This window comes from Gavia stellata, chromosome 17, assembly GCF_030936135.1.
Source record: "Gavia stellata isolate bGavSte3 chromosome 17, bGavSte3.hap2, whole genome shotgun sequence".
NCBI classification, from domain to species: domain Eukaryota; kingdom Metazoa; phylum Chordata; class Aves; order Gaviiformes; family Gaviidae; genus Gavia; species Gavia stellata.
In genome coordinates this window covers 1191578-1260787 of record NC_082610.1, presented here as the reverse complement: position 1 = coordinate 1260787, position 69210 = coordinate 1191578, and the positions used below count along the sequence as shown (strand labels likewise).

The following is a 69210-nucleotide window of genomic DNA, read 5'->3' as shown; positions in this document are numbered from 1 at the left end:
AACCCCTTAAACAAGCCTTGCCACAACAGAAAGAGCAGCACAGTCTGCTCCTCACAGGGCTGGAGCAGGAGGACAGACAGTTAAATACTCCCTGGAGCTCTCAGGCAAACTTCCCTACTGAAAAATTAGATTAGCAAGGCTGAGAGTCTCCTGGTAACTGATACCTCGGCTGTGTTTGCCAAGTGGTGATAACACAGGTCGTATCAGCCTGCAAAGCTACCAGACAAAACCACGGGAGCCGGCAGCACTTGTTACCTCCTGGGAGCAGCGCCGCTAACGAAGCAAGTGAGCTCAGGGGAGGAGAGACCTCCAGGTCGGGAGGGAGTCGCCAGAGCTGTGTGCACCGGGGAGCATCGCACAGCTGCCTTGGAAGAGGCTCTGCGGAAACATTTTGGATGCAAACACTTTTGTCTGCTGACACAGAAGGGCTGTATGCAAAGCAGGGGACATGAATCTCCAAGGGCGTATCTACCTTCATCTAACAATACTTCAGGTAGTTGGAGGGTTTTTTATAAGATTTTTTTTTCCCATTGGGGAAATGTCAGTTCAGGAAAAGAGACCATTTTCACATGAAAAGCCCTGTGCCAGCAAATCTCCTGCTTCAAAAAAATGAGTATTCTGAAATCTCGGAGCTGTGTCCCTTTTTGTGTTTCCAAAACAAAGTGCCCAGACCCACAGAGAGCAGAAATGCACTCATCTCTCACCTGTGTGTTCCTCAGCATCAATCAAAATCCCCCTTTTGTGCAAAGCTGCGCCACGCCACTGTACAGCTTAGAGGCCCAAGGTATTGCCAGCAAATGCTGTACTCCTTGTCACATTTATTAACAACCTGTCCTTCTGGAATGAAAACTTGATGCCTGAGACTCACTGACTTGCAATACTCCCTTCTCAGCAACAATCTACCTGCACCGAGCCAGGAGCAGATGCAATCTGAGAAAAGCAGGGTGTGCAGAGGTGCAGTAGATACAGCAGAAAAGTTGTGCCTTGTTCCCCTCTCTATCAGGATGGCATGACGAGTCTCAGCCATGTCCTGCTTCCTCCCACATCTTCATACCAAGAGGGTTGTGAACATTTATTCACTCTGACAGTTCAGGTCTCTCGGATCTGCTGGGGTTTACTTCAAAAAGCTCCATAGGCTCTTCATATTCTCCTCTGTGGTCTCTATAGAGGCTATGTCTAGCTTGCTGCTCTTGCCTGGCGCTGAGAGACTCGAAGGCCGTGTTAGCAATGTGGGTCACACACTGCACACAGCATCCTCTCCACCTGTAGCAGACCTCGTATGTGCTGCGAATCATGACTGACAGCACACGGGAAAAACTCCCGTTTCTAGGATGGGCACAGGATCTATAGAGTGGGACTAACACCATGCCAGGGCTTTCCTGCAGACTCAACCCCTTCCAGATAAGTGGTCCCACACCTTTATTTATTCTTAGGGTTTAAAAAGAGGGTGTTTGCCCCATTCAGTGCATTATCACAGCCAGATCTCCTCTCCTATACTCCAGAGACATGGGTATTTCAATGCTAGGTTTGAGTGTGCTGTGAGACATTTGGGTATAGCATATTTTGCAGAATCAATCTTGAAATGTGAGTCTCATGAACTGCAGGAGCCTGGGAAAGGGGATGGCTGGTTTTGCAGTGTTTGATCTCATACAATTATTCAGCCAAGTGCTGGCAGGACCACACTGTGCAGGCTGTTTGCAAGACCCTCAGTTCCACTAAAAGTCAGCTGTGATTTTCAAACCTTTTTGAAGCCAAAGAAGGTATTGTAACAGACACAGTTAGTCAAGGTATGTTGATATATCCCAATGTCTTCCCTGGCCTTCCTCAGGCTGAGAATTTATGCCCCAAATCCTCATAAGAAAAATATTTATGCGCAAAGGATGAATTAGCCTGGGACATCTCAGGATGCTCTGAGGGAACTGGCTCACTGTCAATCACGCTGGGAAATGGTGCGAACATATGGGCTGCTTCAGAGCAAATGTGGCTGTGCTCCCAGCACAAGGCACCGCAGAAAATGGAACAATATATCTACAGTGAGGTTTTCCCTGCCAAGACAATGCTGAATTGGGTCTCCATGGGCCTCCTGCCCCTTCAGACACACAGCAAACTCATCACATCTCTTATTTGCTTCAGTTTGCAATCTACTGGTGCCCAGAAACAGAATTGCCATATGCCTGGTACCTTCTCAGCCCATGGTGTTGTGTCAACAGCCACTCAAAGGTTTCCAGCACTGCAGGGACCTCGCAGTCACCCTGAGAAGCAGAGAAGGGCCCTGCATGGACCTCTCCTTCCTCTGCTGCGTGTGGGCCATGCTCCAGCACACACCCTGGGCACGTGTGATGGACAGAAATAATAACTGGCCATTAAAATTGCCCTGTGAGCCTGATTCCTCAGTCCCTTTGAAATCTTGTCTTATACTGATGCATACGTTGTGGAGGGTGCTTCCTATCGGCACAGATACACTTTGCGCAAATTTTGGAAGGTGACAGCTCCTCCAAGCCTGTCCCAGGACCGAATGGTCACAAATGGCTTTGAATAAATAGCCACTAAATCTTATTTTTTCAGTAGTTACATTTCTAAGAATTCACAGCATCAGTGCACCTACAAGCCAGAAACAGGTGATCACAAACCAGTTCATCTGACTCAAGTAAATGGAGTTGCAAGGAGGAAAAAGATGGGCTCTGTTGAGTGCAAATGTCTGCAGAGACAGTTGTCGTCCTGTGCACAATGGCATTGCTCGTGCTGTGCTGCCAGTGCAGCAGATCAGCAGCAAATCAGACTGGCTCTATAAGGGAGACCAAACATGCATCTAGGCCTTTCTCTTTAGGCACCCAGGGCCAACGTTTTTGGCATAAGTGTCAGCCTAGATGTAAGTAGCTGTTCAGATAAACGGGTCTGACTCAGGTCTTGGCATTCAAACCAAATGTGACTAAAGTGCATTTCTGTCTCTAAATTAAACCCTCCTGAAGTTGCAGAAGGCGGGTAGCTACATTCACCTGTAAAATAAGCTCTGTACAGCGAAGGTGAATAGGGCTCGATTTGCTAGCACAGCACCAGCCCCGCCATGGACCTGTGCTCTGGCTAAGGAAGCAATTTTACAGGCTGAGACAACAGGAGGTTTATGAAGCAGAAGAGGCTAGGACCGCTGCTGCTGTATCCGTGGAAATCTTCCAGCACGGGAGGTGTCTGGCACGCTGTCGCTGGCTTTGAGGAGCAAAAATACCCTTGCTATTTTACTGCTCCAGTGAGCAGTCACAGGCCAGGGTTCCAACGTAGCTGGCTGCAGATCTGCGAGACATTGCACATTGCTTGGAAACCAGCAGCCTGCTGCAAACCGAAGCAGCTGCACCGTGATCTCCAGCCTTGCCTTGACCACCATGACTCCAAGGCCTTGGCTGTCCACGAAACTCATAACATGAGTGATTTTGTCCAAAACATCATGGTGGTGTCAGCATTGCAAGCAGTCAGCTTTAAGCGTGGTTTTCCTGAGACCCAGGGTAGCATTGCCTGCAGCAAGAGAGGCAGGGATGCATCCCCATCCAAAGAGACCGATCCAGACCACTCTGCCGCCATCCTGCTGACTCACCCATCGCGGTTTGCCAGGCACCGTGGAAGAAAACATTCCTCTGGATGAAGGATGGTCTCAGCTTAAAGGAATTGTCTTGTGGGCATCATTTATGTTCCTAAAACAATCTGGGAGCCCCATTTGCTCATCCTTCCTGCTCACTCTTGGGTTTTTTCCGTAAAGGGATGAAATCTTGGTATCAGCACATGCCTCTCCTAGAATGGCACTGAGATCTGCTCTACCAGTCTCAAACTGGCCAAGCAGAGAGAGGCCACAGAGTGGCAATATTCTAAATGGCAACAGGCACTGGCGGCAGCATCAGATTCTGCCAGATGGTGTGTGCTGATGGGCACAGGCAGCTCCTCTGCTGCTGCACTGCAGGGGCAAAAGCCAGGCAGATTTTGAGGAAAGGGACGCCTGGCTTCCAGGAGTTCAGCCACCACAGCCGCTCCCTCCCAGCACTGACTGCAGGTGGGTGTGAACCCAAGCAGCAGGTCCAGGCAAAAGTCTAGGAGGAGCTCCTGCTCCGTGCCAGCCCCTTCCTTGGATGTGGATGGCATGGCACGAATGTAGCTCTATTTGCAGCAGTCTGTTCATATCAGTTGCCAGTAGGACTGCAGGACTTGCTGTTTCTTTCTCTGTGCTGGCATCGGCTGCTCGCAAAGCCAGACACACACAGCAGAGCGGGGAAGCAGCAGAACGCGGGTGTCTGGCCAGAAAGGCAGGGGCTTGTTTTGGAGCATTACTGTGCAACATGGCTGTACCGGCTGGTGGAAGTGCCTCAGCTGGGGGATAACCATGTGGTGTGTACACACTCGTGCTGCTTGTTGTGAATTGCTTCAATCAGGGAAGCAAAACCCTGAGGATTTGCCCTAACTGGAAGAAGTACCAGAGTACTTCTGGTACTATTTCCAGTTAAGATAGTATTTCCATCTCATTTTCCTGCCCCAGGTACCGGGGGTATCCACCAAACCACCGAAATGGCTATTTTAAAGCCCCAGGGCCCTAAGTGGATCAGGTGCCAGGAGAACACCACTTGCTGAGCGGCAGAGCTTTTGCCTGCCTTGCAGCTCATGCGACTGATGGGTGACGGGAGCTGCTCCGCTCGGAGCTGGGCAGCACCCATGTGTGTGTCTCCAGTGCAGCAGCTCCCAGGCTTACCAACATAGCGACTGGCAGGAATATGATGGTCTGTGTTATAGAGGAGTGAGGTGACCATCACAGCTCTCTCTGGTTTTAAAGTCCAGCTATGTGCTCGTGCACAGCTCAGTGATGTTTTTGTGAACAGGAGCCTCTTTGCACACAGGACCTGCCTTGGCACAGAGCATTTGGTGTTAGTCACGTGCACGCGTGAGGGCTGAGAAAGAGGTGTCTTCAACTGCAATAAAAGCAGCTTCATTTTTTATTCCCTTTGCCCTACTCTTATTTTTCTTCTTTGGTCACCTCCTGTATTTAACAACCCATTACAGATTCAGGTAAGGGGACCTTTGGCCATTACTGAGATGGTCTCAGGTTTTGCCCAAGACTTGGCTTTCTTTTGCAGGCTGCTGCTGACACTGGATTTTTCTTTCTGTCCTACTCTGAGGGAGCCAAATGTCAGATAGGGACTAAAAATGACTAGCAGCCATGGGAAGACGAGCACACGTAGCTCCAGGGGCAGGTATCATCTTCTATAGCTCTGCCATCCCAGGGATGCCAGCTAGCGCAGTCACTTTAACAAGTAGTTATATAGTTTAGAACCACAAAATAGCCTGGCTTGCGCTTCCAAAGGGACCAAACCCAAAAACATCTCCTGGGGCAGCAAGAGGGAGAAACAAATGCCAAAGCCAATGGCCAAGGCTCAACAGCAGGTTGTAGGTCCACCTTGCTAAAAAGAGGGCAAGGCCTTATATTAAATGGCCTTAATTAAACTAAATTTGTAGCATAGCAAGAGGGATTCTGGAGGCTCAGGGACCCACGATGTCAGTCCTAGAGATACAATTATCTCAGAGGGCGATACTAGCACTGCATAAGTAGCAAAAGTGGGCTATCAGGAGCTGATACCCCATGATCCACATGGACGTGTGGCTGCCTGTTCCTGACGATCAAAAGAGGAACAGGAGCAAAAGCCGAAAGGGCAGAGCATAGGCAGGATTGTCTTGTGACAGCGTCAGTGGAGATGAACCAAAGCAGTCCGAGCCAAAATAGCCGATGGCAAATGTTAGCAATCAGCCAAAAGACTGCAAAACAGTGCGAGCCCGGGACCGCCATGCTCCAGCACCCTGCCCTGCCCAGCTGCTGTGTGGGCTTCGCTGAGCCAGCCACGACTGGTGTGTGAAATGCTGAGCTCTGCTAAGAGCAGGGAGTCAGGACATTGTGAATCGAGCTAAATTCTGCTTGGAGAAACGTTGATTTACGGTGAAGGAAAAGGAATTGTGCTGAAAGTAACTGTGCTAAGATAGGGCACCGTGAAATGAGCCACGCTGAACTGTGACTGTGGCACAAAGCAAATCCATTGGGAAATGCTCTTGGTCACATCTGCCAGCTCGTCAAGTTAAAGCCTTATTCTGCCTCCTTAGACTTCTCTAAGGATATGCCTTCCTACCTCACCCTGCCTCCTGTGGAGGCAAGGGGTATGAGGTGGGGAGGGGATGTTTCCCCTGGCTCTCCCGGGAGCGGTGCAGAGGAGGTGGATGCCGTGGCCCTCCCGGGAGCGGTGCAGAGGAGGTGGATGCCCTGGCCCTCCCGGGAGCAGTGCCTTCTGACCTTATCCCATGTGTGAACACCTATGCCTTTTACTAGCAGAGGTTTCGAGCCCTGCTGGGGGAGCTCAAGCCCCGAGCCAGGGGGCCTTCTGCTCTTGGGTACTTTTCATGAAATGAGGAGTAGTTGATGGATCCCCTAAGTTTCTCAGGGTCAGCAGCACAAAATTGCTGTCTCAGATGACAGAGGGTGTTTTGCAGTGTAACAGCTCCACAAACCTGCCTCACCCCTCAGCCACCTCTTACAACACCCCCAGTGCATCTTCATCCCATTCACCTGTTCATATATCTTCCCTCTCCTTTCCCCCTCTCCCCCTTTCTCTGCTCACCAGCTTTTTTCTCTTTTCCACATGTATCCTTTGCTGTCTGTCACCTTTTTTAATATTCCTGACCCTACACCTCCCTTTTTTCTATTTTTCTCTTTGCCTCTACTTTTTTATTTTGTCATCTCTCCCTCTGTCCCTCTCGCTCACCCTCCTCCACCTTCCTTCACGTCGGAGGGACGCTGGGGACCAGCTGGGCCTGTCTGATGCTGGCAGGTCTCAGATGTGGGTTGCCATGGCAAAGAGCCAGCTCCCGCGCTGCTGAAGGGTGGAAAAAAGCCAACTTGACGTACGGACCAACCGCTCCAGCCCCGGCTGTGTAACAGCAGCCCCGAGAGGGACACGGCAGCCCCACTGACTGCCTCGCGCAGTGCTTCACAGCTAGCTGGGGGCATGAGCCCTGCTGCAGTCCCTGGGTAAGGGCAATTAAAAACAAATTAATCCATGTGTCGAGCACTTTGCAGGCCGCAGAGGAAACCTGCCAAGCTGTGGGAGTGAGGAAGTGTGATCACCCTCACTTCACAGACGAGGAGTTCACACATCGGGCTGAGCCAAACTAAAAGCTGTAAGATGTGGCTGTCTGTCAGAAGTGGTGGGATGTTTGCAGTTCAGCCTATTCCCACCATCCTTTCAGCTCCCGTGGCGTTATTATTATCATTACTGTTGCACGTATTATTATTTAGCATCGGGAAGAAAGAAAATAGCACCCGTGTCCTTGTCATCACATTAATGCCAGCCAACCTTTCTGGCAGATACCAGGTTTCAGTCTTTCCTGCTGGGCCACATAATGCAAGCTACTCTGTAGCTGCTCCTCGCAGCGTATCTCATCCTACCAGGCAAGCAACATTTCTGCAGCTAAGGCACAGAAAAGCGGGCTGGTCCCCCACGGCCAGGCCCAACAGGGATCATCGCGCTGGGACCTCAGCACTGCCTGCAGCCTGTCCTCGGAAACTCCCTCCTGCTGGGTCGGGAGAGGCCTCAGCCTACGGTCAGAGAGAGTCACCCACCCTGGCATTAGGAAGAGCTTGTTGTTCTTTAAACTGTCTCAGGCATTTAAGTCATTAAGGCAGGAAGGGCTTATTCTAAGCAGCTAGAGGATTAGTGGGAGTTATAGGATACTCTCTGGCCTAATACTTTCCCTTTTTGCTTCAGCTTTTCTGTAGCATGTGAAGCAAAAAGGATGCCACCCTCATGAGAAAGGAGGTCAGTGCCACAGCGAGGGCCACAGGCATGGCCACGGGAAAGGTGAAGGTCATAGCCACCACCACGGCCACACACAGGATGATAGGAACGGAAAAGGTCCCTGCCACTCCCATGGCCAGACACATGGTCATGAGAAAGGCCCAGGCCCTTCCTAGCTCAAGGAATGTCATGGTCATTGGCATGGGAGAGGCTGCGGAAGGAGCAGCCGCCTTCCACAAGCTCCGTGGGAAGCTCTCCCCGCGGCACAAGGGGACATGCGCGGCTGCCGCGCAACTCGGTGCAATTACATGGGATCAACAGACAACATTAGCAGGATCCTCCAAGGAGGGGAATGTGTCTGACCTCCTTGTGCCCTCCCTGCCTTCACCTCAGTTGCTTCAAAACTGCCATCTATTCCAACAAATCGTTTACTTATTTAATGCTGCTGAAATCCAGAGGGTGAGCCCACACACTTCTAAATGCTGCCCTGCACCCGCCACGCGGGTCCGGGAGCGCTTCTGGGAGCACTCCCACCTCGGGCCAAAGCAGAAGCACAACTGCCGGGATGAGGGACCTGCCACCCAAAGGGATCTGCGCGCTGTTCGAACCTGCAGCCCCCTCGCTGCCCGCCCCCAAGACGTCTTCCGTCAGGAACCGTGCGCTGCCCGGGGTGAGGACGGCGAGGGGATTTGGGGGCCGGGCGAGGCGGTTTGGTCCACCTCCAGGCCTGGAGAACCGCCACGCGCCCCGGAGCTGCCGCCCTGGGCCCCGCACGCTCTACCCCGTCCCGAAGAGCGGGGCTGGCCCCGGGGGCGGAGGGAGGAGCCGGGCGGCCCGGGCTCGCTGCTCCCCCCGCCGCGCTCCCCGGGGCAGGCGGCAGCGCCCCCGCGCCCGCCCCGCGGCTATTGGCCGCCCGCGCCGGGCCCGCCTCCGCCTGCGCGGCCGCGCAAGCGCTGCGCGGAGCCGCGCCGGGGCGCTGCCGCCGCCGCCGCCGCTCCGGGAGCGTTCAGCACCGCGGGCTGCGGACAGCGCCCCGCCGCCGCCGCCGGCCATGGAGGCCGCGCCGGGCTCGCCGCGCCGGGAGCAGCGGCCCGAGGGGACGCGCCGCGGGCGCGGCCCCGCCTCGCCCAGGTAGGAGCGCGGGTCCCGGCGCGGCGCTGCGGGGGACGGGACGCCGGGGCCGGTGGCGGGGGCGCGGGGGCTTCCCTCCCCGCCCGGTGCGGCGGGGCCGAGCCGGCGCTGCGGAGCCGCTGCCCCGGCGGGTGGGAGCTCCTGCCCCGCCGCCACCCCCGGCCTCGAGGGCGCGGAGGCGGCCGGTGCCACCGGGGTTTTCCCGGGGCTGGGCACAGCCCCCCCGGCCCCGCTGAGGTGTGTCCCGACCGCCCACCGAGAGAGCAGGCAAAGCCCCGAGCTGCCGGCCGAGCTGCCCACCCCTCGGTTTTGGGGCCCGGCGGGTGCCCCGGTTGTTCCTGCACGGGGCCAGGCACGCCACGGGGAGCCGACCGTGCCGGAGGCCGAGTGCCTGGCTTGGCCTCCCTGGCAGGTTTTTAGCGTGCAGCACGGTGAGCTCTCCCTTCTGCAGCAACGGGTGAGCTATTGTCGGTGAAGCTCAGCATGTTTCAGGCAGAGTCCTCACTGCGCTAGGCTACGGGCAAGCAGGGTTTTCACTCCAAAGATCTCTTCTATGAAATCCTGCAGCCCTCATCTTCTGCCCCCTGCACCATATGCTCCCTTACCTGGTGTCTTAAACCAGGCTGGCAGCCACAATCGTTGTCATTTTCTGGAAACATCAACAAGCCCATAATCATGGGCAAGGAGCCATCCCCAAATTTGCAAGCACATTGCCATTTGTTAGACCAGAAGCAACAGATCTCCTGAGCCCTTCAGATTCTGTTTGACCAGAGCACAGCCCAAGGTCAAGAGCACACAAATTCCTTCAGAAAGGTGAAGAGTTTCACTTCTGTCTGATACAGGATATTCGTGCTGAGACATCCCCACCGGCCTGGGGGAACTAACAGGGCAGGGGCTTCTCTTGAGACAGCGCTGAAGATCCCAGCCAGAGACTGGTGTGCTTTTGGGTCTCGGTGCTCGCTGAGTGACTGTTACACAATCCAGCACTGCTTTAAATCTTGGGCATTCCATGGGGTCAGAGCTATCACTGAAGCCCTGTTAGCTTTGCTTGCCAGAGTAATCCTTGCTCATTCAAAGAGGTCTTTTGTAATGAATGCTGCAGCCTGTAAGAGTTAAGTTACAGAGATGAGTTAAGCTATCTGAAATAGGTGTACTTTGAATTTCACTCATGCTGCTCACTCAGGAACTAAAATCTATGGCAATAAAGTACAAGAAGATAGCTCTCTCACTCCTGAGCATGCATATACATAAATGCTTCTTTATGCAAGGCTCTTCATATAGCCGCTAAAGCGTTAGCTCTGTAGACCCCATCCTCTGCTCCTGGCCAATGCTCTTTATCATCAATGCTCAATTCATCATCAGAAAAATAGAGATGTTTGAAAACACTACCTTCCTTCTGCCCTCTTGCAGACTGGGATAGCGAGGTGTTCTTTTCTTTTCCTTTCCCTTTTCATTACTTTTTTCTTCAAAACAAGGCTTAGCAAACATGATTTTGCCAGCACATTTTAGACTGCCAGTGTACAGAGAGCGAACTGCATCCAGACCTATTCTGGCACTGAAGACTGGGTGGGGACCTTGACCCCTTTGCGTCTGGTTGCACCCCATCACACATTCCTGTGCCCACAGCAGCAGTAGCTGCCTGGGGTGAAGGTAAGGCTGTTCAGACGAGTCAATGGAAAGGATTATAAAACTAAACTTTTCTTGGCAGACTACGTGGGAAGCAGAGTTTTGCAGTCTCATTAATTTTTCATGACGATTTAACATACTCAGGAGTCTCATTAACAAAAAGATTGCCGGTCCCCTCAAGGATACACACTATCCTGCTGGTAGACTGAAAAAGCAAAACAGATAGCAACTACACATCAATTTTTCAGTGCCTGAGAATTTGACCCAGCCTAAGGAGGAGATGAATTGCTCAGGAGGTGTCTGTCTCTCCCTGCCAGTGAGACAGGGGAGCTAGATAATGAGATGAGAGCGAAGCACAATGAACCCTTCCCTAGTATCTGGAAAAGGGCACTCTTATCTCCTTAGAAAACTCAAGCAAAGAAGCTCTTTTTTCTCAAGAGCTCCACTGCTGTTTTGCAGGTGGTGTGTTCAAAGAGAAAACCTCTATTTAAATTCCACTATAAAAACCCATTCTTAAAAACTCAGCTACAGCTCTCAAGGAAAAAGCCATTAATCTAGATGGAGGCTGACCTATAGCACATGGTTTCAATTCAGAAAGAATTTTTTTTTTCATTTGGGAAAACTTGCACAGCTGATACGCAAGCAAAACCTTGCTAGGGTAAGGAAAAAAGGGAAAGAAAATGAAACTAGCTTCTTTCTTTACGAATGAAATTTTTCAGTGCTGAATGTCTAACTGAGCAAAGGTTCCTGGGGAAAAAGGGCTCTGGCCGTAGTCAAGATACAGACTCTTGCCCTTTCTCTCGCTTGTTTTTATTCCCCCTTGAGATTCTCCTGTCAACAGGAGAAGTTGTAGTTTGACTCAGGCATCAGACAGCTCCATTCACTTGGTAGGTGTTTCCCATCTTTCATATGCAAAGTGCCGCTTTCCTGATCCTCTCCTTAGTATGCAAAGGGTGAGATAATCTTTCCATTAAAAAAAAAGAAGTGCTTATAGAAACGGTCTTGGGGATGAGGGTGGAATTAGGCAGACCAATAAAGAAGCCATTCCTTCAAAACGCTGAATATTTTTGGCCCACTTCTCCTCTCTGAGAGATGCACGCACTCTCCTGCTGCGTGGCTGAGAGGGAAGCAAGACCAGAGCCGTGCCAAAGAAATGGAGTGGCTGAGGAAAGGGAAGGTGACCATATGCTGTCATTTCCCTGCCCCACAAACCTTCCTCTGCCTGAGCTCAGCTCTGTGTGCTGGCAGAGGGAAGCCGTCCCAAGGGGGAAGGAGTTAGGGGCAGGCAGCCAACACGGCATGCTTCCAGCAAACCCTCTTGCTGGGGCTTTGGTGCTCGGGCTGGCGGGGAGGTGGGCAGCTAAAGCCATGTCCTGCTGATGCCTTCTGCGGGGCAGCGTCTGAGCTTCACAGCAGGATGCTGGTCTCGGGCGGGAGGGAGCTAGCCCACGCCTCGGGGCTGGACTCACAGCATTCAGCCCTTGGCTCCTGCCACAGACTGCAGTGCCTACTACTGCTCCGCATCCCAGCAGAGGTGGAATGGCAGAAAGCTGTCTCCTTAGAAATCTTGACCTTATCTTGCCTGTTTTCTTTCTTTCTGTCCTTTTGCTGGTTCCCCCACATGAAGCAGGCTGCCTATGCCCTGGTACTCATCTCAGAAAAGCACTGCTGCACTCAAAGTGACTTGGGCAGGTTCATATATTGGATTATTATACTGTCTAGACATCTCAAGGGAAGAGATGGGCAAGAAAACAGTGTGAGAAATGCAACTCATTGCCGTGGGTAACAGGAGCAGTTAACTCCAGTCTGTCCCTTGCCCTACACCTCCTCATCCTCTTTTCCCAGCATCTCTTTGGTTGCATCCAGCTGAGCTTGAAGAAGAAAACGGAGGCTGTCAGGCTGCCTCTCTAGGCTGTTCTGTGGCTGAGAAACCATTTCTGCCCACTCAATCCCAAAGATGTCAAATATCTGACATGGCCCAGACTGGGAATGAACATTAAAAAAAAAAAGTTTCTCTTCCCCTGATGTTAGTCTTCGTTAGTGGCAGCGTGGCAAGCAGAGTCCAGTGCGGTCGGTGCTCTGCCCACCTCTTCTCACGCCTGACAGTAAACAGATAGCAGAAACTCCTCCACAACCATTTTTCTAGCCATAGTTCAGGGTCCTGCGAGCCCAGAAAAGCAATAGCGAGATGGTTGCAGGCAAACAAGGACCAGCCTACATCTCTGGTGCAGTCCTCAGCATATCAAACGTTAAGCCCGCCAGCACTATGGCTAATTGGGAGTGTAGCAAGTGAAGACTCGAATTCTGCAGAACTGCCAGCAGTGATTATCCAAACCGATCATTATTTGCGAGCGCCAGGTTTCCCTGGAGATTTTGGATAACCAAGGTCACATCATCATGGAGCTGGAGAGAAATGAGCATAAGGCAACTCATATCTGGAGGCTGATTGACAGAACTGTAATTGTTTAGTCTGAAAAGGAGATAATGAAGAGGAGTCACACGTGAATGATTTGAACTAGCCAAAGTTATTCTAAAACATGAAGTCACTAAGCAGGCAGGGGATTGAGTTAATAGACAGCACGTGGGGGGAGAAAGGAACTTGACAGTATTTCGCAGCAAAGATGGTAAACAAGAAGAATGAGCTTTCATGTGAAATATTAGAATCAAATATATTAATGTATGTGCATAAAAACTGGAGGCAATCCGCAATATCCAAGTGTTTCTCATCTGCTTTCCCCACCAGGAGGTTTTGTAGCTGAGGGGTTTTTGGAGAAGGAATTTTTCATTGCACTCCTCCTGCATCTCCCTACCCATCTTCAAAGTGTATTTTGCAAAAGCCTTTTTGTTCTGTCCAGTGTTACGTATTCACCATCAGATGAGGCAGGCGTGGCAGTACCGCCATCAGACTAATCTAGTTATGAAAAGCCTCTGGTCCCAATCTCCTATGCAGATCCATGGTTTAAAAGACAAAGAATTTTGGGTTTGCTTTGAAAAAAAAGAACACAAATATTGTACAGGTGTGGGAATACCAAAAGCACAAGTTGTCAGTTCGGCAGTGTCTTTGTGTATTATTATGCATCGTAGGAAACCAGCACCTATTTAAAGTGTACAAAAATTAGGAAGAATAACAGGATCAAGGTAGAGGGAAAATAGTAACTTAGAGGCATCAAAAAGGGAGTGAGAAAAGGTCTAGACCTTGCCAAAGCATAACACGACCAGGATCTCAGCTCTCTGATGAAAATTCCCTGAGCCAGGACTACTTGTACAAAACTACAAGCCCAAATAAGATGCACCTGCACTTCAGCCACTGGACAGCTGGGGGGAGAGATGAATTACACTTCAAGCTTGAGAGAGTGGATTGAGGGACTCTCCAGGTCAGCTCTCCCAAACAAACTCTGCCCCTGCAGCTCGCCAGAGCCGGAGGGGATGTGGTGGTTAGCACCTCCCAGTCAGGTTGGTTCTATAATTAGTATAGATCGGCAATGACTAATTAAAGATGTCATTTTATATGTTGACTACCACAGATCGTAATCTTTCATCTGTCTGCAGTGCACCTGCCCTGTGTTGCAGCAGTAGGCTGAACCTGAATCCCTCCCAGTGCAGGGATGACTCCGATGAGGCTGTACAGACTCCAGACAAGACTTTAGATTACATCTCATGAACAGCTTTGCTGGCATTTGATTTATAATCTCATGTATTGCATTCATATACACCAATGACAAATTTGTCTTCTGTTGTAAACTACCTTTATATAGAGCTATAACACAAATCACGCGCTTGAAAGTCTGGGTAATCCTGCCACTAATCCATCTGTGACAGGACAGCAAGGAGTTATGCAATGTGGTTGGTATTATTATTTACTTTGACAAATTCTGTAGGTGAACGGGATATGATTGTCACAATCTGTTCAGGAGCTCCTGCTTTGGCCAACAGCACTCCCTCTTGCTACGTTGAACTAGCTCAAGTCTTACTAGTACTTTGGGTTGTAGAGCAGAGCCAACCAAGTGCTGGAATGGTTGGGAGCAATCTGTCAAGCCTATCTCAGTGAGGCACGCACACATCTGTCTGCTGGTTTTCTGGCACCTGCTTCAGTGCAAACTTTGACTTCTTTCAGCCACTTTGTATATCTATCATCATAGGAAATGTTAACAGTCTCGCAGATGCTGTCCGACGTTGCTCTCTTTGGGTGTATAGCCTCTTCCAAGGATGCGAAGAAGCTCACTTACAGAGACGCTTTTGCAGACTATTTTAATATCATCTTGCCATTTCTCTCCTTCCTTGGCCACTACCAGAAAATACTCAGCAAAGGAATTTGACAACCCAAAGTAAAATCCCCCATGTCGTTCCCCGCTGCTGCATGGCCTGAGCTTCAGAAAATCTGCATTTGAAGGTTGGTTATTGCTTCTGAAGTCAGTGTCATTGTAATGAGGACCCATGAACATGCCATCCCTATCTGTAACTATGCTGCAGCTGTCTTCTGGCTTAAAAACTAAAATTAGCATTGGATGGTGTCTAACCAGTCAAGATTTCTTTGTTACTAGTCCCTGGGCTGGTACACTGAGCAAGTAAAGCTGAGTGCGATGTCTGTGCCATGAGTCTCCACACCAGCACTGGTATAACCGCTACCGCAAACATTACTCTGTTGTAATGATTTTAATGAAATAATCCCATTTTGTATAATCATGAAATATAGTTTCTCAGTGTCGATAAACAAAATTGATGTTGGAAAGCACATAGCACAAGCTGCCAAGGTCCATATGTCCTTCTTTCTGGAAAAAATACCAATTTTCAAGCAATACTGAGCTAACAATATTCTTCATATCCCTTTTGTCATTGATATTATCATGCCATTTAACTTTGGGTGCAATTCCAGAGACTTGTAATTGCTAAAATTCTGACTTTTTCCATGGCTGTCCGAAAAATAAATGAGAGGGACTCTGCAAATTTTCAAAAATATTCCCTTCTCAGACGTTTTGCCTTCATTTTTTCCCACATCACATCAGGTGCCTCAGGCTGAAGTTCATCTTATTCCAGTCTCACTCCAGCACTTGTAATTCTTTGATGACTTGAGACACTTTGTGATTCTAGCTGGCCCAAATCATTCATCATACTTAATCCTCGATGCCAGACATGAGGGCAAGACACTTAAATCAGCGGTAGACACCATGGCACATGCTCTGAACAAGGACCAGAGACTACTGGTGTTCCCATATTGTGCTTCCTTTTTGAGCTCCAGGTTGCATAGTGCTGCTGAAACTCTGACACCTTGACCAGCTGCATCTCTTGAGACAGCAATTCCTAAGGCATTTTTGGGGGTCAGTGTGACCTCAGTCTACTGTGTGTGAAGGGTTTTTTGGCATCTCACAGGCTAACCAGTCCCTCAATGTATTATTCAAACTTTCTCCAAGCTAGCAAAATGTCTCAGGTTCCATAAATCAAGAACTGTAGGAATTAAGTAATTTTTTAAATTCCTTGGAGAGAAGAAAGCATATCCTGCAGAGACCTCATTACTTGCGAACTGAAGTCTGCAAATGTTTTGTCTCAGTAAATTGAGCAGTCAGAAGAAAGTCAAGCTTCAAAAGATCTTGAGAGATCCTAGTCCATCCCCTTCGTACATACCAAGACCAGTAGTATCTGTTGCTGTCATTCTTGGGAGTTGGATGTCTAAAACGTTCCTGAAGAGCCCAGTGGAGAGTCTGCAGGCCATGGCAGCTGTTAGGACATATGCCAGGCTGGAGGCTGAAGCCCCTTTACACTGTCACAGCCATCAGGTTCGCTGTTCAGTTTTTTTAGTGCCAGGGATGATTCATTCTCCTACTCTCCCAAGGTGGAGCAGAGCCAGTCCTTCTGCAGAGCAATCAAACAAATTCATCTTCCCAAGAAGCGCAGATAATTGAGTGTCTTCTTCACGTGCAGTCTCCTTTGGTGTCCGTTTCCCCAGATCTCTGTAGTCACTCCGTGGTCCTGAGTTAGGACCCTGCTGTTATCACCAGCCACTGCGTTCTGCCCCCTCCACAGTGAAATATCTTGGAGAATTGTTTGAGGGGATGTTTCCCAATTTTTCAATATTTTGGACCAACATGCACAAAGATGTGATGGATTCTCCATCAGCTGGAATCCCTGCGTGGGTCACGGATATCTTTATAAAAAGCATAATCCAGCTCAGCCCTGAGACTGGCTCTTGGTACAGCAAATAGTGGGTGAGGTTTTACATCTTGTGTTATGTGGGAGGCCTGTGAGTCTCCAGTTTGCAGGATGCGATTCCCCTGCATAGCCTTCCTACTCCTCCGCTGGTTTACCATGCCTTTATTTTCTCTCACAGAGAAAAACAAAATGCAGGACCTTGCCAGACCTGTCTCGCCATGCCAGAGATCGGGAACACTGAGCCCAGCTACAGTGGCACTTCCTGGGAAAGAATCTGTCCGGTCCATCACTGCCCCATTCCTGCATCCCCCAGGCTGGGGGGAGACCACCTGCCCTCCTCCAGCCACACGCTTGGGCCAGTCTCCACCCAGTCCAACGGCCAGGTGCCATCGAGCTCCCAGGACTCGCAGCAGCATCACCCGTATTACCCCTGCAACCAGCAGGAGCCCCGAAGCAGCTACGGCCTGCCCCCACTCCCTGGGCACGGCGAGAGACCCGTGTTGTGTTCCCATCTTTCCAGCGGTGATCCTGCACCAGCTTCCCACCACGGGGCCTCGGAAACCCCCTGGAAACAGTGGTCCCCCGGGCAGCGACGGCCGGTGCAGCACCACATCGTAACAGTCAGGTGAGGCACATGGAGAGTGGCTCAGGGGCTTTCAAAAAGCATCTCCTGAATTTTGTGGTGGGAAGCAGGAGGGGATGAGAAGGGTCTGAGTGAGGATGCAAAAAACATGGGTTTGGTCTTCAGTGTGGGGCAGCAGCTGCCCCAAAATGCACAGAGGGATCCAGTCTGCTCCCTCCACCTCTGTGGAGGGTGTACAGAGAGCTGCCATTCCCAAACCAGGGAGAGGCACAATTTGCTTCTCAAGGTGACTCGTTGGATAAAGCCAAGGTCACTCAGTTGCTCCTAGATCATGCAGCTCTGATTATGCCCATCTTCTGTGATCTTTGTATTTTCTCCTTTTGCACTGCAAGACATCCAGCTGGTTAATCCTTTAACTTGGCAGAGTTTCTCAGTGATAAGAGCAGAGTTAATTTCTTTTTCTGCGCCCACCAAAGCTGCTGCCTGTGCTGGAAGGGAGAGGCAGCAGAGGGTAAGCACTAGCTACAGCTGAGCAGTGAGAAATATAAAAGTGGGCAAGCTTATTTGGTTTTCCAGGTTAGGCAGCAATGAGGGTGTAAATTCTGTATTGTCCATGGCAGAATCAGGCAAACTCCATTTGTGTGCAGAGCGTCCCAGTGACTTGCTTGGGTGGTGGACGTTTCTTGGGCAGCACTGTAGGGATGCACACAGGACAGGCATCCCCAACAGCCCGAGCTACAACCTCTGCCCCCTCCAGCCGGCATCATCCGTCCTCGCTGCCTGTGCCTTTTGGAGTCCGCTGTTGGCACTGAAGACCATGATCCCTGTGCTACCACAGCAGTAGCCACCAAAGTCCAATAAAAGATGGCACAGGATTCCTTCCTTGCCTTTGCACAGCAGTGCAGGGTGAGGCACAAGAGCCCTTTATGGTCTCATTTTCTAGCCATTAACAGAGGATTTAATTTGCTTGTGTTTGCAGTGTAGAGCAATTGCAGTCAGAGGAGTGGAGCCTGGATCCTTTTTAGCTCATACGCTCTCAACGAAATTGTCAACTACATTCTCCGTAACAGGTTATTTAAGTAGGAAACGCAGCTGGATTGCAAATCCCTGGCAGAATGTGCAGCACTAGCAGACAGAAAAGCGATAACATAATAATGCTAGAATGGGGTTTTTAATCCAAGCAAATCTGCTTGAGAAGCTATTGTGAGAGAATTAGCACAGGATGGGCAGTGTGCTGCCAGAAAGGGACTTTTCTTTGCTCCCCTCTCTCCCAAATCTACGGAGCATAGTGTGATGAGGAGAACACAATGTAATTTATTATACGTGCCACTGAGAGAGATGCTTCCATGGGGAACTCTCCTCTGTTGCTTCTTCATTTCTTCCATTCATAACAACCCATCAGGAGGGATGAGCTGCCACAGGGTCACCAGTCGGTTGCCTGGGACAGAGCAGGGACCGAGGGGCATCTGCCCCACACAGATGTCAGAGCGCAGCAGGAGCTTCTCCCAGTTTAAGCCAAGAGCGTAGGAGGAGGGTGAAGGGAGGAGGGAGCAATCGCTGAGCTGAGCTTGGCATGGCTCCAGAGAGAGGAGGAAGCCACAGCTGGGAGCAGTTAACTGGAAGCTGTGTTGCAACCCAAGGCCATGCCGGGCTGGGCATGTTTCAAGGGGACATTTCGGTGGAAACAGAGAGCAGAATGAAAGGTCCTTCAGATATGGTGACCCACTGAGGTGCAGCGTTTCTGTTAAGGTGTCAGTGGAAAGCTTGCCCTCAGGGATTCATTAACAAATGTAACCTTGGATCTGCTGGGAAGGCTCCCTTATTTCATTCCTCAGAGCCCTACAAGTAGGAATGACAAATGCTCCTCTGTGAGGGAAACCCCAGTAAAATGTTTTGAGCAGCTCCACTGGCCTTCTGCTCCTCTAGACTGAACAGGGGCCAGGAAACAAATGAGAGCCACCTTTTTGAAAATCCTTGCTGAGCTAAACAGGGAATAAAAACCATGGGCATTGCTAGCCCAGCTGATGAAATTTAATAAAGAGGTATGCTCTTGTCAAGAAACAATTTAAAAATTCAGTAGGAAAGCGCTTAAGACAGATAGATTCTCACGGACAGAGTTGCAGTGCGATTTCTATGGGATTATATTGCTCATGACCATTACTTTCTATGGGGTTTTCTTAGAGGGGCAAAAATGAGGAATGCCTACATGTCTTCCCATCCTGTTTGGTTAGAATGTCAACGGGAGAGGAAAAGGCTCTGTTATTCATTACGCTAATTCATGTAGTGCCAGTACTCTTGCAGCAATGGCTCAGCTTGGTGCTTTACAGCCCCTGAAAGGGTTAACTTGCTCATTAACAGCCCAGCACTGTGCTTCCTAGGAAAATAATAGATGAACGCGTCTTTTTTTTTTTCTGTCTGCAGACATGACAAAGCTTTCAGGATGCCGAAAAGGTATGTTTAATATCAAAAGCTTCCTGTCCTTCTACCCTATTATCATTGCTCTCCTACCCTGCTATTAGGAAATGCGGAGTATTATTGCTGGTGACATCCCCGGCAGGCCCAGCTTCAGCAGCAAGGTCAGCGCTCCCCGCTCACGGCTTCCCATCCACTGGGAAAAATCTCAGTTTGCTTGTGAGATCAATTTAACCTGCATTAATGAATAGCAACACTGTCTTGATAGCTGTTCTTGGGGCAGGTGCCTGGCTCTAGTCCATACAATAGCTTTTTATATATATATAATAATCCTCTATGTATGCGTGTGTGTATATATATATATAGGATTAATCCAGCTTGGCCCACCAGATGAGCAATCGGGAGGATAGCCCATCCATTAAATACGTTCAGCTTTTCAAAAGACAGAGGATTTTTAATACATTTCTCAAAATTAAAATAATTTTATTGCTTTCAACTTCTGTTTAAAGGCTGATTTTTGTAAACTATTTTTTCTGGAAGGTCTGGGTAAGTATCTTCCATCATCAGATACTGCAGCTGATTCTTTTTTTTTTTTTTCTTCCTGGTAATTGGACATGGACTCACTCAAAACAGCCTCCAGAAATTAGGTACGCTAATGTGTAAAGGCCAATTTTTGTTCATTTGCATAGCAAAGACTTCATCTAGGAAAACAAACTTGATAAGGCAGTCTTAAATTGAAAAAAATACCAGGCCTGACCAAAAGTCAAGTGAAAAGCTGTTTGAAGGGCTTGTGATGATTTCTGATGATAAGAAGTAGCTGCATTATTTGACTCTGTGAAGTTGGAGGCAAAAGAGGCAAAAGAGCAGGCAAGCAGGAACATTATACCTCGAGGCTGATATGCACTGGTACAGCCGCTCTGAAGTTCATAAACATTTCACTTCCCCATGAAGCTCAAATTTTTGTCAACTATTTTTTAACAAAAAATTTCTTGTATTTCAGAAATACATCAGAATACAGAAGAAATACCTAGAACCTGCCAAACCAGAGCAGGAACCCATTCCAATATCTTATCTCTTAACAGTTATTTCTGAGGAAGACAAAAATCTTGAGGTAGTAAAATCTGCACTGGTAAAAAATTGTGGGATAGTAACTTTGCTAGATCATCCTACAGGAGACACAGTTTGTCCCAGAAGAAAAATAGACCTCGGATGGAAAATTTTAGACCAGCTCTTAAGAACAAAAGTAACTGCCAAAAATACTTTTGGCCAGAGGAAGCTGCTTCTCTGGAAGGGTTTTGTTTGTATAGACATGTCATTAAAAATGTGTGTGCCACCATATCACCTTGATACGTATGCCAGGCATAGCCCTGGCCCATGGGCTTGCAGGTGTTCTCCAAACCCTGAAGGAAAACTGGTCTGCTTCATTGGCAGATGCTCTTGTTGTAGGTTCAGCGTTTGGTTTTGAAGCCGAGATCAGGGTGAGATACACTCATCCTGTGGATGCAGAAGCCGCTTATCCACTCCGTGAATGCTGCTGGTGATCCTAACGTTGGTTACACATCACATTGGTGGTTTCCATCCTCTTTTGCTGTGCAGATGTCCAGACACTTCCCAACAGTAAGGCAGGCCCCTATATAGTGAGTGAATTTAGACCAATGACAATGGACTTGCTTGAGTTAGTTATCTTTAGGGGACCCTTCAGAATAGCCCAAAGAATTCTCAGGGTCCACAGGTTGAAAATCTGCAGGCCAAACTGTTAGGCAGCTACTAACTTACATTGCACTATGGGGGGAAAAAAGGAAGAAGCTCTTTTTAAATGCAATCTTTTAAGTTAAATATTTAAAGCTTCATTTTGCCCTAGGATGCAAGAGTCTGGTTTTTATTATTTCTGATTGAAAAAGCAGGAAAATGTAGTGAGGCAAAATGTAATTACCCGAGTTAATTAGAATTGCCTGCAAACATCCAGTTGGAGATATAATATGTTCATTAATAGCTGTACTAGAGCCTCTAAGCTTTTCAATAAATAAATGCTCAAACCAGAAAGCCCTAATTCTTTTACTTCCTTTTACTAACACTACATTGGTTCAACAGCAGGTTTCGTTCTAATAGCAGAAGTGCCTTAACAGCTGCATTTTTTCTTCTCCTGTTGATTCCAGTTATTCTCAAATGATCGCCGAGTGGCCCATAGCCGTCCTGGTGCTGTGTTCAGTGACAGCTGTGGTTTGCACTTTAGCTGGCCTGCTTGTTGGAAATTTGCCTGACTTTTCAGAACCCTTAATGGTAAGTCCCTACAGACGATACGTCAACATGAACATAAGGAAATCCACGAGCCAAACAGCGATGTATTCTTTCTGCCATATAAAATGAGCCTATGCTGCCTTCCTTCTCTGAAGACAGAGGCAGCGAGGCAGGACAGTAAATCAAGGAGGACAGTAAAGCCAGTAGAAAAAATGACCATGTTTATCAGTGATCTGCTGTCCTTAACCCACATCTTCACAGCATGCAGCCAAAGCAAGATTCCTCCAGGATGAACATAATGTGTCAGAGTAATGCACGGTATTTGCTGTTTCTTTGACACCACAGAAAGACACAGCCTATGCCAGTGGCAGCCACCAGCCCGTCTCTCAGCAATGCTGGGGACTTGCACTACTGCCCTCAACCTGGTGCAGAGACACTGCCAGCACAGCCCGGGATTGCTCCTTTTGCTCCCCTTCCACTGCTGGAAGGCTGGGGTGGCCCAAAAGGACTAGCTAGGCTGGGTGGAGGCTGGATGGAGGACCTGGCTTTGGCTCCTACAGCCTGTGTCTGAGGCTCTTGAAATGGAGAGGCTGCCCTGTTCTGGCCGTTGCTGCACAGAGTCCTGTTTTCCATGCAGGATCCCATATTTTCTAAAGTCATCCCTGTCTCTCATTAACGGAAGAATCCTGAGAAAATAACAATAGGCTAGAGTTTGCCCAGGAAGAGGAAAATTACTCCCATTTCTGTGAGTGACTATTTTACTTGAAGAGGAGGAGAAGAGTCTTATGAGATCAGGGAGAGAGAATTGTAGCCATCCTTGCCCGCAAAGGAAAGGAAAGGAGAAATATTTTTTTCTGTCAGCTCTGGGATGCAGTATTTCCAAGGAAAATTCCATTTGTGTATCCCTCCAAGATGCAGTAATAATCTCATATAGTTTCTGTGTCTAGGAGGAGGATTAAGAAAAGCTAAGCTAAACTAAAATGCAAGCTGATGACAAAACCCTTTTGCTTGGCTGCAGGGTTTCGAGCCACGAGATACTGACATTGGCAGAAAGCTCGTCGTGTGGAGGAATGTAGAGAGCCATACAGGCTACAAGAAGACCTTTTCCCTTTCTCCCTATGCTGAGAAGAAAAGGTATTTGAGTTTGGTTTGCGGGGTCTGAGGAAGATGTTGGCTGTAAAGTTACAGATTCAATGTTCCAAGATATCTATGTGAATTACATCTATGCTACGCTTAAAAGCGACGAAGGCACTGGAGAGTTTAAAGTCTGTTTGCCTGCAATGGACTTGGGCTCCCTATTCTGGAAACCAGGAATTAGGCTCTAAACTCTTCATGCGTTTACGTCACTGTTTACCTTTAAGAGACTGCAGAGGCGATGCAGCATGTCTGCACACGGGGATGCAGTTTCTCACTCAGTCTCATGCAGTTCCCTGTAAAGGGGCACAGTCAACCCCATATCAAACTGCTCCCATCCAAGCAATGCTCTTTCAAGACCATGACGACTCTTCCAGCTGCAGCAGTGTTACGTGTGGCACCACAGCCTTGTCAGTGAACATAACTCATAGCCAGATGATCTCTAGTTACATAAATAATCTCATCTCTTGCTAGCTATGATGACATCAGCATTAGCAGAGGACAGAAGGATGCTCAGGGAGAGCAAGAAGCAAGGACAAGGAGAATGGTGGAACAAGTCTATGGAGCGGATGGTTTCTTTTGTGGTCCCCCAGGTGAGTGAAATCCTGATGAGGTAGTAAGTATTACACCCCCAGAACTCAACAGCATACAGAATTGCCAGAGTGTTTGAGGAGCCAGGGAAACGTTCTGAAAGCGCTGAGAAAGCAGTATGTACAGTACCACCCTGTGAAAGCTAAGCCACCTTTTGGATAGTGATCTTCCAGCACTTCATAATTGAGTGGTTAGAAAAGTCTTGTTCTGAAATTCTGGAGAAGAGTTGTTTCTCCTTAACTTTTTGCCATGCTTCTTTTTCCTATTTAGAAATATGCCTTAAAAGCACCAGTAAGAGGACTAATGTTTTCACCATTTACCCATCTCAAAAGTGAATACTCTGAAAAAATGGAGTATGCCCCACTCCCTCTTTGTTCCCACTCCCTCCCTGTTCCCTCTTTTCTTCTTAAAAAAGTAAGCGGCAGTAAAAACTGGAGAGAAAAGAGAGGAAAACGCCAAGACACCCAAAACATGTCCCAAGATGGACACTAGTAAGTAGAAGAAAGGAACAGCATGCAGATATTTTTACTCCCTTCCCTGCCTCTACTCCACCTCTGAAACCAGTCAAACACCAAAACCGCAGGTCCTTGAGAGTTCCTGGCCGAGTGCGAGCCCCTCACTTTGTAACAGGGTGCAGAAACAGATGCCAACACTCACTAAAAGCATGCTGACAGCATGGAGAGCGTATTTTGAAATGCCCCAGCGCTGCTCTCCTGCTGCTGACAGACGGGCAAGGAGCAGAGGTCAGACCACACCAGGCAGATGCTAGCACTCACTACAAGCTACTGTCTTTGTAACCTGCTTCCCTTCAGGGAGTCCTCCCTAGCAGTCGTATAGATAGCGATATATGTATTTTTTTTTCTATGCACAGAGAGTCTACTCCAAACAGCATGGCTGATTCATCTTCATTACCTAATCCTTTTTTTTGAGTTTTTTTCTTCTTCTTTATTTCAGAAAAGAGCTACTCCCAGCTGGTATTTATGTCCACAACTGCTGGGAGCTTATGGAACTTGCAAGCTATTCAGTCCATGTGTCAAATTGAACAAGACAAGGTTAGTAATGTCAAGAAGAACATATATACATGCTGTCTCTTTTCTGACTGCCGTAATCTTTAATCTCCAGCTGAAAGGAAGCCAGACAAAAATAACATAAGCCGCTGAACAGGTTTCAGCCTAGAGGACTCCAAAGCATTTTACCTACCTAGCAATGCACAGATGATTCCACCTGTCACTGAAGTCCAGCTGCAAAGCAGCAGCTGCCATTAAACAAGAATAAATGGTCACCGAACAAGAGCTTGGTCCAGAAGCCAAAGGTGTCCAGCAGAAGCTGCTGAGAATTTTGGGCAGCAGAACCTAATTACCAAAATGGAGCTATCATCTTGGAGACTGTGACAGCAAATTTTGCAAGTGGGAAGTTTAATTGGATTAGCTGTGTTTGCCATAGGATCCAAATTTTCAAATCAGAGGTTATAAAATATAAATATGGGACAGGGCTTAACTTTTGCAAAAGGCTAGCATGTTTCAATAGGTTTAGTATCTGCAGTTTGTCATTGGGAGGATGGTGAGCCATGGCTGGTACACCTGGAGGGGAGGATTACGTCGAGGAGCAAGGAACAGTATGGGGCTGCAAGATGAAGTGTGCAGGGGGGGTCTGACATGATGCTCCCTTGTCTGTTTTTCAGATACGCTCACATGTTCATTTTAGAGACCTCTGCCAACGTACTGAAGCCAACGAATGCTGCCCAAGCTGGTCTCTGGGGAACTACATTGCTGTCCTGTACAACAGGTCTTCGTGTCTGGAGATAACCCAAGGAGACATCTCCCATACTCTGGCCCTCCTTCGTGCCTGTGCTCCAGACTACCACAAAGGCATCCTCACTCCATCTTGCATAGGTCCCGAGACTGTGAGACAGAAGCACTCTCAGTGTGCCAAAGTCCCAGAAAAATGTACCCGCTTCAATGCCATTTACCAGCTTCTTCACTTCTTGGTCGACAGAGACTTTCTTAGTCCCCAGACAATGGAGTACCAAGTGCCATCTCTCAAATACAGCCTGCTGTTTTTGCCTACAAGGAAAGGTGCATCTATGATGGGGATCTACTTAGACAATCTTGAATCCTGGGATCTGTTTGATAACTATACATCTATCACCGGAATGGACCTGGGCCTTAAGCAGAAACTATTCCAGCACTATCTTTTACTGGATACTAAGTACCCAGTCCTGGCAATATTAGCTATTTTTCTAAGTATTTCTTTTTATTTACGCTCAGTCTTTATCACCTTGATGGTCCTGCTTGCTGTTGTCAGTTCTTTAATGATCTCCTACTTCTTGTACAAGGTGGCCTTCAGATTCACCTATTTCCCTTTCGTAAACCTGACAGCAGTCGTCATTCTCAGCAGCATTTGTGCCAACCACACCTTTGTCTTCTTCGACCTCTGGAACCTCAGCAAGAACCAGAACCCTTCCGCTGGGCTTTCTCAGTGGGTGAGTCAAACCATGCACCATTTTGCGTATCTCGTGCTGGCATCTTGCTTCACAACGGGTGCTGCCTTCTATGCCAGCTACATTAGCAATATAATAGCCATCCGCTGCTTTGCTATTTACATGGGCACCTCCGTGCTGGTGAATCTGGTATTCATGATGACTTGGCTTCCTTCTTCGGCTGTGCTGTATGAGCGCTACATAGCAATGACCTGCATTTACAAGCCAGAAGACTACTGGAACAACACCGGCCATAAGAGAGTCGCTCTCTCCCTCCATTACATTCTCAGGGGTCTCCAGAACACACTGTCTGAAACCTCCAAGCTGCTATTTGAAAAGCTTCTGCCTTGTGGGGTCATCAAGTTTCGGTACATCTGGATCTGCTGGTTTGCTGCCTTAGCGATAGGAGGTGCCTACATTTCCTGTTCCAGCCCAAAACTCAAACTCCCAACCCTCGAAACGTCGTCAGTCCAGGTGTTCAGACTGAGCCACCCCTTTGAGAGGTATGATTCTGAGTACTGCCACCAGTTCATGTTTGAGAGGCTGGAGCATGGAGAAGGGCAGCGTATGCCTGTCACGATAGTCTGGGGCATTCTGCCCGTGGATAACGGGGACCACTTCAATCCAAAAAGCAACGGCACCCTAGTGACAGACGTCACCTTCACAATCCAAAACCCTGATGCCCAGAAGTGGCTCCTCGAATTCTGCCAAAAAGTGAAGAACAAAACTTTCTACTACCCCGACGCAGAGCAGAAATCTACTGTGTGCTTCATGGAGGAGTTCCTCAGGTGGATGGACAGTCGCCAGTGCTCCCAGCGAGACCACAGCTTCAGCCTTTGCTGTAACCAGTTCTCCTTCCCTTATGGAAGTGAAGTCTTCCTACACTGCATCAAAATGATGCTCCTGGAACAAGGCAGGGAGGGGACAGAAACGTACGATCTGGGCCTCAGGTTTGACGGGGAGGGAAATCTCGCTGCCTTAGTGCTGCAGTTTCAAACTATTTATCACTATAGCTTCAACTACAGCAAAGCCAAACAATTCTACGAGGAAATCAACCTCTGGGTAACAGAGGAAATGAAAACTGCCCCTGTGGGGCTTCAGAACGGATGGTTTACCAGTAAACTAGAGCTATACAACCTCCAGCACAGTCTCAGCACAGAAACGATGGTGGTCATGGGGCTCTCCATAGCCATTTCCTTCGTGGTGCTGCTGCTCACTACCTGGAACGTTCTCCTTAGCCTTTTCTCTGTTACTGCCATCGCGGGCACCGTCCTGGTAACCGTTGGCCTTTTGGTCCTCTTGGAGTGGCAGCTCAACGCAGTGGAGTCTCTCTTCATTTCAGCTGCGGTAGGTCTCTCCGTTGACTTTACCGTCAACTACTGCATCTCCTATCATCTGTGCCCCCATTCCGACCGCCTGAGCCGAGTGGCCTTTTCCCTGAAGCAGATGAGCTGTGCCACGGCCATGGCAGCTTCTGCTCTCTTCTCCGCAGGGGTCATCATGTTGCCTGCAACAGTCCTGGCATATAGGAAGTTGGGGATATTCATCATGATGATCAAATGTATCAGCTGTGGGTTTGCCAGCTTCTTCTTCCAGTCACTGTGCTGCTTCTTCGGCCCAGAGAAGAACTGTGGGCAGATCCTTTGGCCTTGTGCCCACACCATGAAAGACTATTCTGATGACTCTGGGCTGAACGGAAGCTTTGCCTGTGGGGGGAGTGAGAAGCAAAACCGGTTGCGGAAGGTCCAGGAATCCAACACTGCAAACGAGCAATATGAGCTCCAGCCCTTGTCCAGAAAACTCAGCGACAGTTTTGACAACAGCACTTCCACAAGCAAGCTGTCCAACCGGCCGTCAGTGCTCTCTGAAGACACACAAGTTGAAGAAAACAGATGCCCCAGAATAAGAATGCACCCTTCCCTTGAGAGAGAGAGAGATAATCTGCAGGAGACCCTTGGAGACCAGCAGGTCGGCCTGTGCCAGTGTCCCGCCTTGCAAACTTCCTCTCCGTACAAGCACAGCAGCTCAGGAGCAGAAATTCACAGGGAGAGACTCTGCCGAGATTGTCGATGTCGAAAGTACGGTCCAAAAGCTTGGGATGGGTCTGGCCTGGACCATAGCCAGCCGGCTGGCATGAAAGAAGAAGGGCAGCTCAATAAAACACAGTGCTGTGGTGACACTGCCCAGCAGCAGTCGGATTTTACCTCAGACAACAGCCATCTCCCTGCTGCTGACATCTACAAAATTCACAGATGCCTTTGTTCTCTTGGCAGCTCTTTTGACATGCTCAACATCTCCAGTGAGACATCGATTAGTGATTTTGAGCAAGGCCTAAAGCTTGCTGAATCAGCCAGTTCTTGTCCTGATGTCTTAGAGCTGTCTGATTCGTACAGTCAAACAGAGCGAGGTTACTTGAACGGGAAGAGAGATACCCTGCGGCTGGACCTGAGGGAGACTGTCTTTGATATCTCTCCAGCAGCATCGCAGCAGAACAGTTCTTCATGGAAAAATCGATTTGGATTAGGGAGCGAAGGTCCAGTTGTGTTGCCGAACAGCCAGCCAGACATGCCTGATGTTTGGATCAAACGATCTAGCGCACAAAGTTCTGGTTACAACAGCTGAAACCTTGCAGAAAAAAAACTGTACTGCTAGGGAAAGGGGAAGTCAAAATCTCCCTGGAACTGTAAATATCAGTCTTTTCCTCTCACCTCTCCTAGAGCTGAAACTGTTTCTTAGTATTTCAGCTGTGCGAATACCTGTGTTTTCACAGAACCAGCAAACCTGATACTAGTGAGAGAGGATGTGAGAGCAATCCTGATGGAGTACAAGCCCTTTGACCTTCCAGTGTCTGGTGCCATATTCACAGCTGTACTGCAAAACTTATCAAGTAAACCGGTTTTGTCATTTCCTACAAGGTGATTAGAGTTTGTTTTCTTGTCAGGGTCACATAGGAGAGAAATAATGAGGTGAATCTCCCCAGATATTTAACAACAGAGAAAGAGAGCTCATGTAAAAAAAAAAAAAATCTAATCCAAACCCACAACTATTAAAAATCTAGATATCAAGTGAAGACTGTATTGGTAATAAAAAAAAGAAAGTCTTTAATTTTCTGCTGAATCAGAAACTGCTTCCTGTGAAGTCCAGGTTCACAGATCTCATGAAAATAGTTCAGATATTACAAAAAAAATCTCATCAAGACTTTTGAGTTGATAACAGTCTCTTACTGAGCATGGAGGAGGCTGCAGTATCCAGCCCAAACCTATTTTCAGTAACAATTTCAGTTTGTTTTATCAGAAGAAATTCTAGGACTGCCAAAGATTTTCAGTGTGAGATTTCCCCTCTGAGAAAAGTGTTCTCGTCCCCTCAGTGACTCGGGTGCTTTGTCATCTTTATAGCTTGTTTCCACTCAAGGAGTTCCCCACAAACATGTAACTTTTTAAAATTTGCTTATCTGGTGAACCTTGCATTTTACTTTTTTTTTTCTCTACCAGAAACAAACAGGAAAACTTTATCTGTTGAAAAAGAAAACATTCTCTATACAAATTGATGTCAAATAAATGCTTATGACAGATTTTCCTAAATCTGTGTGATGCTTCATTTTCACCAAGAACACTGTCGTTCATTTTCTTCATCTTTTAAGTTCCTAGCATATTTTCCAATATAACCAGCAAAAGGAAAGTAAACACCTTAGAAAGATTCGCTCCCTCTGACACCCACCAGCAGTTTTCCCTGCTCTGTGGGAGACGGGCCACAACTGCCTGGCGTCCGTTAGGAACACGCTCTTTTAAAGCTAGCGACAACACCCGAAATACACAATGTATTTCAGTTTTGCGTTTTCACAGTGCAATTCTTGTACTGGGCGTTCAGGTGGGTACTTTGGCAACCAGAGCTGCCCTCGGGCTGACTGACTCTCCACATAGGAGCCCTTTTCCATTACTGTTTTGAGGGACTTCTCACCCATTTTGAAAACTGTTGGAAGAAAACATCTAAGAGAGCCAAGAAACATTTTCTACAGATGCCTCCTTTCCCCTCTCAGTGTGAGAGGGCAAGTTTAACCGCCTCAAACGCAAGCGGCAGCACCGGCGCCCTGAGGGCAGCGGCAGGGAGGGCCCCGCGGCCCGCACAGTCCCCCCGCAGCCCACAGGAGCCCTGAGGGCTCCGGGCCCCGAGTGCCCAAACCACAGGGGGAAGCAGCGGGAGGCAGGGAAGGCCCTCCCCGCCGGCGGCCAGCTCCCCTGAGGGCAGCTGCGAGGGGAAACAGTGTCAGACCCGCCGGGGAACCCGCCATCCCCACGGCGCCTTCGCTGAGGAAAGGGCAGAGAGGGAGAACCGGCGCGCGCGCCGCCCCACAGAGCCCCCCGCCCCCCCCACGCGCGCCCTGCGCCTGCGCGCGCCCTGCGGGCGGGGGCGGGGCCAGCGCGCAGGCGGAGGTGCGCTTCTGCGCATGCGCGGGGCACGCAGCCGTTTGGCGGCGGGTTCGATTCAAACGGCGGCTGAGGGGGAGGCGCGGCCGCCATGGAGGGCGAACCCTCCCGCATCCCCGTCTACGGCGCGTTCCACCGCGCCGGCCCGCCCGCAGGTGCGTAGCCTCTCCGGGAGGGAGGGCCCTGCCCTGCTCCGCTCCGCCGTGAGGTGCCGCGGGTGCGGAGGGCTGGTGTGGGGTTAGGCCGAGGCGGGTGGGCGGGGAGCGGCGTCTGTTAGGGAGCTCCGGTACGGCCTTGGTCTGTGGTGGCCGTTGCGAAGTCTAATTACGGGCTTCATTGAACTGTTTTGTCTCTGGTTAAGTCGTCGGTTAACACTTTTTTTTGGTAAGTGCGCACCTCTGAGCAGGGCGGGCTCACAGCTCAACCCGTTGCGACGGGCTCCAGTGCTGGGCCTCAAGAGTCTGTATCTCCCGCCTGCTGAACGCAGCGGCCCTGGGAGGTTAAAGATACTTTCCTTCAGGGGCTCTTGCTTCTTTTGATGCTACTTACAGCATTTTAGAAATGTGAGGCATCCAGGGTTAACGTTAAAAACATGGGATCTAGTCTGTATCAGTGGAAGCTCCTGTGTTACTCTAGTATAAATGTGCTTATGGGTATGTCGTTTGAAAAATACTTAACTTGGGGGTTTAGGAAGCTTCCTTCCCCCCATGTTCACAAAGCTTTATATACTCAAACAGCTGTGGTTTAAAGCCAAATAAACTTTACATAAAAGCTAGTTCTCTTATAGTGTTACTTTAGAAGTGTATCTACTCATAGTGCATTGAAATATGTAGCGCTCTTAAGTGAGAGTTTTGAGTGGGCTGTGTTTGTTTTGCTTCCAGTACTGAACAACTTTGCTTGGAACCCTGTGGCATGCTGTCCACTTGATGTTGAGACCTGCTTCGTTATCATGCCTGTATTATCATTTTCAAACTTTCTCTCCTTAGTGCTAGCCTGGTAACTATGTTTTAACACTGTCTACCATCTGAGCTATCTGTGGCTTTTTCTGGATCCTTAATCCTGGGCAAAGTTTGAAGACCGCCCTTAGTTGTTGCTACCTTGAAGTCTCCATTCTAGCCAGATGTAATTGCGATTTACCTCAAATGGAAGGCTTAAGAGATCCAGTAGTTCTGTGTATTGTGGTGATCTCTCATGGACTGTTGTGTTTTCACTGTTGTGTTTTTGGGGTTTTTTTCAGAAATTCAAATGGCTTTTCCTTCAAAGAAACAATGCGTCAGCAAAACAGCAGATCTAGAGTTCAGCAAAGATCCCAATTTTAACTTCAGCTCAAACATTCCAGCAGACGGTGTCTTCAAAGCCACAAACCAAGGGTAAATGAAAGCAAAATATTGATGGATGTATCGCTTGGCAAATGTCCTAAAGATGGCTTAGTGTTTTGCAGATTTTGTCAAACTGACAGACTTGGTAATCTGCAAGAATGCGGTGGACTTCTGGTAATTGTATTTTACCTGTCTTTTAAGGTTGCCTAAATCTGCCAAGAAAGTGGAACCACTTTCAAAGAAGACAGCTACAAGAGGGTATGTTTCCTCAAATTTCTATTAGTTGTCCTCATGCAGTAACATTCCCTCTTGGAGGGTTATGATGAGCTCTCACCCATGTACAGCTTTCTTGCCAAGTTTGCTGATTAAAGCTCTTGGGCAGAAACTAGAGCAAATGCTTCAAAAACGTTTGTGGAAGTAAAAGAGAAGGTGTGTAATACTGATATTTTTGCCCCTAAATCTCTGATGTTTGACTCTACAGACCTCTCAACAGATATAAACTAGAAACAGAGCTGAAGACCAAGAATCAGCTGTTGGAAACAGCCAAACAACAGCTACACTCCAGACTAACAGGAGCACAGGTAAGGAAAGGGGGGTGAAAATAAATAAATTGAGTGATTCTTATACTCTGATTGCTACAGGGTCAGATCAAAGGATTGTCTTGCTCATTTTCCTATCTCCATCAGAAGTCAGTAGAACTTGTGTGGGCTGGGTTTTCTCCTCTGATACCCGTGATATCTGCTAGAACCTGGAAATCAGCAGAGCCACAGATGTATTTGGATGGATAATGCATCCAGATCACTGTTAAATAGCCATCAGAGCTCCACTTCCATTTTAAACTCACTGTGGGAGAATATTTCAGTTCACAACTATACACTTGCATGAAAGTTTAATAAAAACAGCCTTGGTATTGCCAGATGCTTCCTACCTATGTCAAGAGAAACTGTAAATAATCACTTGCCACTGATGGTTTGAGGTCTATTAATTTTTTTCTTCTGTAGCTCCTAACATGTGGTAGATAAGCTATGCAATTTCCTTGTTCCTTTTGCCCAATCTCTCTTAGCTTTGCTAACACATCACGTAGCATGGTGTGAAAATGCATATGGTGTTGAAGATGTGGGTTAAGGCATGTGTATGGTCTCATTTTAGTAACAACGTTCTACTTGGATTTTGATCACTGCTGTGCACTGATTTTGAGGGACAGTGACCTCATTCTCTTCTGAGTATTTAATGCAGAGCTGGGTTTATATAACTTAGGTTTCTTCATGTGCTGTTTGGTCATGTTGTTGCCTAATCTTTTAGTGTCTTTGTATTCTTCTGCAAGTTTTTCCCGTCTGTCCAGCACGGGTGAGGCCAAACCTGGAGCACTGTGTCTGGTTCTGGGCTCCTGGTACAAGAGAGACATGGACACACTGGAGAGAGTCCAGCAAAGGGCCACTAAGATGATGAAGGGACTGGAGGAAAGGCTGAGAGAGCTGAGACTGTTCAGTGGATTCAGTTTCAAACAGACTTGACTTCTCTGAATCAAGTTTAGATTCAGAGTTGGCACCTTATTATTCACTACCTCTTACAGATCACTCTAGGACACACTTAGCACAGTTTCTGTCATGTGCAGGAGGCCCTGCTGGTAACCTTCAGTTGTAAAAGCTCACTTTATTTCCTTGTTCTCAACCAATTGCTAATCTGTGAGGTGATCATTCCTCTTATCTCACAGCTTGGTTTCTTTAAGAGCCTTTGAGACCTCCTATGAAATGCTCAAAAAGCTTCTGACACTATCAGCTGGATCACCCTAATCCACATGCATATTGATTGTCATGGAGAATTGCATTCAACTTGTGAGGCTGATCAGCTTATCTGATTGCCTGGTAATATCTGAACTGTGTTGGGAATAATGTCGTGGCTTAAACATTCTAAGATGCCCTTTTCTTTCTGATGTTTATATGCTCTTCTATGATCAAACTCTTGAATTATTTATATGTATGAGAGGGAGCACAAGAAAAGATATGCTAGGATTACCTGAAAGGAATTTCTCTCTAGGATCAAATTTTTCTAGCAATTGCTATGACATGTGGATGTCATAAATGTATTAATCCTGTCAAGAAGCAGGGGTAAAGGTCTGCAACGGACTAATTTTGCTGTGGTGGTACAGTCAGAAGGGGAAGATCTGATTCTTGGTGCTAGCAGAGCACTTGTTAAGCCATTAGCATCACACTCAGTATTACTGACTAATGAGAAGAAAATCTCCTTGGAAACTTGATTTGCTTACAACCTGTGTTAATGACAGGGCACTATAAAGGAGTTAAAGGAGGAAAATGAAGGCCTGGTACAAGAAGTTGAGAAGCTCAAGAAATTTCAGGAGACTTGCATGGTGATTTTAGAAAGCAGAAACATTGATCCTGGTAAGGACTATGCATTTCACATACCATTCTGGTGCTCGTTCTTCAGAACACTTTTTGTTTTCCCTATTGTGACTGTTTATAAGACATTTGGACTCTGCTTCCTTGCTGTAACTCCAGGGGATTTTTTTTCTAGCTTAAGAGAAAAAGCTGCTTCCTGTAGTAGGCCTTGTCCTGGATAAACTTTGAAAATAGTTTAGTCGTCTTGTAGAAATGTACTTTGAAAAGCTGTTAGTTCTTACAAGCAAAGTTATCTGTGTATTAGAGGTTCACTAATGCATCTCATACATTAGTTACAGGCAGTAACATTTTGGAGGAGGAAGAAAAGACCCAGGAATGCCAGAAGCAGACGATGGTAAGAAAATTTTGAAAGAGCAGTAGTAGTTAAATGGGCTTTGAGAGGTCTGTGTGCTACTACCCTTTTCTACTGATGTTGTGGAAACAGCTGCTGAGACTCACATATATTGGCATTATAGTAAACTGTTTTCCTTCTGTCTCTTCAGCTGTTAACCAAGAAGCTCATAGAAGAATTGAGGCTATTTAATCAAACAGCTGCAAAAGAAAAGGAGGAGCTTCAGGTAAGACTGTGACTTTCAGACTCAACCAGGTAATGAGCACCTGGTGCTGAGTGAGGTTCAGAAGGTTATTTTGCTCCTCCTGGTGCTGCTCTATTCTCCAGATGAGCTACAGTGAAAGCCTGCAGTGTTACTCACCTTTCCTTATACATGCATTAAGGAAAACGTATGTGTTGCTCCCCTTCTAAATAGAGGGCTTGAAGCAAAGTTTATGGTGGGGCAATGTTAATTCTCATCTCAGTCATTTCAAGTTGAATTGTATACAATTGAACTTGAAACAAGGCCAAAGAGGAGAGTGGGGTTAATGACTGGTAGCTTTCAAGTTAGACTGAATCGGTTCCAAAGTGAAGATGGATGTTGGTACCAGAAACGGAGCTGTCTCTGCTTTGGTCAGCTCCTCGAGAGAGAGTTTCTGAGTCTGCGTTGTGGGTGGTTGTGAGCACCATGGGCAGAACTGACCTGTTGGTCTGGCTGTTACACTGGAATTTGGAATGCTTGATCTAACTTGGAGGCTGTTGCCTCTCTGGGATCGAAGAAGTATGCAAGCACAAGCAGCTTCAATGATACTGGCTATATACTGGTCAAAATAGTAATTAAGTTGCAGTTTTACAATTCTTTGTAAGAAGCTTAAAAGCTAATTAATGAAATTGCTATTCTATAAGACTTCCTAAACTTTGGTCGGAGATAAATAGCCGTTTTCCTCTAGGAACAAAGGTTAAAAGACACCCCAGTCAGGCTAGACTTATCTTAGTCTAGCAGGCAAGACCCTGCTGAAGAGCTCAAATGCTCTAGTCAGAGCTGCTTTAGAATGTGGCTTTGCCATTCGGTACTTCTGTGTTAGTAAAACGTCGTGTACGCTGACTTCTCTACACAGACAGCGATGGCTAAGTGGAAATCAGCAGAAGAAGGGAGATGCCGGTCCCTGGAGAAGCATTCATCCTTTCAAGCAGAAATTAAGGAATGTTCAGCAATACTTGATGAGTTGGAGCTGCTCCTGGCTATGTGAGGCGCAAGGACGGACTCTGCTGTCTTTTTTTTTTTTTTAAAGTTTCACTCCTAGTTCAGCCATCTCTGCTTTGCAAACCTAGTTCTCCGTTTGGTGGGCTGTAACAAGGAGCGGGTCACTGCTCTCTCCGGTGGGATGGGGCAGCTGGGTGGGAGGGCGCAGTGCTGGCCAGCAGCTCGCGTGTCAAGCGCTTGTAGCTCCTCTTGCTCTTTCCCCACCTGCGGGGCCTTGCCTGGGCTCGCTCTGCGCCGCACATCTCGCTGCTGGACAGCCTGTTGTAGCTGTTACTGGTTTTAACCCATTAAACGTACTGGGAGGATGCGGGCACTGGCTCTTATCCCCGGCGCAGCTCTGCCCGCTGCCTCCCTCCTCTGGCCGGGCCCCGCCCAAGGGGCGGGGCGCTCCCCGGGGGCGGGGCCGCGCCTGCGCGCCGCTGCGGGCCCGGGCAGTTATGGCGGCGGCGGCGCTGGGGCGGGCGGCGGTGGGCGCGGGGCTACGCGGAGCGCGGCGGCGCCAAACGCTGGGGCTGCTGCGGCGGGGCTGCGCGGGGGTGGCGGTGGACGACACGGTCAACGGGCTGAGCGAGGAGCAGCGACAGGTAGGGGCCCGCCCGCCTCCCCGGGCTGCCCGGTGGCGGGCCGCCGCGCTGGGGCGGGGGGGCGGAGGCCTCAGGCGCCGGGGGTGTGGCGGGGCTGCCGGGCGCTGATTGGCCGCGGCTGCGGGCAGCCGGCCTATCCCCGGGCGCGCAGGGGGGGCGTGGCGCGGCCCCCGGCGGCGGGGGCGCGCCCCGGACACGTGTCTGCCGTGCCCGGCGGGAGCCTTCCCCGGGAGCTGCGGCTGTCCCGGCTTGGCTTCGTCGGGGGCAGGCGCAATGGAACGCCACGGCACGAAGCACTGCGTGAAGGGAGAAAAAGTCCCCGGCATTCACGTTGGGCCTGTTTGATCAGAAAGGGCGATCAGAACTGTGAGCCCCAGAGAAACAAATGAATCGGCTCTCCTCACATCCTCTCAAAGGAAGTTGCAGCTCTCCCAGCTTGTTCTCTTGCCCAATGGGGGCCTGAAGATTTAGGATTGTAGTTCTTAGCTCTACTGTTTTCTCCTGTGTTCAACAGCAGCCTACCACTAGCCGTCACAGCAGTACTTCCTGCTGCCCCAGCAGTGTCTTCCAAGGGTTGGTCCAGGCAGGCTTCTGCCGATTTAAACTCTTTTCCTTGGTGCTCCTCGGGTCTGGAGCTACAGCCTTACTTTCTACATAAGTAAGACAGTGCAAGCGTACGGACATACAAAATAAACCTACTTATTCTCGCTTCTTTCTTGCTACAGAATTATTCTTTGCCAGGTTTGTGCTCATACTTTATAGCCTTATCAGCTCAAATTAACGTGGTGTTTCTTTGTGCTTCTACATTCAGCAGGTGTAAAAGGAAGAAAATATTCTTGTAGTTCACGTCTATCTGGTGGAAAAGCTGAAAAAAAATCAGAAATAGTTCTTCAGTAATTCTAGAGAAGCTGTGAATTAACAGCACTGTAACTTTAAGCTGGCTTAGAGTATCAGGGATGTCTGTCTGAGTCTATCCCTCAGTCTCTAATTGATTAAGACTTTTTTTATTATGGTTTTAGGCTTTTTTTTTTCCTTCCAAGCTTTATGCTTAAGTTTCCTGCTGTCAACTTTGTAACAATGGAAACATATCTAATGTTTAAAAACTTTAACAAGAAAAAAAAATCAACAGGGGGCAAACTTGTTTGGTGGTACTGGAATCCAAGGTCTGGGTGGCCATGGAAACTAGCATATCTTTTTACTTGTAAAAAAGAGGCTGCTTGGGTTGGGGGGTTGAGAGAAGGGCAGAGAAGCCTGGGCACGTTATGGTTTGTGGCTTCTCCCCCTTCTACAGGTTCTGGTTATACAGCAGAGGCTTTCAGTCTCTAAGACTGTTCCTTCACCAGCATTTATTTGTAGGAATGAAGAACTGAAAGGAAAAATGGTATTATTAAGCTCTACCATAATAGCTAGAAAGAGTTTTTAAATCTTTATATTAAAAACACTTAAAAAGATATTGTGTATGTTTTCTTAGTATGCGTATAGACTTCTGCAGAATACATGTATGTAAGTATTCAGATTTTAAAATTTAGAAAAAGATTTTGAGACTTTTTAACACTTGGAACAATGAGCATACCTGACTTTATCAAATTTTCCCTCTGAAGCAAATAGTAGGATAAGTAATGTACTTCCAGTCTGATACACTAACACATTTTAATTAGTATGCGTGCTTATTACAGGCATCTGCATATAATTAAATGTAACTGTAAGCAGCTGTTGGATGGGGCTAATACATCACAAGCGCTGTTCATCAGCTTTCAAGGTTTCCTGACCTAAACCATCCCCTGAAGCCTTAGGGCAGGCAGCGGTTAAGCAGCATCCTCTCACGTTGGGGTAAGACTGTGAAGGTTAAATGCTGAGAGGAACTTAAGTGCATCAGTATCTTCTCTTTAAAAGACCTTTCGTATGGTTGTTCAGCCAGTAACCTGAAACTTCGATTTCCTTATGGTCTTGTGCTGCTGGGTTAGGGATCCGGGAGTCACCTGGCAGGGGAATGTTGGCAGTATCCTAGGGAAGAAGATGACAACATATTGATGAGATGTAATGTACATGTTTTTCTCCTCATCTCTTTTCTCAGCTTAGACAGACCATGACAAAGTTCTGTCAAGAGCATTTGGCTCCAAAGGCCCAACAGATTGACCAGGAAAATGAATTCAAAGGCATGCGGGTAAGTATTTCATGTGTGCGTTTAAAATAGATGGTAGTGAAAGCCTGTCTGTACTTTGATCTGTACATCAGCTCAGACAAAGAATCCCAGTCCGCACCACAGGAACATATGCATTAAGTTTTCAAACTTGAAAGCCATAGAGAAAACAATTTTTTTATTTCCTGTTTTGTCTTTTGTTCACAACTTTCAGCAACCTGGGCAGAACCCAGCCAGCATCCAGTTAGAAAAAAAAGAAAAGAAAAAAGATGGATTCGTAATGGTCTTGTTTGGATTCTCATCGTGGTATTTCTGCTTGGCTCTGTTCAGACTCCTCTTCTAATATGTGCTTTGTATTCTCCTAGCTAGGAGCCTTCTTGGACAGCTGAGTTTCCTCTCAAATTCGTTGTGAAAATATTGTGTGCAAATGCTGAAATGTAGAGTTGTTTGGCTGTCAAGCTGAGACTTGCCTTCCTAATAAAAACAATAAATTCTGGGCAAGGGGATGGTTTGATTGATGAAAATGAGAGATCTAGCTATTGGTTTTCATAAGCTCCACAAGACTTAAAAAGCTCAGAACATCTGCTAGGATTTCCCAGAGCTCTGATGTTGACATTTTCAGGGATATATGCGCAGCTTTGAAGTTAAGTATATAAATTTAGTCTGGCGCACCAGATGTCATCCAGAGCTATTGAATAATACTTTTTGAAGTCTCTGGAGACTATTCACTGATAACTCTCTTATCGCTGAGGCCACGTGACGAGCATTCACCTGTGTGTCCGTCATGGAGAAGAGGGGAGGCCACAGTCTGAAGCAGCAGCAAAGAGATGGCCCCTCCAGCATAGGTGTGGTCCTCATGGGTGACATCCTTTGCTACTGCGTTATGTCACGGCTTCCCTCTTACTCTGCGATGCCGTGTGCCAGATGCAGCTGATGTCTCTCAAGTCAGCCGGCAGCTCCGTGCCTCGAATCACGTGGCTGTCACTTGAGTGGTGGCATTGCCTGAGGGATAAATCTGGGTAACAGGCAAATGGAGGAGTCAGTGGTCACGAAGGACAGCCTGTCCTCTGGCAGATGAACTTTGTAGCGTAGGTGTTGTCCAACCATGCGAAACTCGGTCATGCTGCCCAGTCCTCGTGTGTGTCTGGTGTCCCGGCAGTCTTGAAAACCTGTAGGTTAGGTACTTGGGCAGCCCTTGTGGGTTCAGCTCCTTTAGCTTCACAAGTCCAGAGTGTTCACGAATTCTCTCTTGTGGTCACCTTTTATAACTTCTCTCATGCCGCTTGTGGGGCGGGCAGCACTTCTGCCCCAGCTGTAACATTCCCTTTTCTTAATCTCTCCCAAGGAGCCTTCCTTGGCTTTACTTATCGGTTTCTGTTTTACTCAAAAGAGTTTTAAAGTGCCAGCTAATAGCGACTCTTCTAAGTATTGCCAAGGTTTCAGTCCTGGGTAGCTTATGCTACCTGCTATTTGTGGCAACCACAGGCTGATAGGCCTACACGGTGATGCCAAAGCAGAGCAACAAGGATGCGTGAGGTAGTGGGCAACGATAAATTTCAGTCGTAACATCCTAAATAATCTTTAGCAAGAGGTAGTATATGAAAGCCTAGAAGTGCAATTTTTTAAATTAATGGGAGGTTTTAATTCATCAAAATTCTCCTTAAACTGGGCAATGAGTTCAATCTTAGGACCTGTCCTTCCAGAATTAAATTTAGGCTTGTGAGCTTCCATGGAATTCTACAGACTACTCCCACATGTAGCGTAACTAACGTCCTTAAGTTGGGGTTCTTAGGCCAAAGGATGGAGCCGCTGCCGCAGGAGGGATAGGTATCGGTGTATTTACCTCTGAGATATCCCAGGAGTAAGGTAAATGGATGTGTCCGGTGAGCTACCTGGGAAAACAACTTACGCTGATGCCCCGACTGCGAGTCTGGACTGATTGTTTGGTCTGTATTTGTAGGAGTTTTGGAAGAAACTCGGGGAACTGGGAGTTCTGGGGATCACAGCTCCTGGTAAGTCTGTTCCCACCTTTTACCTTCTGCGGGGTGATTCTTCGAATAAAAGAGAGACTGCTTAAACTCGCCCTTTGCAGTTCATAACAACCTTGTCTGTGATGCGGCATCCGTTTTGTCCACAGGCTCCCATCTTCAAGTTTTTTAAAAACTCTTTGGTAACCTTTGTTATTCTTCACTGACTCGGAATCCTTTTTCCTTGTTAGACTTCCGGACGATTGCAAAATGGCTTTCACAATTTAAAAGTACTGTTCAGAAATGGTTTCCCCAGACGTAACATATACAACTCGAACGTGTTTGCGCTTCTCCAATATGAAGCATTTGCTGCAAGTTTTGAAGAACGAGAGCTATAGAGAAAAGTATCCTAGAACAAACATCCATCTCTAATAGGAGAAGTTAGAGGGTATAAAACAATGCTGTGAAAAGCTGTGATAACTAATGGAGAGCTGACCACATCCAACCAGTCAGAAAAAATCAGGGTAAATCTTATTCAGCCTTGTCCAGGTTAGTTGAAAAGTGTTTTGATTAATGTTATAGATTACTGAGGCTGCTGTGGTCATGCTGAATGCACTAACGCGGTGTAATGAGGAGAAGCCCTTAGTGGAGAAAAGCAGCCAATGGGGCCTTTATTTCCCCGTCGTAAAGTCTGTGTTTCTCGATGTGCGTGCGCAAAGGCTCTGCAGAAGCAAGCTGAATAGCAATGCGTTGAAATAATGCCTCTGCATTTCTTTCCGTGGCACTGAGTCTGCTTGAAAGAGTCTGTATTTCTGCTTTCTTTCTCTTTACTCTTCCCAATTTACTGCTGCTCCTGTTTTTTCTCACTCTTACCTTCTTTCTTCTTTGATGTTGTGCCTGAGGCTTACAGCAGTTTCCCACACTATAAATAAGCCATCCCCTCATGAGTCCTGTCCTTTTTGATTTCCTCAAAGATTTACCTCTAAAACCCTCCTATGCCCAGAATTTTTTGCCTTATTTTTGACTGTATAGTTCTTTATTGGCACTGGTTTTGTTGTAGGAGGTGGAGTCCGGGGTTTAGGATGTGAAGATAATGTGAAATCTTATGAGGGCGTATGCTCAATTAAATGGCGTATGTGCGCGCCAGTGGATCAAGTCTATTAAGGGAACATTTTAAATAACAGCGCTTTTTGTTTTCTTTTTGAAACTAAGAAAACTGTGTTGGTTTGATGTAATTTTCCATTTATTTTATAAAGAGCTAAGTTAAGAAATGCAAGTATGTAGCTGCCATGGAAGGATAATACAGGCATGGTGTACATAAAGAGTAATTTCGAAAGGGCAGCATCACTCTAGCTCACACTACGGTTTGTATTATATGAGGAGTTGTCTGGCAGGATTATTTTCTTGTACGATTTGCAGTACAAAGCAATCATGGGCCAATACTGCTTACGGCAGGCAGTTACCTTTCCTTTCTTGAGGCAATAGCACCCAAGCCATCCATCCTATAGGAATGAATAGAAATCTCTCTTGTTTTGGCATATATGAGAAATTGTTAAACCTGTCTTTCTGGCTATTGATAGTGGAACGCCAAACTCTGATTTGTAGTAGAGGGGTGATTTCAGAGGGTAGAGAGCCCTGCGGATAAGGACAGGGGTCAGAATGAGTGACGTGGGAGGAAAGACTGCATCTAACGCCGGTGGCTATTGTGTTAATTTGACGAGTTAGGGGCAGGGGCAGTAGCCCTCTTCGAGCTCAGGTTGTGCGCTCGGCTCTTTGGTCGCTCTGAGCATGCAAACATATTTGCTCTTACCGTTGTTGCTGCTTGCCTACAGCATTCATGTTGATGACGAGCGAGTGCTCCCGGATCACCTCCCTGACTTGTTCGCAGTGTTTATGTCCTCTAGTTTTAGTTCTTCTCTTAGCAGTACAATCACTTGCTTCTTGCCTGTAGAGCAAAGCTTTTACTTTGCGATGTGACTGTATTTGTGTGTATGTAAACATGTGTTTAGGTATATAGTAATATCACTGTGCCTTTAAGATAAAAAAACTGAAATTCAGAGAGGATGGGGAAAGCCAGAGGTGCCTAGCTCAGGGACAGGGTCAGTCAAAAACAGAAGCTCTCTTGTAAGTGTCTTAGGTCTCATTCAAGACTGAGCCCGACCCCAGGATCTTGTGCATGTGTGATATACTCCATGGTGGTTAACGTGAGGTTTCTCTTCTCTTCTCTTTTCAGTGGAATATGGTGGATCTGCTTTGGGGTATCTGGACCACGTGCTGGTGATGGAGGAAATTTCTCGTGCATCAGCAGCTGTTGGGCTTAGTTACGGTGCCCACTCAAACCTTTGTATCAACCAGCTAGTGCGTAACGGCAATGAGGCCCAGAAAAAGAAGTACTTGCCCAAGGTGTGTCGCTGTGTCTTCCATGGCGTGTAGCGTTTTAAGCACTAGCTGATTTCAGTGACCCAGCCTTTAGGAAATACTGTACTTGCCAAACTTGCCCTTCTCTACCTTGTTAACTTTTGTCCTCTTAATCCATATTGACCTCAGCCTGTGCCGAGGTCCGTGCCTGTAGGCAGCATAATCCAGCTCTCTGGAGCTGTATTACTAAATGAGGCTTTGAAGTGACACTGGATGATACTCTTCCAAATTCCCAAATTGTTTTGAGATTTCTGAATGAAACTCACTGCTTTCCTATTTTATATTCTCCATTTCTCGCTGCCCAAATGCTTGGTTTGCCTATGCTAATTAACTGCATGTGAAACTTCATCATTTGGGGCAGTGATGTTTGTGGCTCGAAAGCATGTTAAACAGATTTCAGTATTTAAATGCATGGAAAAACTTAACTAGTACATTGAATCCCAGCAACTAAAATTATCAGCACAAGAAACTTGATTTAAATCATGTGCAAAGTGCAGTGTCGCTTCCTCAAAGCATTGTGCAGCCCATTAATATGCAACCCTGAATTGTCCTCATTGCTGCTCAGGTGTATTTTAATGCCTTCATTCGCTGCCTTCCAATGAGATGTGCGATCACTAGTTCCTGCTTGTCCTGGGTCATGACAGAGGTACTCAACTAGTTTTGAGCAGATCACGAAGACTTCTGTAGGCGTGCACTGATGGATTGAACTGGTTGAACATATATCTCAAGCATTGAGTCTGTTTTTAAAAACATAAGAGATCAAAAGGAGGAGAAGATGGATAAAAGTACACAGGGAGGGGAAAAAAAAACACCAAGCAAGGAGAAAAGGGCAGGATGAAAGGAACAGTGAAGAGGAAGCAACAGCTATGCCAGAGCCTGGTATGAGCAGGCACAGAAGGAGGGGGTCCATCTGCTATTGTAGTGTGAGTGTGGGGGAACCAGGCTATGAGAACATTGCTAAGAACTTCGCGATCTCTTTTCATCCCCCTCATTGGCCTTTTGTGTTTAACAGCTCTTGTTTATGTAAAAGGGCAGTCCTAAAGCGCAGAACAAGGAGCTTGTGAAAGGCATATGGCTGCCTGCATGGTTCTTTTGGCACCTTCCTGGAGATGGTGTTTTATAAGCAGAGCTGTACTCATCTAACTCAGACATGAGTTGAGTCATCCTTCTCGTCCCACTGTGATCTGGTTCCGTTCCCTCAGCACGGCAGCACAAGGGAGCTCCCTGCTAGGACTCTGCCAGGAACAACGGCTCCCGTTTGCAGTTCTTGCATAGAACAGCTACTGCGGAGATTTGGTGCAGGGGAAGAAAAAAAAGGAAGGCAGGCTAAAAAGGGAACAGAAACAATGCCACTATTCCCCCTCCCTTTCTTACATTTGTCTTTTCTTCCAGCTGATCAGCGGGGAGCACATTGGAGCCTTAGCAATGAGCGAACCCAATGCTGGATCTGATGTTGTGTCCATGAAGCTGAAAGCAGATAAGAAAGGTAAAGCCTGTCACGTGCTGCCTGGATAGTTAGCCAGTGTAAATAATGTCTCCTGTAAATCTAGACTAACCTCCTCCAACACCGCTGAGAGACGATGCTTAGTCTTGGGTATAGCGGGCCGTGTTTGCAGGCTTGTGCTGCCTCCCAGAAGATTCGACATGTGATAAAGCCAGGTAGTGAAGACACAGGGTGGATGGTTGAAGGTCTAAAAGTGGACTTCTGATGATGGTGGTAGAGGTCGGTGGTATTATGGAACCAGTGCTAGGTGCCTTAGTTTGTCAGGCATTCATTAAACTGTCTTTGGACTCCAGAAGTTAAGGAAATGGATTTTCTTAGACTTGGGAAGGATTTGTGTGTGCTGTTTGGGGGGGTCATAAAGAACATTCTTGGAAGCCTGTTTTGAAATAAATGGAGTGAGGATATGGGTGTTGCTCTGTTGTGAGCTAACAGATTGCAGCTCTTTGCTTCTAGGAGACTACTTTGTTTTGAATGGGAACAAATTTTGGATCACCAATGGGCCGGATGCAGATGTTCTCATCGTTTATGCTAAAACTGACATTAATGCTGTTCCAGCCTCCCGAGGTATAACTGCGTTCATTGTGGAGAGGGTAGGTTTAAACTGTTTAATAATTCTCACAAGCTTATTGTAGTGTAGTTTTTAAAGCGAAGTCCTTCCCCCCAACTGGCTCATTTAGAAGCCAGCTAGTTTTCTTTCTGTAACTGTCAGCCCCGTGCTCAAAGACAAACTATTTCCTGACTGAATTGTATAAACCCATGAGATCAGTCCTCTGCCCCAGTGACGTGGCATACTGCACTGTCAGCTGGGCACTCCTGGAGTTTGGTATCCAAGCGTATAGCCACTCTTTGGGGCTAGAAATGTGGAGAGAAGGGACAAGATTCTAATATAAAAGGGCTTGCCTGTTGCCAAAAATGTCAGAGATATCGGAGGCCTTGTAAATATGTCTACTATCCCATTAGCTAACTTCGTGGTGATTTTTTTAAGCCAAGACATTAAAATAGCTCTATTTATTTCTTCCCCCCATTTTCTTACACTCCCCCTTTGGAATCCTGAAGTGACCCAAACATGCACGCAAAGCAGAGCAGGCCAAAGGGAGCAGAAATGGGCTGTTCAACGGGGAGCCCTTGGGAAACACGGATCTGTTGGGTTTTTTCTTCCCTTTTAATGATTTAAGGCTATGCTATGCACATCTCTGTCACCACAAGGAAGACAGGAAGCTGTAGTAAAATAAATGGTACTGGAAATAAAAATTCTCAGAGCTCAGTAAGCCTTCTGATGGACTGAACCTGACTTAGTGATTGGAGTAGTTCGGTTGCTGGCAGAGCTTGCAACCCTTACTCTAGAGGAGTGTCAGTGTTGGCGGCTGTCCAGATAACTTATTTAATATATATGTGCATTAGAAAATGGATGCACTCAGTTGATATGTGCCTCTCACGTGTGCATGTTTCTGTGCTCATTTGCTTCCTCTGCACTTGCACTTAACCTGTTCTTGTTCCCCGAGTGGGCAGTTCGCTTTGAGTCCCTTCTGGTAGCCCACGCATGTTCGTGTGATCAGGGAAATTTCACAGATCTCTAGTGATTTTACTTAGTCTGTCAGAACTGAGATTTGAAATGTATTTTTACTGTCTTGACTTTGCAGGGAATGCCAGGATTCAGCACAGCCCAGAAGCTCGATAAGCTGGGAATGAGAGGGTCTAATACCTCTGAACTGATCTTTGAAGACTGTAAGATCCCCGGTGAGTTGGGTTCAAATCATGGCAGTATGCATGTGGTGGCTTCCTGTCTTCTTGATCAGATCAATTGGATCGCTAATTACGTGCCTGTTCAGACTGTGACCTAGAGGGCTTTGCAGACGGTTATCTGCTCTTTGGCAACCTCACAACCGAGCTGGTGAAACTGGAAAAGTGCAATCTGCTGGCTTGCAGTGAATGAGCACGTCCCTTGTTCGGTCACTCCTGTTTCACCCTCATGGACCAACTCTTAACGGCTGCTTCTGCAAAGCCTAGGTGAGGCTTCCAAAGAAGCTTGGTTGTTTCCATTAGAGCTCCCCATCTTGTGTATAGGAGAGCTTATTTGCCTTGACGTTTTGAGTTTTTTTTCCAAAATCACTGGAGACTTTCAACAGACTTTTTGGTTTGCCTGTAGTATTTCTGAGTTCTTTTGGAGTCAGGACCTGAAAACGGACATCCTTCCCCCATTAGTTAGTACAGCAGGGGCCACTGTAATGGCCATTTTTGTTACTCCAGTGGCTATTTTTGTTGATAGAAAACTTACAGCCACTATATAGCAAGTGGAGGAGATGCCTTATCTGAACTCGTGAAAATCCTAATTGCGTATCTGCAGAGCAAGTAACTCTCCTGCTCTCCATACACCACCAAAAGCTGCTTTGCAGTAAGTGAAAGAGTTTCAGCTGAAATCTGACATTTCTAACTTTATTGGATCCCTCCACTCTGAAAGCAGAAAGGCCAGTGCCCAAGTCTTCAGATCGTCTCCTGGGTAATCATCCGTACAGAACAGCGTGTTCTCATGGTAACGGGATTTCCATTTTCTGATAACTCGGGGAAGCACATCACTGCAGTGTTGAAAGTTAACACACTTTGCACGCTGGCCATTAATGCCGCTTCTGATCTTCTGCCTTGGAAGCTGAACCAGTTTGATGCAGTTTCATATGTCTGCAGGATCTTTCTCTCAGATCAAGATGTCCTCTAGCACTGCAATTCCATCTGCTTTAAAATACGTGGGTTTCGCTGTCAGCCATGCTCTGCTGAGCGGCTGGTGTTTTTCTCCTAGTCAGTGTTGTCCAGGGATTCATTCGGTCATGTTGCGTTGGTAAAAGATGGTTCAGAGCCCCAGCTTTTTTTTTTTCTGTGATACGCAGCCAGCAGGTCTGCCTGCCTTGTGCAGCCCGCACGCGTGTCCTTCAGCTCACCGCATACCTATCCGTCCCTTTTCCCTGGACGTACAGGAAAGCGTTCAGGCTGTTCAGTCCTTAGCTGTGAGATGCCATTACTCATGAACAGCTTTGTCACTATTATTACCGATGCTGGCATTTGTGTTCTTTTCTTCAAAGCAATGTTTGCTATTAGTATTTTTCTTCCTTGTCTTTGGGGCTTTTGGGCTTTTTTTGAGAGCCAAGCTTCATTCTTCTTCCTCTTTCTAGCTCCACGGTCATGATGATGGTGCTGTAGAGGCTGCACTTCTCCAGACGCTACATCAGCATACTCCTCAATAAGCAAGAGACAATGCAGTCCATGAGCTTCTGCCACTGAAAACCAGATTATTTATTTTGGGAGACTATCTGCATGTGCCCACAAGTCCTGTCTCATTTTCACTTTGCATATCACACCTCTCAGATCTCTTGTGATCAAAGCCTGAAGTATATGTCAGTTCTCCTATATGGTGTGATCAGTGGATAATCTCTGTCCATCTACAAAGCACGGTTGTTAGGCTTTAAGTTCTCTCCGGATTGTAAGAATACAGCCTTGCTGAGATGAGCCTTTTGTTCCTGCTTCTCCTTTTATACTTGTTAACATCAGTGTGTGCTTTAGATTGTCCCAAAGTGAAAGGGTTCCTTGAGGTTTTTTTCTCAGCCCATTATCTAATATCTAGCAGCTATTTTCCTGTTCCATTTTCACAGAAATAATACTTGTCTTTTAAAACATTTATTTATAACAACTGCAATGTTCTGTTCACCCCCCCTCCCAGACGGGGGGATAATGACTATTCTTATTCTCCAGTCTCCGAAGGCTAATATCTATCACTCTGACGTGTGATAATGATAAGTGGTGAGCTTTGCCTGCTTGCCTGTGTAAGCTTTGGTTCCTGCGTTGGGAATGCTCAGAGAGGTGACCCAAGCATATCAGACCAGGATTTGCATTCATTTCAAATACGCACTGCGTAGACATCGGATGGTAACGCTGCCAGTTTGGGTTAGATACAAACTAATGGGATGGTGAAGGGGGCTCCCGATTTGTCCTCCCAGGCTATTAAGTCTTCTGTTCTTGTTGGTACAAATGCTGAGCTGGAAGATCTCTGGAGAGCACCTTACTCTCTAGAAAACAGGCAGGAGAATAGCAGCGATTGTAGATGCACTTTATAACCCTTTACTGCCTTTTCCTTTTTGGCTTTGGTTGGCTTGAAAAGACATTTCAGTGGTAGGGAGTATATGTATCAAAACTCAGCGCCTGTCTAGCCCATCCTGAATGTTTGTGCCTCGAGCCAAAAAGAAAGGTGAATGGGACTGAAAGTTTGAACCCTCTCCCCAGCCAGCACAGGCCCTCGGACAACAGCTTGTCTTAGCTTTGCACACAAGTAAATCGCTTTCCTTTGCCGATTGCAGCTGAAAATGTCTTGGGGACGCTGAGCAAAGGAGTCTACGTTCTGATGAGTGGACTGGACCTGGAGAGACTTGTGCTGTCTGGAGGGCCACTGGGGTAAGGGTTTGTCATCTCGTATAGACTGTAAGGCCAGAAGGATCCTTCACGATCGCTGAGCCCAGTGGGTCTCCAGCTGGGGTGGCAACTCTCAGTAGAACCCGTCTTGGATGGAGAACTGAGATACTGGGCAGCTTCTGAGAGAAGAGGAAAGTATGGCTGGGAGGAGGTGGCTGGGTCGGAGCAGTGGGAAGGAAGCAAGCTGCGGAGGAGGCAGGAGCAGGGGGATCCTGTAGCTGCTGGGACCTCTAGCTCTGTGGTAGCTGCTCTGATGGGCTCGTGCTGGAGGGCGCTCGGCTGGGCACTCCCAGGCAGCCACGGCTTGCTCTGCCTCTGCACCACCTTTTCCTTTAGCTCTCCTCGCCTCTCCGCTCCTCGTGCAGTTTTTTTCAGTTTGAAATCATCTATGTGGAACACCCTCTGAGGGGCAAGGGATAGAAGAAGCAATGCCAGAAAGAACGTTTGCAAATCTCTGCCTTGCAGTGTAGCACAGGCCGCAGACCCTCCAGAGCATGCTTTTGAAAATACTAGTCTTGACGTAAACATTTCCAGAGATGGTAAATCTGCCTTGCTCCCCGATTGCTTGCTTGTGTATCCCTACAGTGTGTATTACTCTGTGAATAACCAGCTCATTTGCATTACCGATTCCTTAACACATAAAACACTCTCCAGACTGTCACATGGAAGAACCACTGGAGAGGGTGAAGGGTTTGCTCTTCATTTACTCAGTCCTTAAGCTCCCCAGTAATTATTTTTACCCTACAGTCCTTTTGTCCTCCCAGGTGGTCTCTCTGTACTAATCCTCATGTGGAAAGACCATCTTCCACAAAGCAGAAGGAGGATTTTTCACCCTTCTTGTTCTTGCCTGTGCTTTTTTATGGTATTGACTAGTACTCCTTGAGTTGGTGGTCTCTGGAGATGCAAGGCAGCACAAACTGTCCTGGCTACAGTTGTAAGAAAGCTCTCCAACTCTTCGTCTCAGTCCCCTGAACTAAGAAGGTAAGGCCTTACCACAAGATGTCCCAAATGAGCAACGTACAGAGCACTAGGGAGAAAAATGGGACCTTTGGAGTTTATTCCTAGCATTGTTTGAGTGGAGCTACAGGAAGAGAGCAGCATTTCATTTTCGGTATGAGAAACTTTTTGCTTTAGATTGCGCTGCCAAGGTTTCATTATTATTAATTAATAGTTCTGTTGTTTTCCTGCATATCTGTGCTTTTCTTAGGCTCATGCAAGCTGTTCTTGACCACGCAATTCCGTACCTACATGTAAGGGAGGCATTTGGACAGAAAATTGGCCATTTCCAGGTGAGGCAGAAAAGGAATTACCAATTTTTGTCGTCTTGCTTTTCTCTTTAAAAATGAGAGGACAAAGAGCTCTGTCGTGGCAGGTCTTTGCGTGGAGGTTGCCTGGAGTTTGTGCTGGGGCTGCGTGGTGTAATGGTGTGGTGAGAAGGTGAAGGGATCTCTAAGCCCATCTGCCTGAGGCCACTGTTGGTGGGTGAGGGACAGCGGCCGACGCCTGGGAGTTTGTGAAGTGACAGAACCTCCAGCTCCCTCACATTGTCTGCTGAAGCCATGTCTTCTCATTTGTCTCGTTTCTCTGAGATAGCTTGGGGAATGGGTGATCCCCGGTGCTCGTGCAGAAAATAATCTTCCCCTCGCTCACGTTAGTGTCTCTTTTGTCTTCTGCGACATGCAGCTCATGCAGGGCAAAATGGCTGACATGTACACACGGCTGATGGCGTGTCGGCAGTATGTCTACAACGTGGCAAAGGCCTGTGACCAGGGCCACTTCAACGCAAAGGTGAGCTCGCTTCCACCCGGACCGTGTCTGCTGGGGGAATGCCTTTCCCTTTGGTCTCGGATCGTGAGCAGGGTGGAGGTTCTGTACGGGGGGCTAAAATGACTCGCTCGCAGCCCTAAGTGCTTTTTTTCTCCCCCAAAGAAAAAGAAAGCCTTGTTCTACAAGGCAACAGATTTAGCAGCATCAGCAGGCGTTTATTGGAAGCCCGAACGCAATGCCCTGGCTCTCGCGGGGGCTGTAGCAGCCGTTCTGAGGTGGTGTCATCCCCACAACCAGCACTGCCACTGCACCTCTGTCCAAGGAGGGGACCGAGTGTTTAACAGCCGGAGCACAGAGCCCTGCATCCCAAATCACATCGGTCTCCCGCGGGTATGATGTGCATTTGTGAGAGACCAGCCCCCCTGCTGCATTCTTTTTTTTTTTTTTCTTTTTTTCTTTTCTTTCTGTCTTCACATGGCCTTTACAGTCCTGACACAAGTGTTCTGTAGTGACAAAGACTGCCGAGCTTCCTGCTCGCTGGGGAACGAGTCCTGTGCCTTTGTGATCGAGTATTTCAGGCTTGTTAGCACATGTCTGTAGAGTAATGGAACAGTCAGAGCAACGCAGAGGTTGGAGAAGGGCAGGTGACACCTTTGCTGACTCTGTCATCGTTGCGACTCTCCTTTAGGACTGCGCTGGAGTCATCCTCTATTCAGCGGAGTGTGCTACCCAGGTGGCTCTGGATGGGATTCAGTGTCTGGGTAAGTCACCGGCTGCGTTTGTTTCTTTGAGTGATTGCTGGAGAGAGCCAAGCGCAGTGCAAGAGCAGAGCGCTCTCCCATCCCGCCCTCAGCCGCTGAAATCAGAGAGAAGAAACGACTTGTGACTTCTTTTTGATTGCAGGTGGGAACGGTTACATCAATGACTATCCGATGGGGCGTTTCCTGCGTGATGCCAAGCTCTACGAGATAGGAGCGGGCACCAGTGAAGTGCGCAGACTTATCATTGGCAGGGCGTTTAATGCCACTTTTAAGTAACCTCCACCAGCGGAGAGGCAGCACCCTGACCACCACGAGGCCTTTGACCATGGAGACTGGAGCGCACAACCCTTTCTCTTCCTGCTTGTGATTCTGGGATCGTCACTTGTGGACTCTCTTCTGCCTGCTCTGTGAACAGATGCTGCTGGACTGGGCTTCAACAGAATGAATCAGATGGTAGCATGGAAGGAAAAGTGTTTTTTTCTCTCCTCGTGATCATCCTGATTCATCCTGTTCATAAGCCATCCTGCTTCTCAGCGTTACAGGGCGGTGGTTCACGCGGGGGACATGCTGCCGTCGAAGCAGGCTGGTGAGCAGCGTGCCCAAAACGAGAGGCAGCCGTTGCTGAGTACAGAAAGTCAACCCCCCCCAAAAAAAAGGACAATGAGGGAACAATTTTGTTCTTTTTTAAAAAAAAAAAAAAAAAAAAGCTGAGAGCCATTAAATAGCTAGCGCTTAGCATATTACCACTGGAAGGTGAAATTTTCCATTGTGACCTTCCGATGGGATTAATAACTTCCATTTTGGGAACTCAATGCCAACCACCTCATGGGGGTGGCTGTCAGGAACACTCAAGCATCATCGAGGCACAAAGCAGTGTTCTGGGTGATGATTCCTAAAACCTCGTTAAAATACCACATCTGTTTCTTTGCACGCTTCCTTTCCTATTCCTGCCGCTTCTCAAGATATTTCAGTGCAGCCCCAAGTCTTTGCTGCTCTGATTGACTGCTCCCGCTGTGTCGTTCATTCAGAGGTGTCACCATCCATCATTCTGGGAACAGTTAAAACGTCAGACCTGTATTGTGACATCCGTGAATGAAGCAGGCAGGAGGAGGTTGACTTTTTGGGTTGGGGGATTTGGTTTTTTTCTGAAGGTTGTTCTTTTGGCAAAAGCATACACTCCTACTCCACCTTCGGTTGGCTAGAGAAGTCAGAGCGAGCGCAGCAGTATTTGTGGGTGTTTTCAGTGCATATTATATACAGCAAATTGAAGTTTACCTAGCGTTATTAAAGAAAATTGCACCGTGTACTGCCAGCCTTAAAGAATGAATCACAAAGAAAAATTGGATGTTGTAAATATGACAGAACAATTAATTAAACAGTTGCCATGTAGGCAACCTCCCAGCAGTTTGAACAAAAAAGAGTTTAAAGCTTTGTGTGGTTTTTTTGGTTGTAGTTGACATCTGTCTATACTTCGTGACAGTAGTCTAATACAGAATTTTAAAATGCCACAGAGTGAAGAAAAAATCACTTTCCCGAATCGCCAGGTAGGTCACCAAGTGTTTCTAACAAAGTTACAAAACTTCACTGAGAAGCTAGAAAGAGCTTCTAAAGTCATGGTGGTGGTGCCTTCTTCCCAAACGTCATGTTCATTGGGCTGCGGTGGATGGCTGTCACTCTGGAAGTGTCCCAGGGTTTAATTTTCAGCCTTAATCTCTGGATGGAGGCAGCAGAGAGTGGACAGGGGTGGCCTGTCAAGAATATCTTGTTGAGCCGCACCTGAAAATGCTTTGGAAATGAGCCTTGAAGCACAAGTGAAGCGCACTTCGCATGCGAAACACTAAGTACATTAATGTAGGAGTTTGTTTATGTGACCAGACATTTATATTTTATCACAGAGTGATTACAGATGTCTCCTCCTGTACGTGCAAGTCACAAAACCGCTGCCGTTGCTACGCCCCTGTCTAGCGTCCCGTGAAAGACCGAGGGCAGGAGTTTTCGGATTTGCCCAAGCGATTTGGGTAGCGGATTCCTGCTGTGATGAGTAAGGGCAGTTGTCCACCCCTAAACCCCTGAGCCCTCGTCCCCTCCAGCAGTGTTCCCGTGTTTCTCCCGGCAGGCTGTGGGCAGGGCAGGTATGGAGCAACCGGTGCTGCAGAGCTCGTCTGCTCTCTACGCTAGCTGCGGTTCTGTGTCCCAGGAAAATGGCAAATCTAACCGGAGAGGTGGCGGGAGCACTTGCAGGGTGGTGAGGAGCGCAGGCACAGCATCTCCAATGCTGTCGGAAACTCTGATTTTACCCGCGTGTTCTTCGGCTCTTTAATACGGGAATGAATCACTGCAATTTTCCTTGAAGACTCTCAGAAGAACACAGGAACTGAATCACTGTGTTACGATCTGTCTCTGGCTGGGGAGATTCTCTAACGAGCGTTAGAGCCACGTCAGGATGTTGCGAGATTCAGATTGTTAAAAATGGGGTTTCTGAGACAAAAGGGACCTGCAGATGTTTAAACCTGTCCTCTAACATTGGAGAGGTCTAATTTTTAATACACATAATAAACGCCTTTGCTTTCTAGGCTGATCGGCACCTCGGAGTTAAAGGTAACATGAATCAATGTCTAACGCATCACGGGACAGGGTGGAGGGAGAGATTCATCCATCGGAAGCAGGGTTCTGTTCATCAAATCTCACTCGCTTCCACAGCAGCACTGCAGGGGCTGCCTTGGGAAAGGGCTGGCTTTCCTCGCCCTGAGCAGGTTCGCTGTGGTATAGAAAGGGCTGGGGAGGGCTCTTGAGGGGGTAAGGGTTTTAATCTTTACGCAATACTAATAAAATCAGCTTTTGCTGGGTGGCCTGTGCTCCTGGGGGGTGTTTCGCAGTGGAGGGCGGGTGCAGACCCCCTCTGGTACCCACTGCAGCGCATCCGGGCTGGCGGCAGCCCTTGTCATCCCTCCCTCTTTCTTACCGACCGCGGCTTTTCCCCCTAAGCCTCATTTTTTCAAAAATGCATTTCTAGTGCTACGTCTGGGCTGTGCCTCAGGCCTCCTCTGGAGAGCAGCAGAGCTAACAGGGAAAACACGCAAGGGCGCTGTGCCCCTGGACGTGACCTGGACCGTGTCCGCTCTGAATTTGCAGTGGAAGTTGTCCAGCCTGACGCGCCTCTGGCTGCCGGCAGTGCAGGCTTGGGTGTGCGGCACCTTTCCCGGTTCTCGGGATGCCTGCCCCGTCTGCAGCTGGCTGGCTGCTAGGCAGAGAAAGCACGGAGAGCGGAGGGAATTATTCATGAAGGTAAACACAGAGTTTATTTTAGCAGTGTGTATGAACGTGGGGATTTTCAACGAGGCAGGTTCGTAAGGAAGCGCCTCGCAGCTTGCCGGGAATCCACGGCTGCTGCCTGTCCCGGGAAAGGCAGGGCTGAGAGCCAGTCTCGGTTTGGATGTGTAAAGCGTCCGTCCCCGAGCAGCTGGGTGGGTTTCACAGATCAGCCGTTTATTGATCTCTCGAAAGAAGAAAAACCACACTGGGTTCCCGTGCTGAAGCCGCTGGGTCCTGGGGCACCCGGCTCAGTGATTAATTTCTCGCTGTGTGCGATCAGAGCTGCTCTGCAGCTTGTTCCCTACGGCTGAACGCCTGATGGAAGAACAGTCTGAGCATAATGTCCTGAAGGTAGCAAAGCTCTGGCTCCGTTTGATCTCTTGCAGGTGAATTTTGCAGCTGAAGGCATTCCGCTGAGAAACAGCTCCGCTCGGACCCGAGGATGTGCTGACCTTGGGATGTCAGCCGGCTGCAGCTGCTGCAGCGGGGCAGGCGTGCGAGGCCAAGGCTTTCACAGCCGAGAGCAGGTTCTTGAACTGCTCCGAGCGCTGGAAGGGTGGGAAGGTCTGGGTTGCACCCTCCTGCCCCGTGTTCCTGCCACGGACGCCGCAGCTCTGCTCTCTTCTACCTCCTCGGCTGTACATCCGAGCTGCGGTAAATGCTGACAGCATTTGTGTGAGGAAACTTGTTCTGGGTCCTTGATCGATGCCCCTTTGCTCCGCGAGTCCTCTCTGGAGCTGTTTGCGGGAAAAGCCAGCTTCTCGTGGAAAAGTGGGGCTTGTGCTGAGCTACGATGCTGCCAGAACAGGTACTGAAACTTATTTGGTGCAGAAACTCATGTCAAAAGGGAAGTGGAAGATGTAGCGAAGACGACAGACGGCTCTCCGGTGTCCTGCCTCGTGCTTCTCGGGGCAGATGGGACCATGGCTTCCCCCAGCCGTGTCCAAAACCGGAGTTTAAACAGAAGCCCGTTTTTGCGGGGCTGCCCGCAGCATCGTACAAACATGCCAAGGACATTTGTTCTAAAATACGTCTGCAAGGTAAAAGCTGCTGCGGAGGGGTTTGGCTGCAGTGAGGCCGGCTGTGCTTTATATCAAAGACTATTTGCAAAGGGAGCTCACGCCGCGGCGCGGGGCTGAACCGTGGGCAAAGCCGCTCTCGCCCGGGGGGGTCAAACCAGGCCGAGCCCTTCAGGCTGCAGGAGAGGGACCCGTGTTTGCGCAGCGTCCCGGGCAGGGCACTGCTTGTCCCCACCTCTCGGCAGGGACCTGTGTGGGTTGGTTTCCCCCCAAAACCACCTCCTGAGTTCCGCGGGCGGCTGCTGGGGCTGCCAGATGTTTTTTCCAGGCTGCTGCGTTGCTGTAGGGTCACCCGCTCGCTCTCAGCAGCTCCCTGCAGAGCCCGGCTCCCCGGGGAGCCCCTGTGACCCCCGCTCCCTCCCCGCCGCCTGTCCCGGGGGAAGGCAGGAACCGTCCCCCCGCTTTAGCGGCGTGTGTGCTCCTGTCTGTGCACGTGTGTGGCAGAGGATGCGGCTTCTCGCCTGTGGGGCTGGTCCAGGAGGGGAAGGGAGGCTTTGGTAACCTGCGGGAAGGATGATGTTTCCCTCCTGCGCCGGGCTTTGCTGCGCAAATTCAGTACTGGGTGACACATAACGAAAGTGTCATCAAGTCGTGTTTTCACTGTACGGAGGAGATGTGCTGAGGCCAAGCCTTGGGGTGATGCCTGAGCCCCGTGCAGCACATCGCTCCGTCCCTGCGCCCGAGCATCCCTCCTGCCCCTGCCTCCCTCGTGCGGCCCTGCCTGATGCAGTATTCAAAAGCTCTGCTTGTTTGGGCTCTCGCTTGCTTTACGCCCTTCCCCGGGGCTCCTGGCAGAGCTGGCTGTGGGTGGACGAACGTCGGTGACGGAGCAGAGACCTGCTGCTGTGTCACCTCCGTGTTTCCCACGTGTGGGCGAGCTGGTTTCTTTGCCAGGGCGGGGGCGAGAGCCCCTGCGGCCGCGCGCTCTTGCTGCCACGGATGCGGGCAGAGAGGGCACGATCCCCTACGTCCTGCGTGCGCTGGCGGCGGCTCGGCCGGGGGCCGTCGCAGGCAGCTGCCGAGGAGGGAGCAGATCCTCCCGCACAGCTGTGCCGGGCCACGCTCCCCCCTGCAGCGAGGCACCCGCTCTTCCCGAGCCACGGCCGGGCAGGAAGATTAGAAAGAGATTTCTTTTCAATATATAAAAGAATTCACAACTGTGAAGGGGAGACAAAAACATTCTTGAGCCGAGGGGACAATATTGCGCGAGGGGGGCCCGGGGGGGAGCGGGGATTACTGCAGCGGAGCCCGGGGTCGCACCGCTTGCACCTGCTGTTTGCTGAAAGGCTGATGCTGAGCAACACGCAGCTGATGCTGAGGCCCAGTTGTCAGCCTGAATGGGGGGAAAAAAGCCTCTGCTCGGTGCGCTCGCCAAAGGAAATGGCAGGCATCCCATCCGCCGGGCCGGAGGAGGGAGCGCCGGCCGTGGGGGGAGAGGAGCCGGCTCCCCTTCGGCACGCGGAGGTCTGGGCAGCCCCGGAGGTGTGGGTCCGGCTGGGCATTCCTCATTTCAAAGCGACCCCGGAGAAACGGGGCGATCCTGAACCCCTGAAGAGCACGAGCTCTCCCCAAGCCATCCTGCTCGCTCCAGCCCCGAGCTGCCGCGGTGAGCAGCCTGGGTGCGGCGTGTGCCCCCCCAAACCAAACCAAGCCTTTGAGGCAGTGCTGCTGCGGGACGCCCTGCCCTTCGCCACCCCCGTCTCCCAGGCGGGAGGATCCTGCCGTTCCCGGTCACGTGTGGCGTGTCAGCCCGCTCTGGTAGGGACAGTGCCGTCGGACAGATGTGCCCTGCGGCACGAGGACCAGAGGGTGGCACGTGCATCGCTCAGCACTGGCACCCAGAGGTGCTGAGGTGCCTTGGTGCGAGCCCGGATCTCTCCGGGCTGTAGGATGAGCGGCGGGACACCCCGCTCAAAGGAGCACCGCCTTTGTCCGAGGCAGACAGGACACGGAGCAGGGCGGAGAGGGAATGTGGAGTCTCTGGAGGCTGTTTCGGTGGAGCGATGGGCTCTGCACAAGCACAGCCCCCTCCTGCGCGGGGATGTCCGGTGTCGGAGCTGGGACAGCCCGGCCGGGAGATTTTCCAGCCCTCCGCCGAGCTGGCTGCAGCTGCCTCCCTTAACAGAGGTGGGAGTGAGGGTGTCTTCCTGCAGCTGTTGAAGGGATGAAAATAGCTCGCGTGCCCCGGGGGTTTGCAGGGCGAAGGGGGTTGCACTGGATCGATGCTCTCCCCGGGAACCAGCCATCCCCTGTAGCGGCTGTGCTGGGGCGTTAGGAAACGCACAGCCCCTGTCCCTTCCGTGCCTCGCTGCAGAGCAAGGAGCTTCTCCAGAGCGAGAACAAGCCCATTGTTGGTCTGAAGAAGCTTGAGACCCCCAGGAAAGGAAAAAGCAGAAGCTGGCTGGTGAGTCCAACCTAGAGAAGAAAAGCAAACGGTTATTTTTTCAGCCCAGCGGGGTCCCTGGCGTGATTCGGCACCCGGGTGCTCACGCCGGCGCAAGGAGAGGTGGCTGTGCCCAGAGGCTGGCCTGCCCCTGTCCCTGCTGCCAGGACCCGCTCGGGAAACCCATGGGGACGATTTCTTTTGCTGCATCCCTTCCTTGGGCACAGCCGAAGCTCGCGGCACTGGCCAGGGAGGTTCAAAACCAAAAACCCACCTGGGGCAAACCTAACCGGGCAGTTGCTCCCCTCTATGCCGCGCAGGGCTCAGGCTGCCGAGCCTCGGGAGGCTGTTTTTAGCGTGGGCTGTCTGTCCAGCCAACTCGGTGGGATTTCTGTCCTTAACGGCTGCATGGGCGATGAGGCAGCCCTCGCCAGCGCTGCAGGAACAGCCTTCGGTGCAGCTCCCCCGGGCCCCGCTTCGCCAAGGTGCTGGCGTCGTGCTGCCGGCTGAACGTGCTCGCCCGGGGCTTGTTTTCCCAAGAGCCGGCGTTTCCAACGCGGCTTCGCAGAGAGCTGCCTGGGCTGCCCGGTGGGACTGGCGAAGGATTGCAAAACTGCAGCTGAGCTTGCAAACCTGCGAGAAATACGGCCCGTGGGGTCGGATCCTGCCGTGCTGGCTCTGCAGCCGGGGCGCAGGGCAGCTTGCCGGGCTTCAGCAGCCCTTGGCTGGCGAAAGTGCTTTGGGGTGGCTGTCCACAGCTTTGGGGTGGCTGTTTGCAACAGGCAGAAAGTGAAGCAGCCCCAAAGCTGCTCCGCTTTACGCAACCACCCGCAGCAGCCACCATCTGCCTGCGCAAGGCTCGGGGACGTGCAGAGGTTGCCCCGTCGGCTTCCGACGGTCCTAACTGCTCCCAGGGAGGTCTGTCGGGATGGGGAGATGACAGTAGATAGGTGCAATGGGGATGACAGGGTTCTGCAGGTTGGTGTCAAACCCAAACCCCACGTGCCCCCGATCAGCTGCCGACCTGTCAAGCAGCCTCCAAGAGCCTCGGAGGGGGGGATGCCACCGGCACCCGTGAGCAGAGGGGAAAACGGGAGCTCACTCCTGCGCAGCCGTCCCCGTGCAGCGCTGCCTGGGTGGGAGAGGAGAGGAGAGGAGAGAAACGGCCTTTTGCTTCAGCAAACAGCCCTGACTCTTGCAAGCGCGGCTTGCTCCCATTCCCGAGGCTGGCGCTGAGAGGGGGGTTAAGGAGGGGGCACGGCCCCACGGCCGCTGTTATCAACCCCCAGCCCTCCAGGCAGAGCTGACCCCCCCGGGCTGGGGAGCGCAGCAGCCCCGGAGCCCTGCAGAGCAGCCGACGGCGCGGTTAATAAGCATGGCAGCGGTGCTTTTCCCGTTTCATTTTGCAGGTCCTGCCCGTCTTGCTGCGGTTCCTTTCCAGAGCTACAAGATCAAGAGGGAAAGAAACAGCTCGCAAAGCAGCAAGATGCTGAGCCGGGTCCTGCTGCCGGGGATCCAGCCCAGCCAGGGATCGTCACCAGTGCCACCACCCCTCTGTGGGCCAGGCTTGGGCTGCCTCTGCCCCGAGCCCTGCTTCGACCTCCCTGGCATCAGTGTAACATCAGCGCAATCCCAGCAATATCCACGCGGGTGTCATTTGGACCAAGCCCCCAGATCCCCCTGGGGCCGCTCAGGGACCCCCAGATGCAAGCGGGGCTGCTCGCAGAGCGAGGCTGAGCTCAGCCCCTGAGCCGACAGCACTCTCTGGCTCTGCACGTGTGAAACAGAAACGAGTCCATCCACTTATTTATGTTAGTTATTAATGCTGAGCAGAGACAGGGCTCACGCAGATGCTTTCCAAGCCTGTGCGTAGGGAAATCCCGCTGCAAGACCCCTGAGAGATCACCTGTGTTTCGGAGAGTCCCGGAGCCCATTAATAGCAGGATTTTATAAAGAGAAGCATCCCTAATCCCTGTCCTCACACACATCCTGCGACGTCAGGGCAAACCCTGACCTGAACATGAATCTGGAGCCTGTTTCTAGAGAGAAAAGGGTGTTAAGGGCACTTTCTTTCCTGGATCCTTACGGGGACCACCTCCTGCTCCCCGTGCTGGCGCCGTCACCGTTTGCTCGCTCTCGGGGCAGCCCCCAGCGCTCGTGTCCCCCCTGAGACGCGATGCCGGTCCCTCCGCAGGGATTGCCGTGCCCGTGGGAGCAGCCGGTATCTGCCCGGGACTCAGTACCGTTTTCTCCCCCGAGGAGACGGCTGCTGTCGCAGCACGCAGAGGCACCCACCCTCCTTTATGCTGATTCAGCACAATTTGGAAACCCAGCTATTGCCGGCAGCAGAGAAGTCTCCCTGCGGCTTTCCACCCAGCTGCTTTTGTTATTAGAAAACCCCTTTCATCTCCATACGTCTATTTTCTCCATTGCAGCATCGCCCGGGAGCCATAGGCAGGATCAAGCCCTTTTTGCCCGGCCTCCTTGGTGCGCAGATCAAATCCCCAGCGCCCGTGAACGCCCCGAAGCTGCTGCCGGCAGCACATGGGGTCCCCTCCTCCTCTGTCCCCGGCCCCAGCCGCAGGCTCAGGCTGGAGGTGAACGTCCTCGCAGGCCGGCAATCCTGAGCGATCCCCAGGCATAGGAATCCTTCCTCTCCTGCTTTGCGTTATTGGAGTTTGCTCCCCGAGACAGGGGTGGAATGGAGGGAGGCTTTGCTGCGCCGCAGATCTCCCTGCCAGCAAGCCATAAGGAGGCAGAGACAAAATGATGATTAAAAAGCCGATGCGCTACAGCAGAGCTTGTTTCACAGTTGCGAAAAAAGCTGTTTTCTGTGAAGCGCAAAAAATGCCACGACTTCAGCCAGATCCCACCTCCGGGCTGTTATTCGCAAGAGTAGGGGTGGCGTCAAGCCCCCAAAATGGGGGCTGCTTGGAGGGGCACGGGGCACCCAGGACCGCAGCATCCGTCGGGGAGAGAGGACTCACAGACCGGCAATCTCTCGGGATCCGAGGGAATAATTAACTCCACGGCAGCCGCGGGTTTGCCAAGCTAATCTATTTAACCCTGCCAGGTAAACACCTTACCCATCGGAAGGGACTGAGCCATGCTAAGAGGTTAAGTAACTTGCCCAGGGTCGTCACGGTTGTCTGTAGCAGAGCAGAGCAAAAAAAACCTCTGGGCTTCCGAGTCACGGTCGTTTTTCACCCGTCCTCGTGGTTATAAAAAGCAGCTTGGTCTGGATTTGGTGTCCAGCCATCGATTCTTCTTATGCCTTTCTCTGTGAAATTAAAAAGCTCTTTAATGCTTAATATATTCTCCTCTGCAGGTACTTACACATTGCAATCAAATCCCCTCCCAGCGCTGGGGTGGATAACCCAAGCAGGTTGAGCTCCGGAAGCATCTCATGATGGAGCTTTTTCTCTGGCATCAAATCATTTCTGTGCTCTCTCGCTGCAGCTCCCCCCGTCCCCGACACCCCTCCCAAGCCTCAGGCTCCCAAAGCACACGCTGCAAGGTCCGTCCCGGATCGCTGCGGGCAGAGCAAGACCGAAATCGGCCTCGTTGTCCTCTCCCCGCCTGCTGAGCGAGGTGGGATAAAGAGACAGAAAGCCTGCAGAGCTGCCCAAAAAAAAGGCTGGGCAGGGATTGCGTGCAGGCAAGCCATTGCTGTCATTAGACCGGTGTCTTTAATTGCTGCATCTCTTATTCGGCCTGAGCCCAAAGAGCTAATCCCAGGTGACTGCAACGGACAATGCCATTTAAATCAATTATCTCTCCATTCAGAGCCATCCAGCCTCCCCTTCCTTCACTGTACGTCCACGAGCCCCATAATTTATTCATCCTAGGCTGCACTTAAACATCTGCTCCGGTGCCATCTGAGTTTGGCAGAGCATTAGCTTTAAAATTTTATGAAACATAGTGCAGGTGGCAAAATCAGAAATGAAGGATTGTAACCATGGCAGAGAAGGGCTGGTGAGCGGGACTCGGCCGCGCTCCGCCGGGGCTCCCTTCAGCGCAGGGGGAGAGGGGCGAGGAAAGCTCCTGGGGATTGAATGCCCTCAGGTGTGCAAATCGCATACTTATCCCCGTTTTCCCATTTCCGGATGACAGGTTGGGGGGATCTTTACATCCTCACTGCACTCGGGTGGACGCTTAAAGAAGCAAGGAGAGCATCTCGCGCTCGCTGGTCCTCGGGTTTTGTTGCTTCGTTACTGCAGCAGAAGCCGCCGGGGAAGGGGGTTATTTTCAGGGGGTGATGTGCCTACTGACCCTCTGCCTGTGAAGAAGAGACCTTTTTCTTTTTGCCCACCAAAATGGGACTCACGGGCTTTTAATTACAGACTCATCCCAGCCGTACTAACGGGAGGAAGGAGCCCATGCTGGAGCCACGTCACAGCGGCATCTCTAGCCCTGCACGTAGGGATGCGGCTGCCGGAGCGACACTGGGTGCGACTCTCCCCGTGTGCAGGGAAAGCCCCGTCTTCTCCAGCACCACAGCACCCTTTTTCCCCATGAGTGCTTCCACCCTGTCAAAAAATAACAATAAAACTGGAAGTCTACGTAAGCGTCGTCTCACCTGGCCCTCCTCAGCTGACCGGTCCCTCCCCGCCCGCGCGGGGTTAGCTCCAGGCAGCGGAACCCGCTCCCCCTCGTCTCTGAGCACATCAGAGGCCGTATCGGGGGAGACGCCAGCTCGGCTCTTGGACGCTGCTTTCTCGGGTGGGAAACCTGACCGGGTGCCAGGAGAGAGCAGTGTTATTGCTGCAGAGAAGAGCCTGCTTGAAGGGAAGGGCCTTGAGCATCCCTCTTGGGTGGTGGTGGATAGAGGAGGCATTTTCTTCCTACTCCTTCCCCTACCCCAGTCTTCCTCGCCTGAGTTTAAGCAAGCCTAACCTCATCAGCCTGTCTGCCCGGATTTCCCCGCTGGGATAGACCCGCGGCCCGGCCGGCCGGGGAGATGCTGCACGCTGGGACCCATGTGCTGCGGGGAGTCGTGGGTTTGGGATGCTCTTGCTTGGCCAGAAGGTAAGGAGGTCTGCCGTGGGCCGTGGCTAATGATTCTCTCTTAAAATAATGGAAAATCAGAGATCTGTCCGTTCCCCCAATTCCTGCTTTCACCGCAGAGCTACAACCCTCTTTAAGCTGTGTCTCTTACACGCAGCGGTTCCCTGTGTTTATAGCTAATGAAGAGAGCTTTGGAAAGAAAATATTTGCTTTAGCAATTCCTCTTTCATCTATTAACCCCACTTTCCATCGCCAGCGCGTAGCTGGGTTGGAGGGAGAGAGGAGCGGGAGGGAGCGCAGGGGGTCTCGCCGGGGGGGAGGAGGTTGAAGGGGGTTGAGAGATCTGTACGTGATGCTTCTGGGTCTGGTGCCACCGATGCCGAGGGGCTTAAGGATCCGGCGATTTCTGACCCATCCGGCACCCCGAGCGGCGGTGGAGGGGAGGAGAAAGGCAGGCGGACTCCTACTCCTCTTCCCAAATGTAAAGAGGGAGGCTAAGGGGATCATAAAGCGCTCGGCTGTTCTTTGATGCCTGGAAAGCTTCTGGAGTATGGGCTTTTTAAAATCTATTTAAGCTCCTGGAAGATAACAAGGTGATAAAAAGCAGCCAGCGTGGGTTTTTCGAGAAGAGATCACATCAAACCTCTCTCATTTCCCTCTTCGCCGAGGAAACTGGCCGAGAGGATGAGGAAGCAGCAGCAAACGGGACGTATTCTGACTTTAGGAAGGCTTTAGACCCGGTCTCACCTGGCAGAAGGAAACAAGGCCGTTCGGGCTGGACGCAGCCCCCACCGCGCAGCACAGCCCGCCGAAAATTTCTCTCCCGAACAAGAGGGATGGAGGGTTCCCTGCAGGCACGTGGGGGTATTTTGCAGGCACTCCCGCGGGGACGCATCCTGGGAAAAGGCAATGGCTGTTTTGTCGTGACGCCCGCTGGGACACAGCAAACTCTCCAGCCTCTTGAACAAATCCGGACCCGGCCAAAGCAGCCGTCGCTGCAAACCGGCAAGTGCCGACCGGGGCGGCAATCAGCAGCCATGTGCGTGCGTAACGCCGCTGCTCTATGGCTCCAATCGTTACACGTCGTGCATAACGCGGCCGTGTGATGGGAAGGGCTGATCTGGGACGGCCGCTGTCTCTCTTTGTCCCTCTCTCCGCTGGAGTGCGAGGATGCAGCCTTGGTGCCAGGCGGGCGTCCGTGCATCCTGCAGAGACCAGCGCAGAGCTCCAGCCTTCGGCAGATCTGTGCAGGATCTTCCCTCCGCAATAGCGTCCCGTTTTGGTCCCTTGCTTCCGATCTCCTTGTATAGAGGACGACGTTTTAAAGAGAGGCACCAGTCGGTTTCCCAAATCCAGTCCCTGCGCAGCAGAAAGGATTTCCCCGGGCACCTCGTTGCTGGGGTGAGGAGGCACCGACTCGGGCGGTCCAAGGCTGCGCAGGCTTTTACGTGCCCGAGAACGGCACGATGAGGTTCGATACAGAGATGATCTGCATGTTCAGACCCAAATTTAGGGCGAGGGATAGGACTAAACATGCACCAATGTGATTTTCAAGTTATGGTTTGGAGCACCGAGGAGAGGAGGGAGGACGGAGCCGCTTTCGCTCCCCCCCCAGCTCTCTACGTGCATTCGAGCACTCGACTGATATCCAACGCCATTAGCAAAACGTGCCGGCTAGGCAGGCTAACCTCGCAGCAGGCAGGCTAGACAGCTTTTTAAAGGTTTTTTGCCTTTTTCTTTCTGGTGCTCATCGAAAAGTTGTCGTCTTGTATTTCTGCCGCCCCACCGCTTGCAGCAGCGGGCTGGCTGGGGCCGAGAGCATCCCTGTGCCCAAGTCCTGACGTTCCCAAGGGTTTGGGGCAAAGAGGAGGGGGGAAAGGGGAAGGGGCTGATCTCTGCTGTATTTCAGGGTGCTCCCCCAGAGCTCTGCGGCAAACCAGAAACCCAGAGGGTTACAGGACAGCTCAGGATGCCCTGACGGGCTGCTGCACCGGCTGGGCCCCCCGAAACCCTGCGCGCACCAGCTGTTTAGCAAAACCGAGCACTTCTTTAAGTATCTGCCATCGTATATCACCCGGCTGTCGTTCTTCTCCTGGTTTGAAAAGTTCCGCTCACCCGCCCCGGGAGAAGCAGCAAGTGGAGGGGAGCGAGGAGGCGGGGGGGTCACGGCGAGCCCTTCCCGCCTGCGCCGCGTCGCCCTGTCATCGCCTACAAATACCCGAAAGACCTGGAGAAACGGGCTAAATTCTCTGACTGCCCAAGATAAATAACCGAGGGTGTCGTGTATCTGCAAACTCAGGAGAAAGTTTATAGCACAGACATGGAAGTGATTTTTCTTTGCTTGTGACTTCGTTGCTTTTAATCAGTTTTACCCCCCCGGGTTTGAACAAGTCCGCCGACAGGACCGCCTTCGCTGCACGTTTTAGCTCTGAAAATCCATCTGGCTCCAAATTCCCCCGTGCAAAACTCAAATTTACACCATCAATGACACCTTTTAGCAACTTTTCCTCCGACAAACTCAGAAGATGCTTTTATGGGATGGGGCTGGCCGAGACCCGCACCAGCGCCCCGAGCAGGTCAGCGCCCCGATTCCCGTGGTTTTCGGGGATGAGGCAGGTCTGGCAGCAACTGCTGACCACAGTAATGCAATGAAGGAGGATTTATCAGTGTTGCTGCTCTCAGGTGGAGTTTGTGCATCCTGCCTGGGGAGAGGTTACCCCACCAGCCCTGCGCACCCAGACGCATCCTCAGCATCCCCAGGGGTTATTTTCAAGGGGGGGGTTGTCCCCCAAAAGCCTCCACTAGATCCAAAAGCACAGGCACAGGCTCAGCTCTGCGGGGAGCCCCAGGGGTTGGGGCCCTGGGCAAGAAGCCTGTGCTGGGGCGTCAGCTGTGGGTGAGGAGATGGGTCCCGTGGGATGGGACCTGGACTGGGAGGAGTGGGGAAGGCTGCACATGGGTCAAATCCAGCGGGAGAATTGTAGGTATCTGAGGACCCCAATGTACAAATCTCGGCACCTTCAGATACTCCAGCGGAGCCAGGTTTGCTCGTTTACAACTCAGGAACCAGGTCCCCTGCGAATCTGGCACCGTCACGTATCAATGATGGAGAGATTCGTAACTTCCCTGGCTGACTGCGGAAGCGCAGTGTTCAATCCAGGGCAGCCTTCCCTTTGGAAAGCGGCTTCTCCTACCTGCGCTGGCAGGAGAGCGGCACTGCTGGATGGGGGCCGCTGCACCATTCCCATAGCAACAGCCTGGGAGGCTGCAAAAGGAGAATTATGACTTTGTTCCCCGTTCTGGCACGAGCTGAAGCTGGGCTTTACGGGATTAGGCAGATCCCAGCTCAAACATCCAGGGTAACACTGGAGGGAATAACGAATAGTAATAGCAGAATAAACGGCTTTTGATATAAGGTTCTGTCCAAACAGTGCTAACAACCCACCTTGTTTAAACTTGGTCGATGCTGACATGGTTTCCATACTAAGTATGACCCCTTTGGGGCTTTTTTGAGCTCGTCAAACTGTGTGTCCACACAAACCAGCATTTGGCACTGCTTTCTGAAAGCAATTCCTGACCCTCTGGTCAAGACAATTGCACTAACCTGCATGATCCAACCCAAAACATTTTGCTCATCACGAGCGCTCTGATGCAAGGACCGTTTTGCCCGAAACAGAGGATTCACGGATTAGGTTGCAAGGTGGGTCTTCTCCAACGCGATCACCCCATCGACGTGCAGCGCAGGGTCTCCGCCAGCGCCTGGGGCTGCCCGTGCCAGCCCTTCCCGATGGCCAAACCCAACCAGCCCCCGGGCCGTGACCGGCTGGTCCCTGCTGACCAGGCAGCGAAAACCACAGCGATGAACTGGTGATGGAGGAGATGGCAGAAAGCAAGTCAGGACTGAGAAACACAAGTGACCCTCCGATTCCTCTGGTTTGAGTGCCGGGTTGGGACAGAAGCAAGGCTTTGCCACCAAGCACGCTTCATAGAGACTTTGGAGGAATAAATAGGTCATTAAATTTGAGGCCAAGAGCGATCATTATCATCCAGTATCCCCCTGATGAGAGACTTTCTCCCACAGACTCTGGCACAAAGTCCATGTCTGATGGCTGAACTCACACCTTATCTCAGTATCGAGGCTTTTCACCCCGGGGAATGAAGCCCCTCTTTAGATTAATTTTGTTCATAAGTAATCACCCTGACTGCTGAGACCTTGCAGTTCCCTGCCCGAGACATACTCAGCTCCACTTGCTAGCCTAGAGTTCAACAAAGATTTGCCTTAATGAATTAAAGTTCCCTTTATTCCAGGCACATTCGTACCTCAGAAAAGCAGAAATCTTCACACCGCGGGAATACCTTCGACTGGTGGAGGACAAGTCCTCCCATGAGTATCTAACGAGGATATTGGGGTTAATAACCACTTTTGCAAGGGCTACAGCAGCCCGGAGGCTGGTCAAGCTCCTGCCGAGCCCAGGGCCGTGGCCAGCGGCAGCCGCAGGGCAGCGCCTGCAGAAGGACCTCCAGCAACCCGCACCCCCATCGTCCCGCATCCCGTCCCGCATCCCATCCCGCAGGGAGACGCTGCTGTCAGACATCTGGAAAGGACCTCAGCATCGAGGGCTCTGCCAGTTTCCCCGCTTTTTGAGAAACTGCTCTTCCTCTCCTGCCGCGGTGTCTCCACGCTGGGATTTCTCCGTGCTTGCACCGCCGCGCGAGCGTTAGCTCGCCGATCGCTGCCCCTGCCAGCCCCGCGCAGCCCGCGTCCCTCGCGCTGCCGGCAGGTAACACCTCCGCGACACCGGTGCCGGCGCTTCCCTGGAAAATGTCATGCAATTGTAACGAGCTGAGAAAATCCGCTCAGCTCATCCCTCTCGCTTCTTCCCTGGCTGAATCGCGGAGCAAACCAGCCCCGTTTTCCCCTGACCTCCCATTATCCCCCCCGAAAATCCCTTTTTGCGCAGCTGTGCCACGTTAGCATCTCACGCAGCCCTCACGACGGCTCCTCCAGCTTTTACTGGAGTCGCTGTTGCATTTCCTCAGGTTATTTGCAGGGAGCTGAGTGCTGCCTGCGGTTTCTCCAAAGCCCAACACATCTCCCGAGGAAAAGGAGGCCGGTGAATGAGCAGGCTCCCCGGCTCCGCTGTTTACAACTCGCTGACCCTGCCAAGTTATTTAGTGACGTTTGCTGCTCAGTGCCATCACAGGGGGACAAACCCAGGCTGAAAAAAGGAAAAAAAAAAGGCAAAAGTGACCAGAGAGCAGAGCCACGGCATGAAACTCCTCGTGGCCGTCAGCCTGGGGCTGGCGGGGAGACGGGACCTGGTTTTTGGGCTCTCCTAAGCAGAGAAACCTTGGCTCTGCCTCCCATTACGCCTTGTTCCCAGGCAGCGAAGCTGCAATGGTTTTTCTTTTCCCGCAGGAGCTGGCGGATCAAAACCGATCCTGATGCTGACGTGAGTTTCACAGCCTCAGAGGAAATGGTGGATTGTCCCTTCCTCTTTTTTTGATCCTTTCTCTCTCTCATTGTAATAAAACAGCAGTAGGGGAAGATGCGGGAAGGGAAATTAAAGAGAAGCCCGGTGCCTTTCCAAAGGACACCTGCTGAACACTGGGTGCTCATCCCTGCTGCAATGCATCCGCATGGGATGTGGGGCCTTCTTCTGAGTGAAGAGCACGGGGCAGGACATCTCCACGGCTGCCCAGAAAAACACCCAGCCCCTCTGCCTTCCACATTCCCCATTTTCCCCTCCTCTTCTGTGCCCCCCTCTCCCCGCTCCCTTTCCCTCTCCTGCTCCTTCCCCTCGCTCAAGTCCTCCTCTCTTGCCACTTCTCTCCCCTTGCTCCTCAGATAAAGCTCCTTCCCCTCGCTTTTACCCTTTCCCCTCTCTTTTCTCTTGCTATTTCAGGCCACGCTCATCCCCTGCCCACCCCTCTTCCGCCCCCTCGGGGCACG

The 69210-nt window shown here is 49.9% G+C and overlaps 3 protein-coding genes across 3 annotated transcripts; all 3 read left to right on the top strand.

The window, feature by feature from the left end:
* Nucleotides 1–8862: 8862 nt before the first annotated feature.
* On the top strand, nt 8863–28771 carry DISP2 (dispatched RND transporter family member 2). The gene is made up of 8 exons (XM_059825868.1): nt 8863–8942; nt 16891–17337; nt 19717–19746; nt 21864–21987; nt 22964–23079; nt 23554–23672; nt 24625–24722; nt 25352–28771. Exons 1-8 carry the CDS (start codon nt 8863–8865, stop codon nt 28769–28771), a joined length of 4434 nt encoding a protein of 1477 aa, XP_059681851.1.
* A 1893-nt stretch (nt 28772–30664) lies between these two features.
* On the top strand, nt 30665–35874 carry KNSTRN (kinetochore localized astrin (SPAG5) binding protein). Its single transcript, XM_059825898.1, has 8 exons — nt 30665–30728; nt 31811–31943; nt 32094–32150; nt 32374–32473; nt 34177–34291; nt 34582–34643; nt 34792–34866; nt 35738–35874. Exons 1-8 carry the CDS (start codon nt 30665–30667, stop codon nt 35867–35869), a joined length of 738 nt encoding a protein of 245 aa, XP_059681881.1. The 3' UTR covers nt 35870–35874.
* Nucleotides 35875–36320: 446 nt separating this feature from the next.
* On the top strand, nt 36321–52897 carry IVD (isovaleryl-CoA dehydrogenase). Its single transcript, XM_059825886.1, has 12 exons — nt 36321–36467; nt 38542–38631; nt 40568–40619; nt 42808–42977; nt 44385–44478; nt 44950–45086; nt 46137–46233; nt 48837–48930; nt 50156–50237; nt 50632–50736; nt 51404–51476; nt 51619–52897. The coding sequence occupies exons 1-12, from the start codon at nt 36321–36323 to the stop codon at nt 51750–51752; spliced, it is 1275 nt and encodes a 424-aa protein (XP_059681869.1). The 3' UTR covers nt 51753–52897.
* The last annotated feature ends 16313 nt before the right edge of the window (nt 52898–69210 follow it).

Bases quoted from the DNA above. Each gene is read 5' to 3' on its own strand.
- DISP2 (XM_059825868.1), top strand. From the start codon at position 8,863: ATGGAGGCCGCGCCGGGCTCGCCGCGCCGGGAGCAGCGGCCCGAGGGG. The intron at 8,943-16,890 runs GTAGGAGCGCGG...TTTCTCTCACAG, and splicing joins CGCGGCCCCGCCTCGCCCAG to AGAAAAACAAAATGCAGGAC. The intron at 24,723-25,351 runs GTTAGTAATGTC...TCTGTTTTTCAG, and splicing joins GTCAAATTGAACAAGACAAG to ATACGCTCACATGTTCATTT.
- KNSTRN (XM_059825898.1), top strand. From the start codon at position 30,665: ATGGAGGGCGAACCCTCCCGCATCCCCGTCTACGGCGCGTTCCACCGC. The intron at 32,151-32,373 runs GTATGTTTCCTC...TTGACTCTACAG, and splicing joins AAGAAGACAGCTACAAGAGG to ACCTCTCAACAGATATAAAC. The intron at 34,292-34,581 runs GTAAGGACTATG...CTCATACATTAG, and splicing joins AAGCAGAAACATTGATCCTG to TTACAGGCAGTAACATTTTG.
- IVD (XM_059825886.1), top strand. From the start codon at position 36,321: ATGGCGGCGGCGGCGCTGGGGCGGGCGGCGGTGGGCGCGGGGCTACGC. The intron at 44,479-44,949 runs GTAAAGCCTGTC...CTTTGCTTCTAG, and splicing joins GCTGAAAGCAGATAAGAAAG to GAGACTACTTTGTTTTGAAT. The intron at 51,477-51,618 runs GTAAGTCACCGG...TTTTGATTGCAG, and splicing joins GGATGGGATTCAGTGTCTGG to GTGGGAACGGTTACATCAAT.